General features: G+C 37.4%; 4 protein-coding genes across 7 annotated transcripts in view; 2 read left to right on the forward strand and 2 right to left on the reverse strand.

The window, feature by feature from the left end:
- The first annotated feature begins 235 nt into the window (after positions 1-235).
- EEIG2 (EEIG family member 2) lies at positions 236-27,001 on the forward strand. 2 transcript variants are annotated; one of them, XM_063298359.1, is made up of 11 exons: positions 242-767; positions 12,345-12,465; positions 13,353-13,382; positions 13,633-13,749; positions 14,416-14,462; positions 18,032-18,138; positions 19,171-19,266; positions 22,478-22,664; positions 22,761-22,888; positions 23,503-23,572; positions 24,725-27,001. In XM_063298359.1, exons 1-11 carry the CDS (start codon positions 619-621, stop codon positions 24,765-24,767), a joined length of 1,095 nt encoding a protein of 364 aa, XP_063154429.1. In that variant the 5' UTR covers positions 242-618; the 3' UTR covers positions 24,768-27,001. The 2 variants fall into 2 exon arrangements, with proteins under 2 accessions (XP_063154430.1, XP_063154429.1); XM_063298360.1 differs by lacking the exons at positions 23,503-23,572; positions 24,725-27,001 and having other exon boundaries at positions 236-767; positions 22,741-22,882.
- Positions 27,002-30,101: 3,100 nt separating this feature from the next.
- On the reverse strand, positions 30,102-41,627 carry HENMT1 (HEN methyltransferase 1). The gene is made up of 6 exons (XM_063298358.1): positions 40,832-41,627; positions 39,656-39,768; positions 38,725-38,859; positions 38,061-38,243; positions 36,343-36,517; positions 30,102-30,796 (listed from the first exon to the last, which is right to left on the reverse strand). Exons 1-6 carry the CDS (start codon positions 40,946-40,948, stop codon positions 30,365-30,367), a joined length of 1,155 nt encoding a protein of 384 aa, XP_063154428.1. The 5' UTR covers positions 40,949-41,627; the 3' UTR covers positions 30,102-30,364.
- A 1,433-nt stretch (positions 41,628-43,060) lies between these two features.
- PRPF38B (pre-mRNA processing factor 38B) lies at positions 43,061-57,819 on the forward strand. The gene is made up of 6 exons (XM_063298364.1): positions 43,061-43,512; positions 48,770-48,838; positions 50,545-50,696; positions 50,781-50,841; positions 52,611-52,834; positions 55,782-57,819. Exons 1-6 carry the CDS (start codon positions 43,183-43,185, stop codon positions 56,623-56,625), a joined length of 1,680 nt encoding a protein of 559 aa, XP_063154434.1. The 5' UTR covers positions 43,061-43,182; the 3' UTR covers positions 56,626-57,819.
- Positions 57,820-58,274: 455 nt separating this feature from the next.
- The window catches only part of FNDC7 (fibronectin type III domain containing 7), a 16,855-nt gene continuing 3,040 nt past the window's right edge, over positions 58,275-72,089 (reverse strand). The window contains exons 3-11 of one of the 3 annotated variants that reach the window (XM_063298363.1): positions 68,390-68,650; positions 67,398-67,655; positions 64,715-64,969; positions 63,803-64,060; positions 62,621-62,875; positions 61,874-62,128; positions 59,701-59,964; positions 58,850-58,879; positions 58,275-58,380 (exon numbers count right to left, since the gene is read on the reverse strand). In XM_063298363.1, coding sequence (XP_063154433.1) covers positions 58,325-58,380; positions 58,850-58,879; positions 59,701-59,964; positions 61,874-62,128; positions 62,621-62,875; positions 63,803-64,060; positions 64,715-64,969; positions 67,398-67,655; positions 68,390-68,650 — 1,892 coding nt within the window. In that variant the 3' untranslated portion in view covers positions 58,275-58,324. Of the gene's footprint in view, positions 58,381-58,849; positions 58,880-59,431; positions 59,965-61,873; positions 62,129-62,620; positions 62,876-63,802; positions 64,061-64,714; positions 64,970-67,397; positions 67,656-68,389; positions 68,651-72,089 lie in introns of those variants that run through there. The other 2 variants (XM_063298361.1, XM_063298362.1) reach the window with 2 other exon arrangements.

The raw sequence follows: 72,089 nt of genomic DNA on the forward strand, positions 1-72,089 counted from the left end.
CTGCTCCATTGCTGCGATGGGGCGCTATCGGATTCAGTGCCGGGCGCGCGCCCGACCGACCACGCCACCTTCTCACCCCCGGGAGCCTTCGGTGCCGGCTAGGGCCGGCAGGGGCGCCCACCCCGAGAAGGATAGAGATCTCCCGTCACTCGGCGGGCCCATCGTGACTCAACGGACTGACGCCGGAGGAAGCCAGGAAAGAAACCGTCTGGGGAGGCCTTCCCTCCCCTCTTCAGAGCGAGGAGGGGAGGCGGGCTGGTTTGAACGCGGGCGGTTGTGGCCGCGGTCGCCTTCGCCCGTTGGGGCGGGCGCAGCAAGACGCAAGTCGTAGCAGCGCCCGCGCCGCCTGCCTGGAGTGAAGACAGCGCGCGGGCGGGCGCGTTCTCTTCCCTCTCTCTTCGCCCCCCACCCCACCCCCTGCTGCTTTTTCTCCTGCTCCTCCCCTGCGTTGCCTGGTCACAAGGGCCGAGGAAGCGGCGGCTGTAGTAATGGAGGAAGCGACGGGGGGTTAGTCGGAGACAGAGGACGCCCGCAGGGCGAGAGGTGGTGGGGGGCTCCCCTTCGCCCTTGCGGCCACTGCTGGTTTATTGCGCGCCTCCTTTGCCCGCCCCGCCGCGTATGGCTTTCATGATGATGAAGAAAAAGAAGTTCAAATTCCGCGTGGAGCTGGAACTGGACGAGCTCTCCTCGGTGCCCTTCGTGAACGGGATCCTCTTCTGCAAGGTGCGGCTGCTGGACGGCGGGAGCTTCAGCGGAGAGTCGTCCAGGTACGAACCGCCTCCGCTAGTCTGGCCAGGAGGTGGCTGCCAAGAGTCTGGCGTGGCCCCAGACACCTGTTAGTCTTCAGGAGCCACAAGAAATGCCAATTCGGGGTTGGCTGGGGGAGGAATAGTAATATAGGCGATGGCTATTGCTGCTCTTCCTCGCTCGCTGCTAGGATGCAAAATCGATCCCGACCAGACCTGTAGGCCAGCGAGGGCAGGGGAACAACCCCGGTATCTAAGTCAAACCCTTCAAATCTTCATTCCCCGGACCTGTTTACAGCGCCGGGGCTGAGTTCACGGGAAAGCATCATCTATCAAGCAGTACAGGAGTGGGTGGCTCTGACGCTGCGCAGAGCATCTTTTTCATCTCTGGATAGTCAAATCGTCTCCCTCCAAAGAGTTGAGATTCAGTATTGGGATTCCTAGAGGAGTGGTTATGGTTTCTTGACAAATGAAGCTCTAGTCTTCAGTTTACAGGAGCCATGACTGTACCTGTATTTCTTTAACATAATTGCAAACAGTTCCATACATCTCTCCAAACAACACAGACCTAGAAACATTGCATTATCTCATTAACACTCAGAATAGTCCTCAGGTAGATGTAAGTCTTATGAAATACAGTAGAATTTCTGCTTCTGGAAAGAGCCAAAAAGTGAGGTCCAACCCTCAGAGCTGATCTATTTATCCACCTGTTTCATTATCAAATCAAAATAAGGAAAAATCTGCTTCCTTGTTTTATGCTGTTGGCGGAGAACAGCAGTATACCACACCAATGTGGTATGAACATTGTCCTGTGATCAGCAGGGAGATCATCTTGCCCTGCTATCAGGACTATATTTCTGTTAGGAAGAACCCCACAGAAATAGCTCAGCAGAATAGCTATTAACCTCAGTTGACTTAAGCAATATATCTGTAGAAAGAATCTGTAGAACTCAGATTCTGAAAACTCCCACTGAATTATGAATACAGTATATGTAAGATGCACATTATTAGGTATCTAGGTGTCATGCAAGAAATGCTGTGGAGATTTTGAAACTAATAATAACAGACTTCAGATTTCTAATATTTCTAATTCAATTTCTAATGTTAAAACAAATTTATATGCAAAATATGTGCCTGTAGGTGGTGGTCCATGAAATCACCAGGAAGTGAGCTCGACTTGAGGACCCCTTTACTTTGAATTTGTATGTAATAGTGTTAGGGAACTCATAGCAAGCTCTGTTTAGGAGCTTGACTCCTAATAACTTCAGTAACTCTTCCATCTATTTGTACTGGCAACCGTACAAAAGTGGTTGGACATTGCATTTTTTATGGATGTTTTTTCAGCTTCCCAGTCTAGCATTCTGTTCAGATATCTCCTGGAATCTTCCATCCGATCCTGCTTAGTTTTTTGAGTCCGGCTAAGTGTTGCTAACTGTCTGGGTACTATGTGCCCATTGGTTTATACTTGTGGAACAGAGGGAACTTTTAGAACCAATTTGAGATGTGGCATATGGATTTGTTATTTCAAAATGAAAAGGCAAAACACTGAGGTTCTTCAGTTCCTTAAGTAATCTAAAATAAATGCAATTGTGTAAACATTGAAAATTCATGAAATTGAGTTTCATTTCCTCTGTATGGGTATAATTTTGGTATTGGTTTTCATAACATGTAGCTCATTGATCCTTATCTATTATTATTTGACGGTTCGTCTTCCAACATAATGTACACTTGTTTGCTTTATTTATTTGTCAAATTTGAACATCTGCCCATTTCACAGAAAAGTGACTCTGGGAGGCACACAGCACTTAATTAAAAAACAATAAATATATAAAAACATTCATTATTAAAAACTATAAAAAAACTCAAAAACAGAAGAGGATAATGTTAGCTGCAGTAAGGGAGCCATTGCAAGATCCCATCTGTCCCCTAGGACCCCCAGGCCTGAAGGCAAAGCCAGGTTTTGAGGGACCTGCGGAATGTTAAGAGGGATGGAGCTAACCTCACTTCCCGCGGGGAGAAGATTGTTGTGTTTTACTAACTGCTTTAAACATGAAGATTTTTTCCAATACATTTTTAATATTCATTTGACAAAAATCTGCTTTGTCTCATTACCAGTGGATTTGATCCACTGTTATGTTCAAAGGATGAGAGCAAGAGAGAAAAAGATCTAAAATCTGTGATGAATGTTAGGCTTTCATTAAACATGAAAGATCTTTACATTTTGCCCCTTTGGATTACGTTTTTCACCTGAAAGACTGCAAAGGTAAACTTCAGATAAGATAAAGTACATGTGCTACTTAGAACCAGTAGGTTCACAATGTTAAGTTGTTGACTCTAGCCTAGCAGTTGGCATTGATTTCCTTAAAATTTACAATGCCAAAAATGATGGTACTACATTGTAGGGAAATTATTTGGGAGAGTAGCAAATCAACTTCGATTTTCCCTCTAAAATGTGATACCCAGCCATAAATCAAACCATACATTTTTAAAATGGGCAAAGTGTTATTTTTGTACCCTTGTATAGTGGTATCAATAGTAAATCCAGTTTTCAGTGAATAAGTATATATTGTATTGTAGCTCTAATTATTTTGTGATGGTTGTGATGAAACATTAAAGTTGAACGAGGATGAAAGTTTAAGGTGTTTTCTGCAGTGCTCTTAAGAATGTTCTTATGAAAATCTGAACATTAAAACATCCCATTTTTAGTTGTAGAATTTTAACCAGATAATTTATTCAGCATATGCAGTTTCTTCTTGTATTTGAAATAATCTCGCAACAATAGCACACACTGCTCAGTATTGTGTTGTTAAAAAATGCAGTTTCCTTGCTGGTGAATAGAATGCCACTGAATCTGACATTTATTGCAATGGTATGAACGCTGTCCTGTGATCAGCAGGGAGGTCATCTTGCCCTGCTATCAGGACTATATTTCTGTTAGGAAGAACCCCACAGAAATAGTTGAAAAGGGGAACATATGTCTGTAAAATATAGCATATGTCACATAACAGAATTTTCAGTTTCTGTGTTGTCTTTTAATTTTATTGCTAGGTTAGAAATAAATAACCTGAATTCAACTCCTTAATTGCTTCAGCACCTGAGGAAAAAAAAATATTTATATAGCATTTTGAATACAAAATCAGTTTTTTTATATTGTAATTCTTTAAAAAAGAAGAAGAAGAGGGAGTGGAGATGGCACTGTGGCAAGATCGAAGGCCAGACAACATTTTCTGGCCAGCCAACCCTCTCCGGATAAAGGAGAGATTGTGACATCGTCCACTTGCACTCCAGACAGCTGCTCCTCGTGAGTAAACTGCAGGAACCAATGTTTTCTGCAGTTGACTTGAGTGTTGAACAGCTGGGAGTCAAGGGATTTCCACCAAGCTCACAACCGCAATATAGCCTTATGGCCACAAAGTTCTACTGAACCTCATTTCATAATCGCTTTTGGAAATCGCTTAACTGCTTTTCAGCTATCAAGAACATTTTGATCAACAAGTTTTATAAGATGCACTGGGTGAGTTTCCTTTAATCCTTAACGAAAGAAGTTTTAAAGATAGGTTTCAGGACATTAAAAGCCCTCTTTTTTTTTTTGAATAAACAGCAAAAGAGTGATTAGAATGTTGATTTTGAAAGTTATAAATGGACTAAGGGTCCAGATGGATTTGAAATAAGATTTTGAAATTAATTATAAGAATCCTTCCTGTGGTAAAATGCTATTTTTTTTAATTCTTAAAAGAAAACATGATAGGATGGGAATTTGAATGTTGGACACTAGAGGGAACCAGAAGCAACTAAAGATTACAATTAAAGGAGAACACTTAAATTTGATTTACTAACATAGAATGGAGCAAATATTTTAACATTGGACATATTTGAGGATATTTGTGAGCAATGGATCCAGACGTTAATTTTAAAAGTGTCTGCCATTATAGACAGACTGCTTTTAAAAGATGTTATGGAAGAGGAACAAGTTTTACCGGACAAGAGTGAGACTGATCTGAAAGTAGATTTAAAAATGACAACTTACAAGAATGATATGGAAAAAGATGTTACACTGGACATACAAATTAAACTGGCCAATGTCTTAATAATTAAAAGGGATATACAAATGGCACACCAAAGAGTGACCTGGATAACTTTCTTATATTGGATTTTCAAAAGAGATCTGTTAAAAGTTCTGAAGGATTTTGTGAGAAGGGACAAAGGAAAAATGAAAAGAAAACAAGCTCTTGGACATTATTTGAAGTGATTAAAAATCAAGATTGTTAAAAGTAAAAGTAAGGAATATAAGGGGGGTTTATTTGATCAAGATTAAAATAGATAAGTTGTTATTTCTGGTAACCCTTAACAGACTTCTGCTGACCATGACTGAATGACAAGATTATAAGGATCTGTTTATAGATAAGAGATGAGATATGGGATGAAGAGATTGTTTGTTGTATTGTAAGAGAAGGTGATAAGTTGTTAAAACTGTTTATACTTGTTGTGATGAAGGGGAAAGTCACTTCCTTATATATTTCTTTTCTCTTTTTTTGCTATATTTTTACTTTTTGTCTATTTTTTCTGCACTTTTTATTTTTTCTTTCTATTCTTTTATTTTTTGTAGCTTGTGTTAGTTTTTATCCATTTAACTATAATGTTTAATAAAATTATTTTATAAAATATTATTAAATGTATTATTGGACTGCCTCTGGCCTTAAGGCAATATACCTATTGCTAGAGAGCAATAGTTGTCAGCCCTTCAAGGTAGACCGGACTATAAAACCAATGCCATGTAGGTCAGTACTACTTTTATTGTAAAGCTTTAGTAACAGAATCTTGCAAGTCTGAATGCACTTCCCTCTTCCTTCCCCTTATCTTCATGTGAACTAAGGAGGAGCTTGTCTGAAACATTTACTCATGTTACATTCTTGGGCCTGGCTCAGGCTTCTTTTATCTGACTGTTTCCTTGGTAGTGGATCTTCCTCCCATTCAAGACCATTCCCTCTCCCCTCTGCAATAGTAGAAGAGGAGTGTCACCCACATATCCATGCTTGTAACCTTCCTGAATGCATTTGGTTGGCTACTAGGTGACATACAGTAGGATGATGGGCTGTTGGCCTGATCCAATAAGTCTCTTGCACATTCACATATTCTTATATAATGCATTCCAGTGACTAAAAATAAAATAAAGGTAGTAGAAACAGTATGCCAATCCTGCTCTATGAACTTAACACTAAAAAGGTGACTCATCTAATTACAAGATCTTAATGAGACACCAAACCAAATTGTAGGACAGTGATACAATTTGTAACATTAAATATGAAGCTTCAAGGCATCCTGGCATAAACTTTGAGAAAAACTTAACTAGTGTACTTTCCCTTTTTCATGGCCAAATGCCTACTGAAAGTAAACTAAGTAAACTCTCCTGCCCTGGACTGCAAAACCAAGCACAGCTAATTGCTTAGGAAGTCACAAAAACTACCAGTAGTCCTCGCTTAATGACTGCCCTGTTTAGTGACCATTCAAAGTTACAATGGCCCTGAAAAAAGTAACTTTATGACTGGTCCTCACACTTATGACCGTCACAGCATCCCACAGTCACATGATTACCATTTGCATGCTTCACAGCCAGCTTCCAACAAGCAGAGTCAGTGGAGAAGCCAGCAGTAAAATTGCAAGTCTCAGTCATGTGATGTCTCACTTAACAACTGCATTGCTTAGCAATGGAGTTGCCAATTCCAGTTGTGGTTGTTAAGCAAGGACTACCTGTATATAGCTAATAGGACTGTGCAGCATTTCAGATTCAAAGGCAAAAATGGCATCAGATTGCAGGTACTCATGCATAGCACCTGCCTGCAACTCCTGAAGCCAAATGTATCTTTTTTCTGGATTGTACTGTGGAGGGTAGCTGTGCAGTTCATGTGCACTGAAGTACCTCTTTATCTTCAGATCTGAAGCTCTGCACAACCCTTATGCCTAGTGAGTAGCATTTGCAAGAGTCCACTAATTCATACCTGTAATAAGGAAAGGCACCCTTGGGGTTGAACCGGCCCCTCCACTGAGGTCCTTTGGTTCTGAGGTGATCCACACTTAGAGATGACCAGCGACTGGAAAATTAGGTCCCTTTGCTACCACCACCCGTTCGTTATAACTGGTTTCTCTCTCCCATCCCAGGCCTCTGGGGGAACCAGGGGAGGATTGAAGAGGAAATCCTCACCCCATCCTGGGTCTGCCTAAACTGTGGGAAGAGAAACCAAACAAAACTTTGGGAGCCTGTAACTCAGCCAAGCTCTGGCATGTGCTAGAAGGCCCCTGGTCAGCTCCAGGATTGATTGAATCATTGATTCATTGATTATTATCCCAGCCTTACTATTTTTATAAATAACTCAAGGTGGCAAACATACCTAATACTCCTTCCTCCTCCTATTTTCCCCACAACAACCCTGTGAGGTGAGTTGGGCTGAGAGAGCAGGACTGGCCCAAGGTCACCCAGCTGGCTTTCAAGCCTCAGGTGGGACTAGAACTCTCAGTCTCCTGGTTTCTAGCCCAGCACCTTAATCACTAGACCAAACTGGCTCTCTTATTATTTAAACAAAAATAAATGTTATTAACAGTGCCAAAAGAAGATAAGGTTCTGCATACCTAACACACAGTTTAAAAGAGATAAAATGTAACATATTTCAATTTTAACTACAGCCAAGCAACTCAGTTTCCAACTGTACTTTAGGTCATGCCTCCTCCAGGACTTCAGCCAACTCAGTCACCAAAAGACCCCCATAACTCTTCCTGCCCAAAGACCTAACAGTATCCCTTTCTTTTCCTTTATTGGCTCTCAGGGATCAGGTGACTCCCTCTGGGCACATAAGACTGGCTAGTTCTTTAAAAGGCAAGCTGCTCCCCTCTACACCACCATTAGCAAGTGTACATTCCTTGGAATTGAGCTCTCCATGTAGCATCAGATAGATTCTCTACTTTTGTCTTATGCCTGAAGCTTTCATGGACACTGTTCTTGATATGGTAAAATCCTTGGAGTTGGATGAAAGACACTTCCAAGTGTCTCTGCAGTTCGGCATTACAGAAACCTGATTCTATAGACCTGCTAGGCTCTAATGGTCAGGCTTATTGTGAAGACAGGACTTTGCCTGTTAGATATGACAGTACTACAGTGTGTCCTCATTAATGTTAAAAAGTTACTGCTGGAAATAAGAGGCAAAAATGCATTTCAAGTCTTGGGCATCTTTGGAAGCTCCAATATACTCTGATGAGCTAATGGGAGGAGGAAAAACCCTCAAGATATGAATTTGAAGAATGATCATGAAACTGCAACATCATCATGTAGACCGGAATCTGTTTATCTGATGTGTCCTGATTTAAAGACTGTATTTCTAGTACATAGGAAGTTGACTCAGAATGGAATTTAGCACAGTTGCCACTTACACTGTCATTTGAGTTCATTGCTATGGTAACCGGTCAATATGCGTGTAAAAACAGTTCTAGAGAACAATTTTAGAAAATACTAAATGTAAAACAAGAACTTAAAAGATACTTTTAAACATGAATAAATGTCCGAAGAAGTGCAGTTTGTGTTCAAAATATGCTTTCAATTAGCCTAAGTATGAGAAGGGATTTCGTTTGCAGAATGCAGTGGATATCTTTCAAAGTCTTTTGCAGTCATTGGATCTTGTCTCTAATGTTTTGGCTTTGTACATTTACATTTTAATTGCCGGACCTGTATAGCTCTTCCTTTGGGGGTTGTGAAAAAGATCTTTGATGCCATTACTTCACAATTCTCAACTAATATGCAGTACAGTAAGTGCTTGATTTGGAGCCCCAGCAGGATGCCAGAGAGGTGGCCGGTAAAGGAGCTCCTGCATCCAGGGAGAGAAGCGCCCGAGGACCGTTTGCGGCTTTGTACCTGGACCACAACGCCCATCTCCCGCCCACCGTGGCAGTCTGGAGCGGAGCAGCTTCCATGCTTCCCTCCTCGCCGGAGCTCCCCAAAGGGCCCATTGCCAGCCACTTCACATGTGGGAGAGGGGTCAGTGGGACGCGGTGGCACTGCGGGTTAAACCGCTGAGCTGCTGAGCTTGCCAATCGGAAGGTCGGCAGTTCAAATCTGCGTGACATGGTGAGCTCCCGTTGCTAGTCCCAGCTCCTGCCAACCTAGCAGTTCGAAAATATGCAAATGTGAGTAGATTAATAGGTACCGCTTCAGCGGACAGGTAACGGCGTTCCGTGTAGTCATGCTGGCCACATGACCACAGAAGTGTCTACGGACAAACGCCGGCTCTTCGGCTTTGAAACGGAGATGAGCACCGCCCCCTAGAGTCGGACACAACTGGACTTAATGTCAAGGGAAACCTTTACCTTTACCTCTAAGTGCTTGATTTAACAGACTAATGGGGGAAGTGGTGCCCATTAAATCCAAATGGGATCTTATGCATGCACTTCTTAAATATGCATGCATAGACAGGGAGGATTTTACATAAATGCTGAAGCACATAGTATGGACAGATTTTGTCTGTTACATACAAAGTCTGCTAAAACAAAGTTCATTAAATTAAGGGACAATTGTAGCTATTATGCCAGAGGTTATAGCACCTTTTATCTACAGGGCTGGTATGAAGAACATTGTATAAAGTCACTCAGATCCATTCAGAGTTGGCTCCAACTATACTAGTCCAGTTGAGGTCAGTCAGAAGAGAAAGACTGATCTGAAAGAAGAAGGAAGGAAGTAATGAAAAGGATGTTACATAGAAGCTGGGAAAGGAGATAAACGTGAGAGTCGCTCAGCTATCTTTCCATCTATAGCCCCTTGTGGTCAATAGGTTTATATGATGCAGGAAGCCATGCAGGGAAAGTTGAATTCCAACCAATGTTTCATTACGGCCAGTTGCCTGGAAGTTACAAAATATATGGCTAGTAGAGGCATCCATGATGGGAGGCCAAGGGGTCAGGATGGTGGGCATGGCTATGCAATCAAAGCTCCGCCTCTTGTATGTGCATGCAAATGTCAATGCATGTTCAAACGGACAGGACTTTGCTATCATGACCATGCTTGCCATCTTGATCTCTTGGACCACCGCTACAGATGACCTTGTTTAGTATGGTGTGTAGCACTCCAGATTCAAAGGCAAAAAAATGTTCAGAAAGCAGGAGCTTGCACATAACACCTGCCTGCAACTCCTTAGCCAAATGTATCTTCTCTCTGGATACATTTGGGAAAAGGCACAGCTAACTTTTTCTCAGGGACCTTAGTTGCTGGTTATTTATATATTTATATTCTATTTTCTCTCTAATCAGTTCTCAATTAATTGGTCACACAAGCCCAAATTCAGCTCTTTTTTGGCTTTTGCTGTAGATACTTTATGGGCCTTCAAGTTCTGCTACTTGCTCAGTCTTTCTTTTCTGGGTCATTTTCCCACTCAGTGAAAATATTTTAGTTTTGTAATCTCCTACATGCAAGTGTACAATACACTTAATCCAGTTCATTCTGTGCATAGCCCTACCTCTTCCTCAAATGATTGACACTTGAACTAAAGATAATATTATACTTATCAATTGAAAGTGCTTCTAGCAGAATGTGCAGATAAAAAAATTATTGTAAGCCGCTTAGAGCCATGAGGTGGCATACAATGATTGGCCAACCAGAACTAAAATCTTCACAGTAGCCATTCTGTGTGTGAGAAAGAAATCTATGAAGGCTGTATATAGTTTCACACATGATTTAGAAGTGTATTTTTCTGCCAGACATTGTGGAATAAGAGCATGGTCAAAAACAGAGCTTGTTCCTCAGCTAATGTGTTCTCTCTATGAAAATATACTTTCTCCTCCTCTATAAAAATAAAATAAAAATAAAACTCTTGTGAAATTGTCATTATTTTGTTAAGTGGAATCAAGTCTAGTTTTTCCACTGTACTGTTTCCTGACTTAAGATAGCCAAGTTCATTTTAAAGAGAGCTTGCATCTTCCTGATAACACTTTTAAAAGTGTTTTTAGGAGAAAAAGAATTTACCAAAGCATTATTTGTGCTTGGAAAGCTTTTTCCCTTGACCTCTGTATTGATTTTCTCATTTGTTACTACAGATACTGTGGCTTGCTATAATCTATATTTCAGGAACCATATTACATCAATTTTTTAGTGACTGGCTGCCAAAAGCCAGGTAGTGGAGTGGTATTATTGCCGTTGTTGTTTTTGTTGTTATTATCTAAAAATCTCAGTTGGCTTTTCACAGATGTTATTTTCTTCTCTTTCAGAAAAAGGTTTTGGTATGTGGGTGGATGTATTTTCTACACAAATTAATGCACATGAGTGGTCACCAGAAAATTCAAGATAGAATAAATTATTCAGAGTCTGAGTATTCAGAACCTAATTAACAACTCTCCCCCTCCATTCCAAAAATGGAAAAGGTGCTCTGAATATTTTGTGCTTGTGTACAATTCTGAGCAGCTTCCTAAAATTGTAAAGAATATTTCAGATTCCAAATCCATCAAAATTTAAGCAAACTGGATGGAACAATGTGGTAATATTAGAAAGAATAATACTTCCTACTTTTAGTTATTTGAAATGCAGGTGCTTTTATTCTCCAGTAGAACATTTTCCTACTTTCTTTTTAAAAATATTTACATGTGAACTGAACAGTAGTTATTCATTACAGTGAAATAATGAATGGATAGCATGTTGGGAAAGCCAGTTAGGGGGGTCAGTTTTGATCAGAAAAATGACATGAGGAGAAATTAAGCACCCCACCCCTTCTCTCCAGGCAGATTCATAGCCTACCACGTCAGCATTTAGTAAAAGAATTTTAAAAATATCAGGAGATTGTACACAGGCATGTTTGGTTTAACTTTAATGTATGTGAAGAGCATTTGATAAGGTCAGTTTAATGTATTGGCAACTGTGTTTTGTGCATAAGCAAATGCCAGAGGTATACTATCTCAACTTTCAATATTCTTACTTGTTTTATCTAATTTAAAGCTGTGGAGTTAATGGTCAACAACATGCTATATTAAAATAAGGTAGCATATTGATGAAAGAAGTTATTTGTTCTGGTAATCCTTTCCCCTTATCTAAGCCCTCCATTTTATTGTCTTTACTTTTTAATATCAGGGCGTTTTAGATACCAAATGATGTCTTGCAGTTCTAACAAGTGCATTAGTTCCTGTTTAGATAAAGTCCCAAAATCTTATTTGCTGAAAATCAAGCTCAGAAATTAACAGTGGCCATGTGTGAGGAAAGTAGGAAATGTGAGTCCATGATTAATTTCCTTATAATAATCAAATCATATTTCCATATGAAGGCAGAACCAACCTTACCTATTTACACATATTTTTCCTGTAATATGTATATATGTGTAATATTTTACTGTGTGCATCATCCCAATCTCTGCTTTAAAGAATAAGAATGGTAAAAATATTTAAAAGGCAGTATTGAGTAGATTTTACCAGTAGTAAATAATCCCACAAGGCTATTAACATTGAAATGAAGATACTAATCATTGTTGACCTATGGTGGGTTAAGCTATGTTGGGTTTATTTTATTATATTTTATTACATTTTTCACAACAAATCTGAGTTGTCATTGTTTAATTATCTTGTAATTTCTTCAATTTACAGGGAGGTAGTACAAGCAAACTGTGTTCATTGGAAGAAGAAGTTTTCATTTATATGTAAAATAAGTGCAAGTGCTACTACAGGGATTCTGGATTCCTGCATCTGCAGAGTCTCTGTACGGAAGGTATAAATGGCAGTTATACTTACATCTGCATTGTAGTTTTGATTGTAAAATGTGTCCCTTGAAATTAGAACATGGGAACTGAATTAATTTAAATTTACAATTTAAATTGGTAATTTTAGTACCTGTCTAAATTTAAATGTAAGTTTATATATTTATTTTGCTATTTCAAATTACAGAATGTTCTGTAAATATTCCACTCTAGCTATTGTCTAATCTCTTGCTGACCTATAAAAGGTATTTTTCAAGTAGATAGCTTTGGACAATATTAACAACATGGGATCTTAGCCTGCTGTATCTTGGAGCTTTGAATGGATTGCAGCACATACTAGTGTATAGTAATATACAGCATGCATTCTGGCTCAAAATTCTTGTAGTCCAGTATATCTAGAAGACACTAAATTGAAGAAGGCTGGATTAAGAGAATGTAAGTAGATGTGGGTTTGTAATTATACATACACAAAGACATACACTTATCCTTATTATTTTCTTTTTTAGTCTCAAAAGTGGGAGAGATTCTCAAAGATGTAAATAGTAATTTAAAAACACTGGCAGATTCTATAGGTCCATGAGATCTAGGCTGGAAATAAAAAGGGGAAGGGTAAAGAGCTGAAAGATAGTTCTGCTCTTTCTTTTCCTTTCTTTTATTCTGCCTCATCCAGAACTAGATGAATAATCTTTACCCTTTGATATATGTTATGAATATATCATGATATATGAATAATGTTACCCTTTGATAACATCTGTAACATCCAAATTTTTACAAAATTCAAGAGTATTGCTTATTGTATGATGTTGTTTGCTGTGTCTCCTTATAAAGAATAAATCATGGATCTGTATTAATAACTTCATTTGATTTTTTTTTAACTACAACTATTCGTTTGTTGCAGGAATTAAAAGGAGGGAAGGCTTATGCAAAGGTAAAAGAATAAAATTGTGTAATACAATGCCTCTTTTTGTCTCCTTTTCCATGTCTGTGTGTAGCTTTAGTTTAGAGATATATTGTAATGTATGCTTCTTATTGTTACGAATGATACTGGGCATTATAAAAATTAGTTTTATGTAGCAGAAAGATGATGATCATATACAATAAACAGGCGTGCTATGAAGCCTACATTTGTTTATTTCCTTTTTGTTCTGTGACTACTAACTTCATTCTTTTGTCAATAGTTGGGTTTTGCAGACCTTAACCTGGCAGAGTTTGCTGGATCAGGAAATACTACTCGCCGCTGCTTACTGGAAGGTTATGATACCAAAAACACAAGGCAGGACAATTCAATTCTCAAAGTAATTCTGTGAGGGTTTCTTTCTATTCCACTTTGTTTTTTAGAAGATGCTTTTTGCTAAATGTTGAATAGGAAAACAAAGCATGGTAACCATTTGTTATTTCAAACTTCTCTTCCTCCTCCCCCTCCATTCCCGCTCATGATCGTAAATGAGACCTAAAGGGATTAGGCTGTTTTAATAAGATATCTGCTGAAAAATAGGTAGTGAGTGCTTGTGTACACTAGCAAAACTACATCAGAGGAAAGTTATTAAATTATTAAAGGTATTTTAGGAATATTGTATAAATAGCACCCTGGTTTGCTTGAATATAATTTTTTGTTTTGTCATCAGTTACATCTGGTAATATAATGAACACAGGAGGGAAATCCTTGATAAAGTCAGATTTGTTGTGCACTTATACAATTTGCTTTTTTCATCTGAGAGGGCTTTTATAACACAATCTTTGTTAATGAAGAAGTTGTTTTTGAAACCTGTATTCAATTGCTGTAGGATTTTGTTACTGATTTTCCTAAGTGGTTTTAATCTATATGCTTTAATTATAATTCCATTCATTCTTGTAATAGCCCCATTGGATAGTCCATTTGATAGAATTAATTTTTCCTTTTCATATTTTTGAGAATTGCAGTTTGATTTCATTTTTTTCATTCCATTCTTCCCAATTTATAGATCTTAATCAACATGCAGCTAATGTCTGGAGACCCATGCTTTAAAACGTAAGTGTAAATTTATGTATGTATTCTTCTTAGCATTTGTCCCACTTGGTTGCAGAGTCTGCTTGTTGTGCCCTGCTTTTGCTACAGTTCTTATAACAGGGTTTCTCAACCAGGGTTCCATGGAACCCTAGGGTTCTACAAGAGGTCACTAGGGATTCCTTGGGAGATCACGATTTATTTACAAAATTATTTCAAATTCAGGCAACTTCACATGAAAGAGGTAAGTTTCATTCTTTATTTTCAGTTTAAGAACAATGTTAATGCATATATGCAGGCCTACCCATGAAATGAATAATGTATTTATATATTTTATTTTATTTATTTTGTAACTTTGTATTAACTCTGCCCTTTTGGCCGCCCTGCATACTGCCTCGTGGGGCAGCAAGTAGGCCCAGAACCGCGCAGCTCTGGGGCTGCTTGCCATGCTCTGGGAAGCTGCAGCCACCCCAGCCCAGTCCCAGCTGCAGTCGCCCTCGCCACCCCTGCTGCCCTGCCCTCCGCCACCCCAGCTCACCTGGTCTTCTTGCTCCCTCTTGTGCGAAGCCAGTTCCTACAGAAGCTGCTTGCACCAGCTTCTCCAGGAACCAGCTTTGCACAAAAGGGCAATAACAATATTTTTTTTTTAAATAAATGAATATGTAAAGAATTGTTTCTCTTTTGTTCGGGGGGACGGGGTGGTGACACACCAGCAGTCAAGTTAGAGATTTTCCTAATTTTTGACACACCAAGCGCAAAAGTTTTGCCATCACTTCTCTACACCATATTAATTTTCAATATTTATATAAGTATGTGCATGTACTGTATATGTATCTTGTTGCTTGTCTATAATGTTCAGCAATTATCAATATTAGCTTAGCTGTAGTAACCTAAATCCATATTCTGTCCTACATGAGCAGAGGGCATGCTGTGCAATTGCAGTGAACTTTATTTGCACTGTCTGTTGTCATTCTACTAAAACTGGATTCTGCTTAAAGCCAGATTTCAGTCACCCAAGGCAAAAAGATTATTGCCTTCCTTTTTTTCATATTATTCCTTATCTCTAGGCATTAGGTATACTGCAGGGTAAGTGTATTAACCAAGCATATATGCTAGTGAAATGAAAATGAAATGAAATGAAACCAGATAGATAGATAGATAGATAGATAGATAGATAGATAGATAGATAGATAGATAGATAGATAGATAGATAGTTTCTGCTCTAATACTTTTTGGAGTGCATCAAGTACAGTATACCTCTCAAAAGCAAAGTACAGCCCTTGATCTGGGAAAAATTGTGTGCTTTTGATTTACTATCTGGGTGTCTTTATGTCATAGAACAAAGGTATTTATGTATCACTGGTTTGTTTGATGAATTTATACTCAGTGTATCAGATCTGTGCAAGAGAGTAATTTGGGGCTAGAATTGCAAATGTTTGTCTTAGACTGCATCTGTCCAGTCCAAAGGGACCAAGTCTCTCTATCCCTTCAGTTCCCATCTTCTGCACTGATGGGCACACTAAAATATAGGTCTGTGCTGCTACTCAGAGGACTCCAACCTATGACAATGGGCTCTTGTTAGTCTGCATAAACTGCACATGGGCTTTTATCACATAGGGAGTATCCTTGTCTAAAGATAATGAGCAATGGAACCTGCCACAAAACATTGAAGGGCCCTGTCCTCTTGTTCACAGCCTTGTGTTTATTTTCTAGGGTTCTGTATTTTAACTTTATTAACAACATACTAAATTAGTAATACAGATTTGCATCTGTATTACTAATATATGTATTGCCTTGACCTACCGTACGTTGGGTATTAAAGATGTTGTTTTTCTTCTGTGCTTTGGCCTCTCATCTATAAGAAGCGTAAGACAGTTTTGGGTATGTGCTATTCCAGAAAGCTGTATACATTGTACCAGAAAGACAAAATACGATTTGGATGAATTTCTAGACTAATGAGGTCTTTTGTGATGAGTCATGTAGCTCAGTGGGTGATCTAATTGTAGCAGTGCAGCTGGGGGGGTTTCTTTTCCATCAGCTATGTTGTAATTTACTTGCAGGCAGCGCAAAAAAAATGTACAGTACTGTAAGACAGCATACATTCTTAAGTAATTATTTTTGTGTCATTAACTTGTGAGTTAATTATTTTAAACTGCATTGGTTTAAATAACAGTGTAAGATCCAGATAAGGATGTTATGAGCAATTGAAGCAATTTATACAATTTGTTAGTCTTTAAAATGCCATAATAGTATTTTTTTCCTTCTTGCCCAGAATTTCATGTTTATACAGTTCTGTTTTTGAGTAGATTTATTGGTACATCTGTAAAGGTCATTTATATTGAGTGCCACTTGTATTTCCTTCTGAAAAATTATGTTGGAGCCCTTCTGATCATTTAGAAATAGAATTTATTATTTTGATGTGACATTCAAACATAGTATATTGAACTGAAGAGTTATTTTCTAGCAGGGTAGAACAACTTTGTTTCATCATAATATTTTTTTAAAAACGCTCAAGTTTGCATTAGATAATTTATATACATTTGATTTTGGAATTTCATGTATAACCTTATTAACATAGCTCCATTTTTTTTCACTGGAACTGGATTTGGACCTAGCACACAAGAAGGGTTGGAAAGTAAAAATTTCAGCTTTGCCTAGCAGTTGTATGCCAGGTAGACTTGTTTTTTTCAAGATGACTATGCATCTTTGCTCCAAAATAAAATAAAAAGTCCTTGCCTGTCAAATAATTGTTGAAAATTGAGGCAAGCTTAATCTAGATCAGTGTTTTTCAACCTTGGCAACTTCAAGCTGTGTGGACTTATTTAATAATAGAGGAGCAGTATGGGGCTGGGAGAAGGAGGTGGGATGCTTATTCATGTTAACAGCTAGAGTGGTTTAATGTGTTATGCAGACTCACAATGTTGCAACTGAACTATTATTTAACCAAAGCCACTCTTTTCTAAGGACTACTTGGTGGAGTGCTGTTTTTCCAAAGCACAAATAAAATGGTCATCCTGATCTATATTTTAAAAATGGACCATATTTCTGTGTTTCTGGTATTGGAAAGGTAAAATTGGAATAGACATTTTGAATTTATTGTTTGCAAGACATTATTATTATTATTATTATTATTTCTTTTTCTTTGCATTAGTGATAGAATGCATGCATGTTTCCCCTTGTAATAGCTGAAGGTGGTAAAGCAGCAACCAGAAGCTCTCAGACTACAAAGGATTATTAGATAAACAAATCTCAGATAGTCAAGGCCATCAATCGAATCAACAAGTATCCATTAACTTTAAAGGCAGGAGGAAAAGGCAGTTTAACTCTGCAGCATAGATATATAAAAGCTCTAAATTCTTTGCTCTAGAATGGGCAATCAACTGTTGTGTTAAGTTTTCATTCTTGTTTACAGTATCATCTAGCTGACTTTTCTGCTGAATCACACCAAGTCCTAAGTAAGAGGTTAAATGTCTGGAGAGCTGAAAATTACTGCTGAACCACAGCATAAAGCCTGTTACCCTTAGGCTTGGGGGGTGTATATGCATAAACAAACACACACAACCACCTTCAATCTCAAACTTCTTTGATCATAGACCTCCATCCACAGCAATGTCTGTATCAATTGCTGGAGAATCAGAATCCTTGCATGAAGACAGAAAAGGTGCAGAGAACACTAAAGTGTCACATTTGACTGTAGCAGGTAGGAAACTGTGGAAGGCTATCAGCCATAGGAAAATGAGTAATTATTCAATTACTCATTATTAAGCTTCTTAAGATGATGGATTGTACTTCAACATAGTTCTCTTTTTAATAATTGAGTTTCTCTATGACAAATCAACAAATCAGGTATATCTAAAAAACATGCATGAAGGATATGCCTATTTAAATAAATACTGCATGTAGGTATCTGGAATAAGCAACAATGATGTCATATACATCATGACATCATTGTACAAATCATGCATTTATGATGCCATGGTGTGTGATATAACTTGCCCATCCTTGCCCCCCTACAGACATCGGTGGTATCGCATTGTATATGACAGCAGGAAGGGGAATAGAATTACAGGATTATCTTCTTTTTGAAAAATTATTGTCTAAAGAAAGCTACATTATTTGGAGGGACGCCTTCTCCTTGCATTATCAATTCTTTACTTATAGGTTGTTTTAAATATGGAAAATATTCCAATAGGTAATATCCCACTAAATTTCAAATTTGTTTAAACTTTGAACAATTTTTGTTATGTGCTCTTCTGGAAAATGTACCTCATTTTTTAGTTACCAGCATTGACTCAAGTGTTGGGATGGCTTTTAAAAAAGCAACCCAGAGGTACACAGGTGACCAACATCAACTCTTAGTGGATTACAAGTTACAATTGTCTTAGTCCAGTGTAGTGATAACAGATGTGAGGGATATTTTTCAGTATAAATTTTTAGATTATCAAAGCTAGAATGAAGAGTGAATGAAGAATTTTTAATGCAGGAATCATGACCCATTGTAATAAGACAGGTAATTGTTAGAGAAGTAAATGAGTTAACATAGTTACCTACAAATATTTCCTAATTTTATCTGCATGCTAATTCCTCATATACAATGCCAAGGTATAATGTCATGGATCAATACAGCAAACCACTTAAGGAAGAAAGTATTAATTTTAATTAAGTCTTTATTACTATAGCACAGGAAATAATCCAGCAGCAATGCAGTTTGATCTGACTTTTTTTCCAACAGATTTTACAAACAAGACCATCTCAGCCTCAGATGAATCTGGAGCATGTAGACACTCTAGGACTTCTAGTTATGCAAGCCAGCAGTCAAAAGTGTCAGGTAAGAATATTGTTGTTTGAAATAAATACTTTCAGGGCTTTGGGGGAAAAAATGATGATATAAATTTCCCAATTAAAAAAAAAAAGCTTTTATGGATTCACAAACTATGCTATTCAGAAAAAAACAAAATCTTTTTAAAACTCAAAGATCTTGGCTTATGCAAAGTTCTTAAATTTAAATGGAAAATTCCTTTACTAAGTGAATAGAGAATTCATTTTAAGAAATGTTTATGAAATAATGAAACTTTTAAGGGTTAGCACTTTCTTACTGGCCCAGCTCCAATGCCTTTAACAGCAGTCTAAAAGTGAGCACCAAAGTGCTACTAAAAACTTTATGTCCTGCATTTCAGCATGTTAGGCGGCCGTTCAGCATTTAAAAGAAATTATTATATTGGTTAATGAGGCCAACACTGTTAGGAAGTTTGGAATATGCATCAGGTCATTAACAGTTGAGAATGCTTAGCACGTAGAAGAAATCAGTGAGGAGCTACAGAAATGCAAAGGAGCATTCAAACTAAAGACAGGGTAGTCTCTTCAGGATGAATTAGCTCCAAATGTTAGCCTAAGGGTAACAAGAAGTCCCTTGGTTTTAAAAACTAATTCTAGCTGCCTTAGCCATTGTGAGTATGGCAGAAGATCCTCTCAGCAGTTACCTCCTTCACAGTCCTACTAGCTCTAAGAAATCCCCCCTCCCCATATGTCTGTTGATGGAAGAAAAGGAGAATACTTGTATAGTGGGTCTTTGAATATATGAAGAGAATTTCAGTCTGAGAAATTGACAATGTGCTACTGTGTAACTTGATTGAAAGTTGTTTGGTACTGACAAACTGGTCATTGCAAAAATCTTTTTGAGCTCTATTTAAACATCACTTCTCTTTTCAACACACATTTATGCAGATATATGCATAAATGAATACTTAGAATTTATAACTGATAAAGATACCAATTAATCAACTAGTTATTAAAATTAATGTCTGAAGGCTCAGGAGCAAGCTTGCTTGCTTTCTTCCCAAAATAACAAAGTTGAACCTTTCTTCTAAGAAGTGGCTTTTTGTCAGCTCTACCTAAGATCTCTCATAGCCACTGCCTTATTTTACTGTAACTCTACCTTGATCCTATCTTACCTGAAATTTACCTACCAGGAATATAATCTTTGTAGTAATAACATTTTTTTCAAGACCAACTGAGAAGATGTAATTGATTCAGATTCATATACACATTGCAATAAGGTTATATTGGGTCATGTTGAGATACATACTATACGACAAAGTAGGAGGGGAAGTGTTAGCCCCTGCTTATTAGTTTATTTGTAACATCCTTCTGCTGATTGCTTCATTTGGGCAGCTGTATTTTGATTTCTCGGTGAACACTAGTTTTGGCACCAGAAAAAATTGCTGAGTTCTCATAGGACAGGATTCCATGAAGCTGGTTTGTGTGCTACCATTCAGAGGGTGATATGCAACAAGGAAGTAAAGTGATGGGAAATGTACAGGCTAGCATGAAGAAAAACATGTGAGCCATATGACTGTTGTTTTTTCTGGGACATGGGTGTCAGGTTCCCACTGAGACAAGGTTAAACACAACTAGAAACTACCTTTATTGTCTTACAGGAAACAGTAATCATGCAGCTGACAGTTTCTAGGCAAGCAGGAATTATTGTTCAGCATTTATACCTAGTAATCTTTCAGATTTTTCATGCTCTCTTCCTGCACTGTACAGTTTAAAGAAGAGACTTAAATTTCCTTTTACCTCTAATTCTTACAGTGTCCATTGATGATGGATGCTTGTTTACATTTCCTGAGGCCAAATTAGGTTGGGATTTTCCAGCCACTACTTTAGCCCTGACACTGAAGAACTTGCCAGGTATCCCTTGAACTAAAAGTTGTTGCACATCAGTATCAGTTTGGTTGAAAATAAGAATACACCCATTGAGGAATTACCTTGTATGGGCAAAGTTCTCTGGCATGTACTAGCAAGATATGGTAGGATGAAACATGTAGAAAATCACTCTCAGTTTTGTTGATAGCTTTTTAATTTTAATTTTTTTTTGTGCCTTCAAGTCAAGACTTCTGCTTGATTTAGCAGATCATTTTTAAAGAAGTAAATTATCAGCAGCCCCTGCATATCTGATCTTCCCAGTACCTTCCTTCCCCTCTTCATTACCAATATTTTTTTTTTTGATGCCTTTGAGTCAGTGTTGACTCCTGGCCACTGCCTGGACTAAGTCCCTGCAGTTTTCTTGGCAAGGTTCTTTGGAAGTGGTTTGCCATTGCCGCCTTCTTAGGGCTGAGTGTGTGTGACTGGCCCAAGATCACCCAGCTGGCTTTGTTCCTAAGGCAGGACTAGAACTCATAGTCTCCTTGTTTCTAGGTTGGTGCCTTAAGCATTATATCAAACTGGGTCTCTTTTTAATTCTAGCAACAGCCAAGTCTCTAGAAGAGTCTGACATTTTATCATGAGTTTATCCTCCTATTCAGATGTCCTATTCAGCAGGCACCAGGTTTTTTAATTCTGTGGTAAAAATTGAATGTGTACTATTCATCCTGCTGCCTTCCTTTCTGAGCTGACTAGGGTGATTTCTAATATGGTTTGGTGACCCAATTTTACTTGAGGAGTTTAATATTTACATTGAAGCCTCAGGGCAGGCACAAATCAAGATTTCATGGCCAAAGTGGCAATCATAGACATGTCTCAGATATACTCTGTGAAGCTAGATTCATTTAGACTTTTTATTGCTAGATGAATGGCAAGCTTGTGGTGAAAATCATTCCCTTGTCATGAAAACTCACTGCTTAGTAAGGTTTATGCACTAAACTCTTCAAGGGCAAGAAACTTTTGCAAATGGTCCACCTTTGCATAGATCCAGATGGATTTCTCATGGCTCTAGATTTTTCTGCTTTGCATAGCTGGTAGCCCAGTTGAAGCCTTAATGGATGTTCAGAAGGTTTTCAATTATTATTTTAGAATTTAATAATTAAGAAGATGCAATTTTAATGAAGGCTTTAGCACTGTGTGACTTGATGTTTATTCATTTAAACTTCTATGCTATCTCCATCTTTTCTATGTACAAGTCCTTACTAGGTGCTGATAATCAAATAAATCACAAATGGTTATACTTAACATTAGAAAAATGGCATATTCTAGTTAGAAGAACCTGGAATTTTGACATGGCATCAGACTAGTGGCTCTGAATTAATAATTATATCTTCTAGGATACAGTACTGCTCATTCCAGATCATCCAGTTTCTCTGATCCCTGTCATAAAAGAAATACCTCTGTGGGAAGTACATCAACTGGTATAAGTAGTATTCTAGAGCCATGTGAAGAGACTGAATCCAAAAGCACTGAGGATAATTTGGAAGCAACTATGAAAGATGCAGTCTCAGAAAAATCAAACAGGTAAACTACTATGGAAGGCTTAATAATGTGGTAGTTGATGATGATGATGATGGTTTCTAGAGCATAACTTTTCTAGATATTTCATATTTTTCATAGGCAACCAGTAAAACAGGACTCTGTGGAATCACAGCTAAAGAGGGTTGATGCCACAAGAGTTGATGCAGATGATATTGTTGAAAAAATACTGCAGACTCAAGACTTCAGTTTGGACTCAAGTGCAGAAGGTTTGTAAAGCAGGAATGAATAGAAACTTGATAACAAATTGTTGATGAATAATTCCAGTAGGTTATACAGAAGAAAATCACTAATTTGTGATTTTTTTGTAGTAAAGATACTAAAAATAGCACCTATTGAAGAAACATTAGCAGCAGCTACAGAGAGGGGCAGATTATGAAAGCAACATCACACCAGTGTGACAAAGAAGCTCCACCCCTTTTGTATGTGGTCAAGATGTATGCATGTATACAGGGTCCAACCTTGCAGCACAATGCTGCTTTTGTAATTTCAATGAAAGCACTAGATTCTCTGACACTCCGAAGAAACGTAGTTGTTCAGATTGGAAATGTATTTGTAGAATTAATACACTTGACAACTGTAGTGTATAATTTGGTAACTCCAGAGAATCTAGATATATTAATTTAAAGTAGGGGGACCTGCAGTTTTCAGATTCCCCTTTGTTTTGAACTTCTCCCATCATATCCTACTCTGCTCTCAAAGGTTCCTAGCCATACTTATAGCAGGAAGAAGGGAGCAGGAAACATTCATTGTATCATAGGTCTTCCACAAACAGGCTTGTCAAACATAGTAATACTGCATATTTTTACATGTATTTTTGCAGAGGAAGGATTAAGACTTTTTGTAGGTCCTGGAGGAAGCACTGCTTTTGGAAGTCATCACTTACCTAATAGGTATGTCATTAATGCAATGCATCCTCCTGTTTGTGACATAATAAGCAGTGAAAATCACATCTAAACACTTTAAATCATTATTGTAAAGCATCTAAAATTTGTTTGTATATAGTATGCAAAACAGTGTCTGTGTTACAATCCAGTATTGAAGATACAGAAAAAGGGGAACATGAAACAAACAGGAAAACAAGAAAATTCCTCATAAAAAGGAGGAAGAATAGAATAAGAATGTTCAATGAAAAAAGGCACCATTTGTTCAACTTGCAAGTACATCAAAGGACAGACCTTCTCCATTCTTTGGATGCATTTATTTATTGAAAATGTTTATGTTGCGTTTTAAACATCAGTTAAACTTACTTGTAAATTGGTGGGTGCATAACAGAACCCCCTAATCCTTTAACATTCTGGCTTTTCATGAAAAACAAGTGTTAACATAAAAGCATACTCCCCAAACAATCTTACCTGATTTTTCTCATTGGAGATAAGGTTAAACCTTGAGTCAACTCAACTGGCAACAATACAGAAATAATTTGTATAGTCTTTTTCCACACAATGGCCAACTAATTTAAGTTCCCAGTCTAGCCTACAGCCCTGAGATTTCCTGGCAGTCTCCCATTCAAGCTTTGTTGCTTGCCCCCTTTTCTTGTTTCCAAGTAAGACAATGGACTTCGTGTTATGGTTAAAATAGTTTCAAAGGGCCATTGGAGATTAGATTCTAATTAATAAAGCTTTGATGGAGTTAACTTTTTAAACCATACCTTGTAAGAAAACAGCTGAATGTGTAACTCCAATCTCAACTTCAAAGTGGAGTTATGCCAACTTCCACATGAAGAAGTGAAATTATTAGCCATTATTTGCCGGACAAAAGAGTCCATGACAAGCCCTGACTTCAAATATTCTGCCTTACTGTTGCAACCAAACTGCCCTATCTGTCTCTCTGTATGAAAATCTTCTCTGAAAATGTTTCTATTCTATCACTTGAGCCCAGAGTATGCTAACCTTATGCCCTGGTACTTAGACATATGCTGATGTTTTTTGTTGAAACTGCCAATGTCTTGTAATACTAAATTTCCACCATGTGAGAACATGAAATGCTATACTGTACAAGTTCAAGCTTTCCTTTTGTTTCTAACTTTTCCTCTGATCTTTCAGAGTGGGATCTGGAGCTTATGAACAAGTAGTGATAAAACGCTAGAAGAACTGGACTAAGTTGATGGATCTCCAGAATTTATTTCTCAATATTATCAAAGATGAGATCTTCTGAAAGCTGGCATACACTGGCCTGAATCTATCAATTTAGATTCTTTATATTGAAAATACTCTCTTCTGAAACCACCTGTGATATAAGGGCAATTTTCCATCTTTTAGTATGTTGCTAATTCGTTGACAAATTCGTTGACGGACTTGTTGCATTGTTCCATATGTAAATCAAATTGCTTTTTTGGAAAGAGGAAAAATTCTATATAATTCTATATATACATTCTATATAATTGAACGTATATTGAACTCAGTTGTCAATGAGTGGAAATACCTTCAGTAATATTTTCTATAGGCAAATCAGAATAGGAAATGGGAAGTACTGATTCAAGGAAGTGTTTTAAGAAAGTACTACTTTTATAATACGTGTAGTTTTAAAATGTGATATGCATTTCAGTGATGTATTTGATTGTCACTTGAAAATGAGTGACTAACCCAAACTAAATTTAATAGGATTTATGTGCATATTGTATTACTGTTTGAACTGTACTCAGAGCCAAGTAAGTGCTGTATTCTTAAAACCATCCTTTAAAAGTATAAGGTTGTATTGACTGACGTTTGGTCTGTACCAAAAGCACCATCACAGGAGTGAATGAGAACTTTGAGCTCACCGGATAATTTGCAGAGAAAGCTTGGAGAATAACATTTGAGAGTGCCTTGTTTCTAAGGAAAAGGGAGTTACAAACTATTTTATGAAGCTTTAATAATAAATAGTAAACAGCTATAAAGAGAAGCACTTTATAAAGGTTACTTCAGTCCATGTGAAATCCATTCTTTTAGTTGAATTTCTGACTTGGGCCCAACTTAAATCAGAAAAATGATATAATAGTAATTCCCTTAGTTTTTGTTGCATTATGTTTGCCAGTCATAAAGTATTGTAGCTGTATAGGTCCACGCACGAAGGAAATACTTGTTAGATGCAGCATCACCTTTGTAAAAACTTACATGGATGAGTGCTTTACTCCTAGTGCTGTCCAGGTTTAAGTTGCATTTTTTCCATGTCTTCTTAAATAGGATTGATTTCAATGAGGCTTATGCAGAAGAAATCTCCTGGTAGAACTGTGATGTATAAAACAAAACAATGTAATTTGCCTATGCAACGATTTCAACAAAGCAGCATCTGATAGCAGAAACATCACATTTTATTTTTGCAAACAGCATGAAAACTGCCAATAATTTTGAACTGTATCAATAGTTGTTTAGTAGCTGGTCTCATATCTTTAAAAAATAGAAATTGATATACCTTTAAAAACAACTTTAAATAAGCTAATTATAGATATCTTATTTTTTTTATTTTTACTGTTTTCATGGTATCAGTGTTTCATTTCTCTTTGAAAAAATATAATGAAAGAGTTGTTTTTAGTTAAATGAAGGATTTTTAATGTTTGAAATACTGTTTTTATAAATGTCATAGCTCTTTTTGTTGAAATCACATGTGTGAATTCTTAAAATAATACATTTCTTTATTATGGTACCCAAAAGTATTTTATTATGTTTCAACTTGTTCTAACTTGACTTTAAGTGGAAAAAGCTGCTATTAAAATAATGGAAAGAGAATGCACAAGGTTTATTTTGAAATACATTCTAATTTACTTTGAACTTAAAGTGTGGTTAAGTAAAACATACCTAAAATAGCGCTTGGATTTACTGAGGAATGTTCTTAGTGCTGGAAAATAAATAATTGATCTAGAGAAATAACAAATTGATATGAGAATGCACGGGTTAAAATAAATGACAGGGTTATATACTCATAACGAGAAATTATCACGTTCAGCTAAATGTTCCACAGTGAATATGATTTGTATGGTCAAATGCAATATTAGTCCACACAAAAATACCCAATTTTGCTCCTTCTAGAACTAGTTGGAAGGGAATTTATCTCTTGCACTCAACCTGTTGGTGGTAGCTGTTTTTATTCCATGTGCTAATTCTATGTAATAATTCTGTGTAAAGTTTGAACAAATATCATGCACTTTTATTAATTGTACCATTTTAATGAAGTGATTCCAGTACCATCTGAGACATGGGAAATGACCTTCATATTTATATGGCATTAAATTTGTGTAAACTGTATACTGACATGCTAATGTTTTTATTAAAATCAACATTTTTATCATAAACTACTTATTGTAAAGTGAACTTACAAATTCAATAAAATTTGTCTTCAACTTCTATTTGTTTTTTGTTTTTAAATAATCATCACACAGAAATTTAAATATTCTTCCTGTATTACTTTTATTCTTTTTTCCTAAAATAAAAATTAATTCCAAAGAGAAGTTACCTTTCCGGAAAGAAGCATGCAGAAAGCAAAGGGATTTTTAAATTAATTGGACCCCATTTTCAGTTTTATTTTTTTAAAGGCCACAAGCCCCCCGTCCCCCAAAGAACAGGCTTATTTGGGTCAATTGCTTTCCTTAGAATGCAAAATCCATTCAAGGTGTTCCATTCTCTTTTATTGGAACTTTTAAATCTGTTAAATCCCTAGTGCTAAAGATAATGTTGACCATATATTATTTCACTTCTTTGCTAAATATAGCAAGAATTGGTATAAGATGGACTTTAATGGAACCTATGCTTTTATTTATTATTTTATTTTTTCCTATAAAACAGATAAGCTAAAGATGAGTCGGCTTATCTAGTCACACTGCCTTCTCTTTTGTCATGAATATTAGTCTAATTTACTGGTCTAAATTAAAAACCAGAATTTAAAATTCCTTAAGCAAAAAAGAGCTCATGGATTTCTGCAGGGGCAGGGGGAGGGAGGAAGAATGACAAAGTGTGTATCAAGAAGGCAGCACAACGCAAACGCCACCCCTTTTAGTACATCCATTGCAATGTTCCATGCATATACGTAACTTCTCCCAGCTTCTACCTGTCCAATTCGATCTGGCAGATTGGGCATGCTATGAATCCCATCAGCCAAGAATGTCGGTTGGGGGGACTAGAAGGTGTGCCTTTTCAGCCGTAGCGCCTGCCCTCTGGAACATTCTCCCTTCAGAGATCAGGATGTCCCCAACCCCGTTGGCCTTTCGTAAGGCCGTGAAGCCCTGGTTATGTGCCTAGGCCTGGGGCCCCAAGTGTGGTAATGGTCCCATTTCTTGGCTATATTAACATCTTACATTGCTTACTTGGCAGCCATGTATATTTATTTTGTACTGTAACTGTTTTAATTGTAATTAATTGTTTTATAGCTTTTTAATGTTGTAAGCCGCCCAGAGTCACTTGTTGAGATGGGCAGCTATAGAAATCGAATGAATGAATGCATGTCAGATGTTCTATCTGGCCCACTTTTGTAGACTCCATTTCAGAGTATAAGGTCTGAGGATGTGGATAATTTTGTAGCTATGTATGGCCTCTTGACCTATTCATCATGGCTGATTTCACTGACTCTATTAATCTGGAATGTAATGCTGTAAATGCAGTAAATATTTGCAGCGACAGATGCTGGATACTTTAACTATGGTACCAAGTATACATCTCAAGAAACCCACCCTAAGCCTTTTGATATTTCAAAGGCTCATCCACTTCCTACTATCTCCTTTTAAGGCAAGATTCACCTAAAGGTGGTTAAAATGCTCTTGGAATAAATTAATCTGGATCTGTTCCACTCCAGGAATAGTGGTTTAGGCCTGGTCATTGGAGTGAGGAAGCACTGATTGCGCTGACTGACGTCCTTTGCAAGAAGAGACTGGGAAAGCAACCTTCTTGGTTCTCCTTGATCTCTCTGCAGCTTTTAATTTCCTGACTGCTTCTGGGTACTATGTGGCACAGAATTATGGATTTAATGGTACTGATTCCAGAGGCTTTACGTTCTTATATATGCATTGTATATAGCAGTATTCCTGAACCTTGGCAGGTTTAAGATGTGTGGACTTCAACTCCCAGAATTCCCTAGCCAGCAACGCTGGCTGAAGAATTCTGGGTGTTGAAGACTACACATCTTAAGCCTGCCAAGGTTGAAAAACACCAGTATACAGAGTCTAATATGGAATGGAACTTAATGTTTGCTGAACTTTACCTGGCTTTTTACTGTTTTTGTTTGCCACATTTATGTTACATGCCATCAGAGATTCTTGACACAGCTAATTATGAATCATATACATTTTGTATGCTATTTCAGTGTATTTTGAGCATTTTCATTCTATAACCTTTTAAAATCCTATGTGCTTTACCAATAAAAATATTCATTAAATAAACTGTCGTAGGAAGTTTCCCTTGAAATCATGCTAAAGTATAGACTCTTCACAGGAGTATGGGGGGAGGGAGAATGATTGGACAAATTAGCATTACTGTAATTAACATTACTGTCTAGCAGTATGTAGGAAAGCATGCCAGGGCTATTTGTGGATGAATGTAATAGAACTGTTCACTGCCACATTGGAAGAATAGCATAAGCGTTCATATGCTTCACTGCTGTTGGGAATCATAGCAATATTTTAATTCTGTAGTTACATGAAAATCATACTTGTCAACAGAATGTACAGAGAGCAGGCTTTATACCTCTATGTATGAGGAGATGGGGATGAGGATATTCTCCTGTAATGGGGGGAAAAAACTATTTGATACATAGCAGTTTAATGACACCAAAGTCAGGACTATACCTTACAACTAACAATGTTTTAATATGTCCAACAGAAAAAAGAATTGGGGCTCAGGATCAGAAAACAAAGTCAATTTCTATCATTCCTGCAATGATAGAATTGGAAGGTAGGATTGAAAATACCTTCTATGGCTTTTCCTAGCTGCAAATCAATCACTATGTATTCTTACTTGGAACTTTCAGAAATGCACTTAACTGGCAAGTTATTATTGTGTAGCACAGAAGCATTAAGACATTTGGGGGGAAATGTTAAAAAAGGACAATACATGATTACAGCTTGGTTTAGTTTGTTAAACATACTTACACTTACCATACTTTATCTAGTAGTATACTAATTATTTTGAACTTCTGTACAGCAATCTATACATTTTAGTACGAAACTCCTTAAATTTTCCTTTTTCTAGTACTGAAATTATGAAAACAATGTTTAAACTTTTGTTCCAATAACCATTGTTTTTTGCTTTGTGGTTAGACTAACTTCTTTTCACATGCATTCAAACTGACTCAGAACTACTGTATGTAGTAAAACTCACAGATGGGTAATCTGTACCCTTAGACCCATTGCTGTGCTTCCAATTATTTGTAGCAAATTTGAAAACCTGTATTGCTTACTTGGCTTTGAAATTTGTTATTTTTTGTTTCACTTTTAGGGAGTGCCCCCCCCCGCCGCCGCCACCTTAAGTACTGTCTAGTATAACATTGCCTCACCCACTTTGTGGGCAAAGGCATCATGGGAATAGACTGCTTTCCTCAGCTGAAAAACAAAACCAAGTGCCACCCTTGGACACTAAGAAGTTACTCAACCAACTATAATCCAATTTAATGCAAAAATGTAACATCTGATTATAGTATTAAAGTCAAATTTTTTAAACCAGCAATTACCAGGATTTCAATTACTAGCCTCCTTATTCTGTTAATGACAGGAGCAGTTATTTTTAATTATTATCACTATCCTGCTGTTCATCTTCATATTCTATCTCAATCATCACTGCAGATCCATCATGGCTTAGTGTAACTTTGCCAGTTATGAGATTTTTAAGTGTTTCAAAGGTACCACAAAGTTGATTCACTTTAGAAAAAGAAAAGATTTTTGCAAGAGGCACATAGATAATGTTTCCCCTAACCAGTGGCTGCATATTTTTACTATCAGCTTCAGAGAAAGAAAAATCGTCCAAATGCTTCAGGAAACAAGATTGCTGAGATCGGGATTCTGTTCCAGTAAGATCATCGTGGTGCTTTTTAGATTCAGATTTTCTGTAGTCCAGTTGTCTCCTTGCAATTATTTCTGCTGCTCGAACAACTTCATTGACCACTGCATTCTGCAAATACTTTTCTTCTTTAAGGCTTGGATATACAGCTTTGAAAACCTTTCTCATGAAAAAACAAAATCCAAGACATTTATATAGCACATCAAATGTTTGAAGACTTTACATATTTACCCTCTTGCACTTTAAACTATACTCAACTTTAAACTTTATGGCATGTTTACAGTACATCAGAATCAGATTAAAAACAACTAATTTCTTCATAGTTTGCTGTGGAGACACCCTTTCTACCTTAAATGCACAATGGGTACAGCTTCTTCCTCAGAGTTCTTACGCTTCTTCAACTGGAAAAACATCACAGAGTACACTGATGCTTCTTTTTTTTAGTGCCTACTGTCACATTTCTCCATTCTCCTTGTGCATTTTTCTCTTTTTTTAATTCTTATTTTCCCTTTGGCATTGCTCTGCCTTTGAGAACCGTTCAACTGGCTTGCTCATGGCCCTGAGACTTTCTTTTTGAAAGTATTCAAACTGTGGGACTATTCAATCTTCCCCAACATCTTGCCCTCTGAATGCACTGTGACCACAATTCCCAGCCAGCATAGCCAATGCCACAACAGCTCAGAATTCCAAGAAGGATATGGTCCTAACAATCCTAAAGGTTCTGGAGAAGGAACTAAGCAGTCCACTATGGATATTCTTTACATTGCAGTGTCTTGGGGAAGGTTATTTAGTTCAGCATAATCTCACACTGCCAGAACTTCACTTGGAAAACTCACTGCAGTTATTTCTCTCAACAGAAAGTCTTCTATCTCAATGCCCACTGATGAGCCCAAGCCAACCAGACCTCAATTAAGGAATTGAATATATCAGATCCTATAGTATGTGCAGCTGTGTTGTTTGTCCTTTGGTCCCAATAGCTCTGACATCAAATCTGACATTCTCCATGCTGTTGCCTCTGGCAGTACTGTAACTACCAATACCTGCAACTCTCACCTTTCTTATTTCACCAATCCCAATGCTAGATCAAATGTATTATTATTTATTATTCAAATTTTGTTACTGCCCATCTCCCCCAAAAGAGGGACTCTGGGCGATTTACAATAAAATTCATACCACATGAATGAGCCAGACTTTTCATCTTTCATCTTCTGAAAGTGCATTTCTACCTTAAAAGGGGACATTAAAGATCACCTGGGTAACCTGCCACATTACTGTCCTGGGACCATGCCTTACAACAAATGTTCTCTAGACAAATGATACTCAGGCCATCTGTAACCAGATAGGTATTAATGGCAATTGCCATAAAAGGATTCAGGCATTCAGAATATGAATTCAGGAAGTACAATTAAAAGCCCCCACCACCACCACCATTTATCTTGCTTTATACAGAAGACCTTTGTTTGGGAGTGCTCTCTGACCCTCATTTATCTCTAAAATTTCAGGTTGTAGGAGCAATAAGAAGCATGGTTGCAGAACTGTATCTAACACAATAGCTTATTATGTTTTGCTTATATTAATCTTAGATCACTGCAGTTTTCTCTATGCAGGACTATCACTGGAAAGAGCTTTGGTGGAGCAAAATGCAGCAGCTAGGCTATGAATGATGCCCCAGGGAAAGACCTGCACTGCTTTTTAATTCTTTTCCAAACTTACTTTAAGGTGGAGTACTCTCTAACACTCTCTGAACCTGTTTAGGCTTTGTGGTTAGCAGGAACACCCCCATTAAGGATGCCCTCATTTTCTTGAGTCTGTCAGGCACACTGATCCTGGGTCACTAGCAAACTATTGAATACATTCCCTCAAGAGTATATTCCTCTTACGCACCTTTCCTCTTCAGGTGGGCCTTTTCAATCTAGATTACATTAATAAAGATTTTAGCTAATTTATGGGAATATAAATACATGTGTTTTATTACTGTTAACAATCCTCAGAACCCAAGGGATGAAAATAAATAAATAAATAAACCAACCAACCTTTTCTATTCTATGATCCCTATCCAAGTAAGCTTGCTCCCTATTGATACTGTTTCCTCTCCAGCAAACATCTAATTCCATAAGATCACCTCAGTTTTCCAAATCACACCAAGAATGAATGAATGAATGAATGAATGTACTGTATACATACGTATATTCCCCCCACTTACAGGTTGATTATCATACTTAAGAGCAGTGTTTCTCAACCTTAGCCATGTTAAGATGTGTGGACTTCAACTTCCAGAATACCCCAGCCAGCACTTCCGTTTTGGGAGCTGAAGTCCACACATCTTAACATGGCTAAGGTTGAGAAACACTGCTTAAGAATGAGTTCCCTATCATGGTAGCAATTTGATTGGTCGTAACATCGGCACTAATCTCAGGCACTGAGTATGTTTCCATATCAGTACCACTCCCAGTCCTAGAACTCTCAATACTGCTCACTACTTTTACATACATACATACATACATACATACGGTGCCCCCACCTCCGTATTGTAGAAACATAGGATGCCTTCTTTATCTCCTGTACTGTACTTGCAGTTTTGATTTTAAGAAGGATACCATGGCTGCTCAGTTATCTTTTTTTATTTATTTATTTTCTATCTCGTCTTTATTATTTTTATAAATAACTCAAGGTGGCGAATATACCAAATACTCCTTCCTCCTCCTATTTTCCACACAACAACAACCCTGTGAGGTGATTTGGGCTGAGAGAGAGTGACTGCCCAAGGTCACCTAGCTGGCTTTCATGCCCAAGGCGGGACTAGAACTCACGGTCTCCTGGTTTCTAGCCCAGAACTTTAACCACTAGACCAAACTGGCTCTTGCTGGTATTCCTTTTCCAGTTCCTTCTTCAGTTCAGAGTCAAAAATTTCTATAGTGTCCTTCATGAACCAGCCTATCCCTTGATTCTGAGAGTCAAATCTGTCTCAACTTCCTTGCCCTATCTCCAATAGAAGTATTCCACTACAATCTCTATGGAAAACGGTACACAAAATTCAGGAAGAACATAATTCCTGTTCTAGGCAAAATCAAAGTCAGTACTGCTCTCATTGACAGAGAAGGCTGCAAGCTTAATGCCATCAACCACAACTAATATTTTACTGTGGACCTCTCCCTTTATGAGCAGACACTGATAATTCTTACTGGAGATTGCTACATTTTTAAAAATACTGACCTAAGAATAAAAAGCTCACAAAGATATTTCACAGTGATATATATACTCCTGTCCAACAAATTCCTCTTGACATATGACCAATAATGTTTCCAAGATGATGACTATAATCATTACTCTGTACTGAAATGTACTTTACAGTAGATCTCTTCATAAAGGAGTAGGCACCTACTTCATAAGAGCTATAACTTAGCCCTCCAAATTTCCAGTGATGCAGTGATATTGCTGTATGTATGGTACAAGGCCTAAAAATCTGGTACATTTTATGTTTTCTTGGACACCCTTAATAAGTAGCTAGAAGTGTTTAGCCTCATGGAAGCCTTATGCTCCCATTCTCATCCTTAAAATGCCTAACTCCTCCCTTACAAGTAATTGTGCCACCTAAAATTATTAATTTTGTCACCAAATGGAGTATGGGCGAGACACATGTAGCCTGGGGGTTCCCACTGCTATCAATTAGTATTCATGATGCATTGCTACACCCAACACTGAGTTCCTGCTCTTTTGACTCTTTTTAAGGAAGGCAACTTTTTCCCTATACAAGCAATCAAAATAATTTTCTTCATTTACTCCTATTGTAGGAGAGTATGTATGTGTGTATAAGACCACCCAATTCAAACAGTGTGACTCTGGGTGGCGTACAGCACAAAAAGGAACAATAAACAAAAAGAAAACCAAAGTATATAACATTAAAACATGTATATAAATGTTTATATAAACATTTTAATGTATTATATATTTAAATACAATATATAAATACAAAATACAAAATTTAAAATGTAGCCCCACTAAGCTGGAGGTGGGTAGAATTCTGCTTTCTTACTAAACAACCTTGAGCAAGAGAGCAGCCTTTCCATTCTTCCTGTAATTTCTGGAAGTGATTTCTTCCTTCACTTAAATAGGATGAAAAAACTTCCCATACTGAAGAATTTCCTATTATTATTGGTTGTGCTAGAGATTTGGGTTGTTGTTTCTTGGCTGCCTGTATTTTAACTTTTATGCTGTTTGTTACTGCTTTTATTCTATTTTAATTCTGTTGGCTGCTCGGAGTCACTCGCTGAAATGGGTAGCCATATAAATTGGATAAATAAATAAATAACAATGCTTGATTTCTTAGGAATTAAAAAAAAACACTCCAATTGCCATTTGGTGACTGAACTCATAATGCTATTTTCTAGAAAATGTCAAATATACCAAGGATCCAAAAAGATTGGAATTCCTGACTTAGTGCCAAAGTATTCTTCCGTTGATGAGAAACGGGAAACTACCTGATCTGACAAGAGGTCTTTGCTACTCTTTGAGAGGCCAACAACATGGGGGTCTGTATCAAAACCTCTCAAAATATGGCATTCAGATCAAACTCATCCATGCTAAAGAAATTATTTATTTGAACAGAGACGAGAAACCCAATTCTACTAGGAGGTCAGTAGGATTATGTTGATTCCAGGCAGTTTACTATGTGTGTTCCAGTTCCAAGTATTATTCTTGGTTTTGCTATGGCAGTGCACTTTTCAGTAACTGTAATATTCCCTATGTGACCATCAACAGCTGAGTGCATCTCTACTGCATAGAGTGGTCTCTGAAACTGATAATCAGACACCAGATACAGTCCATTGAACAAAGTGAAATCAGGATAAATAGCCTGATAAAAAGCCAGGAAAAAGTCTCAAAATTTGAACATCAGAAGCTTGAAGAACAGGCATGAAGGCTCAGACAAGGTATGCTCAGAACAAGTAAAAAAAAAAAACTAGTAATACACAAAGCAGTGTGAGTACAGCTTACTTGACATTCTGCACAAATTATAGAAGGCTTATTACAGCCCACTGTTTACATGCTGATAGAAAGTAAATCTCATAAAACATGAGACTTGTTTCTAAGCAAGTGTATATATAGAACTATGAGTGTGCTAGATAGAATTGTTTCACCAACTTGCTCTCTTCTCATAATTTATTTATTTAAGCATTATTTGGATTAAAATAGTTAACTTTAAATAAGGCAGCAGCTGGTTTTCCTACTCTACCTTTTTAATTGTTGTTCCATGAAGCAACCAAGTTCAGAGTGAGCTACTGAACATAAGGCATAGGTTTAAATTCAAACTTAAGCTATTGGGAACCTTAGCACCAGTGCACTGTTTTTTTTTAAATGAAGTATAGGCAGTAATCTCATTCCTTCCAAATGTTTTTAGTTTAAATTATCTAAGAATAACAGTAATTCTTAAACTCCAGTTGACATGTCTGAATGGCTTTCCATATTCTTGCTTCCTCAATCACAAAATACATTTATCTGGAAGACAACCTGAAATCAATAGAACTTCTTTTCCAGTAAATATTTTAACATTTACAGCTACCCTGACCAAAAGTGCATTTGATATTAAAGAGGCAGAAGTCCAATATTTTGACTCCTGCTATAATAACATAATTAAAAGATACACCTTTCCAGAATAGTTCCTTCAAATCAAAATTGCCCCACCTTATAGAAACAAAAGACCTACTTACAGTTTTATAAACACTTCTCTGATTTTTCTCAAATCTCTCAGGCTCAACATTTCTTAGTTTTTTTCTTACAAACACACCAATTTGTGTACAAAATCCAACATCTTTCCCATGAGGTGGCGCTCCTACTCCAGTAAATTCTACTGTATAATCATAATGAACAGCAGCATCAAGAGCCCTAAGTTTATGAGAAAACAAAAATCAAGAAATTTGAAGGGGTTTATTCTAACAAACAAGCATGTCACACATTCCAATTTTCTATGTCTACCGTTATATATTTTAACTGTAACTACAGAGCAAAAACAGAGCCCAATACAACAGATAATTTTGTTTACTTAGAGTGTCACAACAGTACATGGTCATGCTTATAAAAATAGGTCACAAAGGAAAACAGGTCACAAAGGAAAAAAGAGTACGGCATTCTGGTGGGAAAGGCAATCCATCCCTCCTTTTCCATTATCACTGCTGTGAGAATGTACCAGATATAGCAGTGATGGAGATAGCAGTGGCTACTGAAAATAAAGCTACTATTTTACTATGCTTCACACATGTAAAACCAGTAAGCAAAAAGTTGTCTCTTCCGGAGTGTCTCTTTTTGTTTTGTTTAACCACACATCTGGAAGCAAATAGGGGCTTCAGTCAACAACTCTTAATTCTGTAACCTCAAAAAGAGAAGAGCAGCAACTTCCAGAAAAATATGGCTCAGTCTCTTCTTCATACTATTAAACATGCAGCAAACAGCTGAAACCACAACCTCACCAAGATAGTGAACAAGCTTTCATAGATAAAAGAGGATTGTGGTATTGTGAACAAGATGAACCTAGGAGTTATGATGAAGCAAGAGTAATTCAAGAGCTATGAGACAGTATTTCCGAATATTACTAGAAAAACTCTTTTCCAGATAATCCTACTTATTTCTATGAGTAAGGTTAAAATGGTAAATTGTACTTGTGTACATGTCTTTTAAGAATCTGGGTTTCTACAAATAGATGGATGTGATTGACCTATTGTGTATCAATCTCCACTTGCTTTCCATACGTTGGGGTTGATGTTAAATCAACTAGATAGGGTAACCTAAAACACACAACACTGTCTACCCTATGGCTATTTTTTTTACTGTCACCATTTCAAAAATGTTTAGTAAATGAAGTCCTGCTTCACTTCTAGTCCCAATTCAAAGTGCTGGATAAGCTATGTTATCTCGTGGGACTAAATTATTTGAAGAAATGTTTTTTTCCATACATTCCTACTAATGCCATCATCTTTTGAAATCTAGGGCAGCTAGCACTTTCTGACTCTAGAACACCCTCCCAAGTGAAATACTCCTAAATATCTCCTATTTCTTTTTCTAGCACTAGGCAATGACCTTTTAATTCTCCCAGGCCTTTTACTATAATATTTCAACATTTTAAATTTATGCATTGCAAAAAAAAATGTTTATTTGGCTTCTGTAGGGCTTTGATGGCTTGTATTTTTATTAGCATTGTTTTAATGTCCTTTTTTCATATCCGTGATTTTAAAGTGATGTAAGCCTGTAAAAACATGGTTAAGGGTAGCATATACGTTTTTGAAATAAAATAAATTAACAGCAAGGAAGAATTATATACATTCAGAATTATAAGCAACATTTCTTTTTATTGCATTTTAGTTTTATATTAAAGTATCCACCATTGTTCTTTACTCTTTCACAGTAAAACATATAAAAGATTGAATGAACTTACCAGCTCTGAAATTGTGCTCGATTCCATTCAAATTTATGATCTGGATGTCTAAATAATGATACAGTTTGAAGTAAATAATTGAACTCTGAGTTTGGTGTGCTTATTACAATCATGGCTGGAGACATGAAACCAAATACTACTTCTGGAAATTTCTCCAACTCTTTTGCCTCTAGGTGTTCTATTCTGAAAGTACAAAGTTGTAACAAGGATCTTTTTACTTCCCAGATCAAGTGAATATATTTACTTTAATAATGCAACAGGTCTTCACCGCAATTGTTGAAGGCACAGACAGGAAATGAAGCTGATCACCAATATTCAAATTCTGTAGACAGCTGGAAAGTCAAAGGCACAGTAGAGAAACCAGATTCTTTCTGGGAGGATTTAGAGAACGTAGTACGGGTAGGATCACTGTCCTGCTTGCCCTGAATTACAAATTAACTTTAATATACTGCTCTGTGAGTATAAAAATTGGATTGTCAGCTTCTTCAACTTTCCAGACCATGTTTGTGTTGTCTAAGAAATTAGAAAATTACTTATGAGACTTTGCTAAGCACCAGGAAGTAGAAACTTATAAATATATTAAGAAAAACAGTGTGTTTTTAGTAAACAGAGTTTGCTTTATAAACATTCAGCAAGTAATATGAGACCTCAAAGGAATACCCACAATTCAATGCATGTTACCATATCAAAGCCCAACATACAAGGATCTTTGTGAGCAACAGAACCCTGAAGGAGAGTAACTGTCAGCGGTCTTTCACTTGGCAGAAGATAGTCACAAGGAAGGGGAGACAGAGTATGCCTGAAAGCAAACAAATTGTACAGGATGAAAGCATTGTTTTGTCTCTATATTTCCCCTTTTCACTTTGGGTATCCTGTGCATCATGAATGTATAATTCAGCTCAAGTCATTCAACATGAAAGAGGACTGTGCAAGTAAAAGATACTTGAGTTTTAATACTCTCCTCGATCCAGTACACTGTGGGTACAATCTGGATAATGTCTGGCTGGTTTATGAATGGGATATTGATCCTTTGGACACTGACTGATCTCCCTGGTCTACTTCCCATCCTTTTTGTGACGTACAGTATGTTGAATAAAATACTGAATAAAACATTCTTAATTTTGTGGACAGTTAATAGATTTAACATGGAATAATTTTTTGTGACTACTGTCCACTTGATCATTTTCCTGAGAGGAATGTAGAATGATAGCAAGTTTTCCTTATTCATTAAAAACTGCAACATGAGGTAAGGTGCAAAAAATGGTATGTCAAGAAAGCAAAAACATTTATATATTACTTTTTGATTTAACTGTGCTAGAGATCTTAATAGCAATGAAAAGCATACCAGTTTATACATGTCAAAAAGATCAAAAACAAACGACCACATTCTTTGCTCCTCCCCCAACTCCAAAATGCTGTAATCAACTCTCAGTTAAGCACTGACCTATCATATTTTTTTTAAGAAATCTTCAGAATTGAAAAATAAAGCTATGTTTCATTCTGCTCTTCTTAGGCAAGCTATATATATACTGAATTGCTTGGGACACAAAATACTGCTTTCATGAAATAAAAGTAAACTTACACTTTCAACTTACATTTTTTCCTTCATCACCTCTTCATTGATATCTAGCCCAACAAGCACTTCAATACAATTGCAGAATTTCAGCATCCAGAGTAGTCTACAATCAGCACATCCCAAATCTGCCACCTGTTGATTTGAATTTGATACAATTCCTAATAGACTTGTTTGACACTGACATTTTTATGTAATGAAAACAAATGCTGATTTAATGTTAGGCTTGATTAGAATCAGCCATATGGTGACAGAGGACTGTGATCTATGGAAAAAAATTGCTGTAACATTTTGAAGGGGGCAGTATCCTCACTGTTACTTCCATTTATACAGAAATCATATGCAAAAATCACCATGCATATATTAGCAGAAGCCATAAATAAAATATTGTACGCATACATGGATACTGAAAATGAATCTTGCTTATACAAAACCAGATCAAATATCACACATCCCATTAAGCAATTATTGTTTCAACCCCAGTTAACCAAGTAAGCCAAATTATGCCATTAACTGTAATGTGGCTTGTTGGTTTTTAGCTTAGCAAGCTGTGCAAATGCGGCTTCTGTGAATTCTAAAACCATAGTTTATGGCTATATTTGCAGGTTATATGAATGGACTCAACCGTGGCTTTTCAATAACCTATGATCAGGCAACAACAGCTTATTTGTGGTTTCAGGCAATATCATTTAACTACTATCCTTTGTTTTTCTGGTCTGTTGAGAGTTGAGTTTGTTTTATTGAGAATGCTTTTTTGCAGCATCTGCTTGAATAATAACCATAATATTTAAAATGTACACCCCTCAGTGCTGTGGTTCCCAAACTGTGTGCCACAGTACCCTGAGGAACCACAGAGGGATATTTTACTAAACAGAATTGTCCTAACTGTCCTGGGGCACTGCGGTGCACCGTTTGGGAACCACCAGGGGTGCCGTGAACCAAGAAAGTTTGGGAACCTCTGCCTTAGTGTAAAAAATACTAAATACTAAAAAATACTAAAGCTTATACTAGGTGTTATTCATGACAAGTACATAAATCCTCTGCTACATCAGTAGTTTGGAGTCTCCCTCCACCATTACAATTCCTAATTCAATTTTTTTAAACTGTGTTACATCACAGCAAGGTAACACCTTTAAGGATAAGAGTTCTAATGCAGTCAGCCATACTGAAAAAAAACATACTAAGAAACACTACTAACCTTTTTAGGTTTATGCTTATTCACCAACTGCTTAATAAAGTGGTAGCGTTGCTTATACAATGGTGGCGTAAATGTAATCGTCCTCGTAAGGTCATCTTTCTTCATTCTTACATCCATATTCAAATCTAAGAACAAAGAATTACTTGAATGCTATATTCTTAGAAACTCTTTTGTAAATTGGGATCTATTTCATGGCTATATAAATTAAATATGTACACACATATTTATATACAAATATTGGATTCTGCTTTATTTTGATCTGTTGTCCTTGTGGTTATCTATTATTTCTTTCACATTATTTTTTCTGTGGAACTAATCTGCAACTCTTGATATAAATCAGTTTTGAGCTTATGGTGTAACGTATTATTTATGCATGTACTGAAGTAATTCCTTTTATTTTTAATAAATTTTAATATAAGGATGACTGAGACTGTCATTCTCCAAGCTGCACTGTATCTGTTTATGCTATAATCTACAGCTTATTTGCTTTCTTTGCTGATCTTAGAACAGCATTTTATACAATTGATATAGAACTAGTTTGGAGTTATGACAAGATGGGAACACTGATTCTCATCTTCTGTATCTAGTCAGGCCTTTTATTCTAACACAGAATAAAAGTAAGGCTTTCTCTTCATGGTACTCCCTCTAAACCAATTGTCAACCAAAATAAAACACGGCTGTGTTTTTGATCTTTTTTCTTTTTAATTAACCTATTAATGATCTGGTTTATGAACTATGTGAACTGTATTTTTTTCCTCCCTCTATATGAAAAAGGAAGATTTCACTTTGACCCTATGCAGATGAGAGTTTTGTTTACTTAAGGTCAGATGTCCTTAGATTATACATGAGCCAGTTAGAATTTTGACAGTCAGAATAACAACTTGTTAATTAATTATGATAAATCTAAAGTGACTGTGTTTAAAGATAAAATGCCATAATGGCCAAAATGAAACTGAACAAACTTTCTCATATAGTTCTCTTGGAATTTTCAATGGTTTAGGTTGACTGAATTCTAATATAAAAGTGCTAAAACTAAAGGCCCTAAATTCTCCATCACAGTAAGAGACAGAGTGGTGTCCCCTATTCTCAAGGTAGTGAAGATCGAATTACAATCTCATGTATTATTTGGGACTGAAATATTTATTTTATGCTATTATTTATCTATTATTACGGTTTCTGTGTTGCTCCATTAAAAACTGGAAATATAGTACTTAGAAATTCTTGATCAACTAAATAGGGTTTCAAAGTAGAATCATGAGAATGATATTAGGTGTTCCTACATGTACACCACCTATTATTTTGAGAATGGAAACTGGGCTCTTGTTCCTTTTTTACCTGCCAGTGAGTTTTGTGCACCTAACACTTAGGTTAGGGTTATCAATTGATGGTTGACTCTGCAACTTTATGTACCCACACAGTCATCACAAGGATATTACACAAATCAATTATATCCACATCAGACAAAAACTTTCCAACAAGAGATTTTAACACTAGTGGTAGGCCAAAAAGGAACAAGACTCAAAGTAGCTAATGCAAACGTTGAGAGATTTTAGTGCTTCAGAAATGTATTGAGTTGCAAATGACAAGCCATACCTTGGATCTGGTTCCAGATTTCTTTACCATTCTAGTTTTCAATACCTATATATGCCTTTTTAAAAATAGGACCTTTCTAATATCATTAAAAAAAAAGCCTGTCAGTCAAGCGCCGTTAAGGCTTTGCTAAAAAGCTAAAATAAATGCGAGTTTGCACATCATCTAAGCCTGCACTACAGTTTTCTGTCAGTGTGCTGGATTTCCTTAACAGACAGAACCATAAACTAACAGTCCGAGCTGAGTTTACGTAGCGCCCTAGGCTAACATATGGTCAGCCAATTTGCAATACAACGTCTCCTGCAAGCACACCCACTGGGTATACAGCGTGGTTTCCAATTAATCCAATAGCATTCTAGACCTACACTAAATGCCAGGCCTTGCATATGTGGGCGGTTGGGTCCTCCCCACCCCTCCCCAAGCAGCAGCCAAGCGCACTTCGACCTCGCGCGCTCTCCGAGCCCAGCCCAAGAGACTCCGAGCCGAGGCCGCGCGCCCCTTTCTCCTCAGAGAGCTTTCCGAACCGTCCTCGCAGGTGACGCAGAGACTCAGCCCAACCGCCTCCCCTCCCTGCCACCGCTGCGATTGGCCGTCTCAGTCCCGGAAGGAATTTTTTTGGTCATTTCCGCGGGAGCCGCCATCTTGTCGGCGGTTGGCGGAGCTCGACTGCGTTCAACCTGGAAGGCTTCAGCCCGCCTTACTCGAGCGGCCTTGTCGCCCGCTCCCTCGGTGTCAGCGACTTGTTTTTCGCTGGTGCCGCTATGGCCAATAACTGTCCTCTCGTGGGCCCCGGCAACTGCCATCAGCCGCCGCAGCACCAGTCGCCACAGCAGCAGCACCAGGGGGTCCTGCAGCAGCAGCAGAATCCGCAGGCCGGCACCGTTTTGTCGCCTCCGTTACCGCTCCAGAGCGCGGGCCCCAAGCCGGCCGCCTCGGGCAAGCAAGGCAACGCTCTGCCTCTGTGGGGAAACGAAAAGACCATGAACCTAAACCCCATGATCCTCACCAACATCCTCTCGTCCCCTTACTTCAAGGTGCAGCTTTACGAGCTGAAGACCTACCACGAGGTGGTCGACGAGATCTATTTCAAGGTGAGCGGGCGACGGGGAAGGAAATAGGCCACTGGAGAACAGGATGAAACTAACGATCCTCGAAACAACCCTCTCTCCGAGGCCAAACGTTCATCTCCGGCCTTCGAGTTGGGTGGCCTCCCTTCCCACTTCCTCCTGAAAGAAAGAGGCTAGAAAAGGACTGTTCCTCCGCTCCTTCCTGCCTCCCTGTCTCGAAATCAACGGAGGAGGCCTTAAACCGGTGTGTTTGTACAAGAGGGGCAAGCTAAACCTACAAAATGTAGATGTAATTCTCCCAGCCTGATTCCAAACCCCAAATATGTTTATATTAATTGGGAGTGGGTGGCTCAGAACAAATTATCCCTGATTCTGTGTTGAAACCTATATCTACTGAAACGTAATCTTACAGAAAATGCATGGAACGAAAAAAGTGGTAATTAATACCGTTTTCATTCTGTGCTGCTTCCACAAGGTCTAAAACAGTGAGACTACTGAGGAATTTTATGTTTTTCTTCCCAGAAATTCAGGATAGAGCATATTAGAATCTAAATTTACAACAGTCATGAGAAGTAGTTACCCTGAGAAGTGTGACTGAATCAAGCTGCATGATGAGTTTAATGGATGAATGAGTTCCTGGTCTAAAACACTTAAAAGTCTGCAACCTGATGTACTATTATATCACTGTGGTTGACTGGTATTTATTAGTTGATTGTTGTTTCATTTCTGTAGCTGCTTCTCTGGAAAAAGATGCTACTGACCTTTGTGAGACTTGGTTTTATTTACATATGGATAGGATTGCACTAGTAATTCTAGCATTAAGATTAGGTGCTAACATTCTAGGTTTTTCTGATGGGTGTGAAGTTGCTTTAATTCAACTCTGCCATCACTTCTTTCATATTTCCATTAATGCTCTTCTAGCATTCTTTTTTTTTCTTATTTCATATTATGTAATTATAATGGCTAGCTGGATGCAGCATCTGTCTGACTTTAGCTGATCTTGAAAAGCAAAATACAGACCTGATTAAAATTTAGATAAACTATTACTAGGAAATAAAAAAAATAGACTAGAAATTCAAAAAGAAGGAATACCAAACCACTTCTTATCTTTGCCAAGAAAACTGTATAGATGTGTCCATAAAGTCACCAGAATTTGAACTAACCTTATCTTTAACGACTTAGTAGATTTCAGACAACATTTACTCACATTCACATACAATGCTAAATTAAGAAGCTTTAATCCTTGAGGGGGCATTCAAAGATTGAACTAAGTTTTTTTTTTCATAATCTAATCTGAATAACTGTGATTAGCTGCAAAAAGTGTTTAATTGTATGCTGAACTGTGGGTCAGGTGAGCCTTTTAATTTCTATTTTCTGAATGCTTATCCATACCTTCAGAACATGAAGAAGTCAGAACTACTGTATTAGCCTTACACAGGAGGAATTGCATCTTGGCATTTTTCTATCATGAAGTTCAGTTCTTTTAACTGAATGTCCTGAGTATGTGTCAGTACACTGCATATATCTCTTAAGTTGCAGGCAACATATTGGCTTGCAGGATAATCTCTAAATCAGAGATCCTAGCTTCCATAGAATTATGCTAACATATTTGACAAATCTGGGTTTGTGAATGTGCTTATGGCACTATTGGTCAGAATCAGTTAAAACTCATTTGTTCCGTTTTCACCAGGAAATGCCGCATGTGGCACATTTACAGCTAAGGTTGGTGACCTAGATGACACCTTCTCTGTCTTACTGAAAAGCATTGTATGAAAGTCTTGATGGATCAAAGCCATGATGGGTGGCAGAGGCCCGTATCTTGGGCCCATCTGGTGACAACCACATCATGTTGATGATTGCAACTTGGGATGTTAAAGAGTATGAACAATGAAAGAAAAATAGATACAATGTTTGTCCGTGAATCTATGAGAAAAGGGGAAGGTTTAATAAATCAAGGTGGTCTTGGGTGGAGTTGATGAATAAATATATTGATGGAAGTAAAGATGTAGTTTAATTATGAAATGAAAGGATAAGATGTATGTCAAAGGATGAGTTGGTATTCAGATTGTTGTAGATACGTATAAAAGTACACATTTATAGGAAAAAATAATGAATACATGAGAATGAAACAAAGTGAGTACAAAAAACCTGGGCCATTTGAAAGCCCAAGAACGAATGAAAATGGTGATTGGTAAGTATCCATATAGAAAAATGTTTCAGATACATGTCTTAAACCTACGCTTAATTATTTGTTTATGATAAAAAATTGAGGGAATTAGCAAAGGGGACAAGTGTGATGAGAGATTCTGAATGTGGGATAGACCATTTTTTGGGTAGTGTCAGGAATGGGATCTTGGAGGAAAATGGACATGAAAGAAAAGAGAAGTGAAAGCATAACTGGAGGAAGAAAAGGTACAAATTCTATATGACAAACTATTAGAAGAGAGATTAGCCTTCCCACCAGATGAATGGAAAATCAATGTAAGGAAACAGAATGCAGAAGTGATTTTGAACACAAAAAAATTCTGTGGCAGGGTGCCACAGAAGTAAGTAGTTATTTTAATAGGCAATATGAAAAAGAAGGCTTGGTAGAATGATGAAGTGGAAGATGCTGTGGATAAGGAAAAAACACATACAAGAATGCTGCAAAAATGAAGATGAAAGATTCCCTATACAGACAAAAGTTGTTATATTTTTGTCCTCTCTCTCTCTCTCTCTCAATGATTTGGTCAGCAGTGAACATACGCAATACTCCTGCCTCCTGTTTTCCCCACAGCTACAACACTGTGAGGTGGGTTGGGCTGAGAGTGTGTGACTGGTAAAAAGTCACCTAGTCAAGTTTCATGTCTAAGGGAGGCCTAGGACTTGAAGTCTCCTCGTTTAAGTTGCAAATAATGCTCCAAAAGAAGGGACATTTAGATTAAAAGAGGCCGGGAGTCACATTGTTTGAGTTGAGTGACTTTATAAATTCAGTTAATAAAATACAGAACAATTTTTCTGCAGATAAAACATTGGAAGTGGGTAAAGAGGAATAAAGAACTAAACGAACAGAATTAAAAGTAATGAAATGATTTGGGCTGAAGCCAAAGTGATGGAGTGCTGGAAGGAGAGTTTTATAGATTTGTATTGGAATGACAATAGTATATCAAAGAATAGAATTGAAACAAGTACTATAAATGCTAATGTCCTAGATGATGAAAAGGAGAACCTGAAAATGTTGAAAAATGGTAAGGCTATAGACTTAGATGGCATAGCTGGAGAAATGTTAAACTATGGATGTAGTTTGCTGATGGATGGATTGTTTGTATGGTTTGCTTAATGTGTGCATGAAGGCTGCACCTGTGCCTGACAATTGGAAGAATTTCCCATATACAATGGGAAGTGTAGCAAAAATGAATGCAGAAACTACAGGGAGATTTTGTTTGGTAAACATGCCTGGGAAGATGTCTGGCAGAAGTCAAATTGAAAGAATACACAAGGTGACAATCAGCAACATTTCAGCAGGTCATTGAGAAATACATGAACTCAAGTAACGAAGTATATTATACATTTGTTGATTTAGAAAGGCATATAATAAATTGAATAAGCTTGAATTATGGAATGTTGTGGAGAAGTATGGAGTTGAGTGTTGGGTGTTGAATATAATAAGTCTGGTATATGATTGTATATGTGAAAAAAATGGATTAGCAATTGGTTCAACGTTGAGCAGAGGTATGTGATATCCTTTTGGTTTTTAATGTGTTTATAATTAAATCTATGAGAAATTATTGTGATGGCAGAGGTGTATTGGTTGGAGATGTAAATATAAAGGTAGTTTTTGTGCAGCTGATGTGTTGTTGGCTGAAAGTCTGAATGATTTGCAGTGAATGTCATATTGATAATATAATGCAACAAGTAAGTAAATATGGATCTGAAAATTCATACATCAGAGACCAAGCTATTTTGACAAGGGAAATGGAGTGAACAAATAGAATAAGTAGATGAATTTATATACTTTGGTAGAATGTTTGCTAAACATGGGGAAATGGATTGAGAAATTTTAAGATACACTACCTGCTTGTAGAAAATGTTAGATATTATGTGGTCTTTTGTGAAGAATGTATATTTGTCAAAAAAAAAGTGAAAGTGGCGGTATATAAGAGCTTTTTGAGAATTGGAGAATAATTTGGTCATTTTATTTAATGCCAGAGCAAATACAAAGATGAAATCATTAGGAGAGAATCAGCTCCAAATCAATTAAATGTGGATATTTGGATAATATGAGAGGAGAACAAACATCACCATCATCAAACAGTACTACCAATTTATCTTGGTTAATTTTTCTGCAATTAACTACTAAAATTTTATTTCAACAGTGGGCACATATATATGTTTGTTCATAGCCTGAAATTTGAAAGAAAACAATGTTTCCTATTTTTGCAGTTAACAAGTCAATTCTTGATTTAGAACGAATTATTCAAAAGAAATTGTTAAATGTTGTTTACACACTTCAGTGTGCTCCAGATTCAGATATTTAAATGAAACTTATTTTATTGCCTGCTGCCTTCTTCACTCAGTGGAGGAGGAAATTAAGAATAAGTTTCTTAGGACTGCATGAATGTGTTCTGTTTTTTTCCTTTCATTTTCTCTTCCCCATCCCTTAAATTATAGAAATAACTCTTTGTTTGGGTCTGCTCCTGTAAGTCCCATCTTCAGTGAATTTCTTTTTCTTTGCAGTTTTAGAAAGTGTTGTAATGACTTCTGTATGTTATGTGTTCTGTTCATATATACTATCTGCAGAATAGGACTAAATAGGACTTATTTCTCATTTTCATAGACAGCCATTAGCAAGCACATTAACAGAATATTAGCTTAAAGCTGTGACTGCTACTGATACCTTTCATTTGGTGTTTTTTTTTAATCACTTAAAATGCTAAAACCTCTTTATAAGAGTTTAAGAAACTTCCAATCTCTAATCAGTGTTTTGCAATTATATTCACTTTATTTATGAAGATCTGATGTTTGCTGAAACAAAGGACAGTGTAATAATTGATAATCACCATTGCATCATGTGGTAGTGAGTTGCATTAGATAATTTTAGGGTTTTAGTGATGTTCTTTTTTATTGCTTTTTCATAGAATTTATAGTAATTGGGGCATATCCAAATTTCTTACAATTTGGAATATTGAAACAACATGTTTAATCAGAAGATAAAATTCTAACTAAATAGTGTCAGACAGGAGAAAATCAAATGTAAATACAAAGTTGTGGTAGATTTCATTAATTGGTTATTTGTTTACAGGTTACCCATGTTGAACCTTGGGAGAAGGGAAGCAGAAAAACTGCAGGTCAAACAGGGATGTGCGGAGGGGTAAGTAGAAGTACGTGATTTCTACATTTTTGGAAAGGGTTTTTTAAATAGTTGTTAATCTTTTCAAAATGAACATACAAAAACTTTGGTTTGCAAGCTTTCATCAAGTTCATTAGTAGATCAATCCATTAAAAGCTTTGTTGATGACTCGTAGGACATATTTTTATTTCAGAGTGAGATTTTCCTTGAATTATATTTATTGTTGTAATGGAGATTAAAAGTATAAAAGATAATCTTTCCTTCTAATGATAAATGCCGTGCTAATATGCATTTTATGTTTAATCAAATGGTAGTTTTTATTAAATTGTAGGTTCTCAGTTTTGTAAAGAAGGAACACTTAGAATACTACTGCCCAATATAGCAAACACTATGCATACACCAATATTCCTTATTCTAATAGGAACACACGTGCAGGCAAGTTATACGTATATATTGTCAATTCATGCTTTTCAAATATGTGAAGCCAAAAACATTCCAGTGCTGTGTTTCTTAAGAATGTCACCTTGTGGGAACCAGTAAATAGGCCTTTTCTGTTGCAGTGTCTGCCAGATACTTGATTGGCCCTGTTCTTCACAGCCTTTCAAAAAGCCTTAAAGATCTGGATGTCCTCCCAGGCATGGGGGTAGATGGTTACTTAGAGCCATGGGGAGTTCTTAGATTATTAGAACTGTTTTTATCTTGGTGGTTATTAAAGGTAGTCCTCACTTAACTATCACAATTGGGACTGGAATTTAGGTTGCTAAGCAATGTGGTCGTCAAGCAAATCTGGACCTGATTTTATGACCATTTTTGCATAGACATTAAGCAAACAATGTGGTTGTTAAGCGAATCACATGGTTCCCTATTGATTTTGCTTATCAGAAGCTGGCTGGGAAGGCCGAAAATGGCAATCTTGTGACCACGAGACGCTGTAACTGTCATAAATATGCAATGGTTGCTAAGAGCCTGAATCATGATCACATGACCATGGGGACACTACAATGGTCATAAATGCAAGGAACTGTCATAGGTCAGTTTTTTCAGCACCATCATAACTGCGGACATTCACTAAATGAATGACTGTTTAGTGAGGACTGCCTGTATAGATTTTATATGTTGATTGTTTTTGTTTTTTATTTATATGGAGTTTTTAATCTGATGTTAACTGCCCAGAGTCACCATGATAAGATGGGCAGCCATATAATCCTAAATAAAGAAATAAATACCTCTTTTTTCCTTAAACAATGTAAGGCAAGTGCATTTCATTGGATTATTATGCATTAAAATATTTATAAATAGTCCAAAGTATCATTTTCAAATAAAAGTTAAAATGTTAACATAAATTGTGTTATGTTTAACATATAATAGATTTGTTCAATTTTCTCTAATCAATTTGTTTAGTTATTTAGGCTGTTGTAGGAATTTTTGAAATTCCTTTGTCTATTAAAATAGGGATTCAAAAATTAGTCTTTTTTTTTTTTAATCTAGAAAATCTATCAGTAGCACATGCTCATTTAGTCACAGTTGAATGATTGGCAATAATGCTGTTTCATCAACGAAGGTGAGGTTTTTCAGTTTCAGGAAACCATTGCACTACATACAGCTGAATCCGTTGTTCCTTTTTTAAAAATTTTGAACACAGAAAATAATTTATGTACTGAAAAAGCTCACCTATATTGTTTCTATGTTGAATGAATTATATTTTTTTCCTCTTCTCATTTCTAAAGGTGCGAGGAGTTGGAACTGGAGGTATAGTGTCTACAGCCTTTTGCCTCTTGTACAAGTTATTTACCCTGAAGCTTACCCGTAAGCAAGTGATGGGACTAATAACTCATACAGACTCCCCATATATTAGGGCTCTTGGATTCATGTATATTAGGTAAGTAGTGATAGATTTAATTACAAACTAAGTTTTATCCACAGAAGAAATTGTTAAATTTATACAATCTCTTTGTACTTCAAGGTACACACAACCTCCAAAAGATTTATGGGACTGGTTTGAATCCTTTCTCGATGATGAGGAGGTATGTCAACAAGGGTAATAATTTGTTTTCTTTTTTCTTTTCTTTCTGATATTTTAAATGAGATAACTTTATATTTTATGAAATGCAAAAATAATCTTTAACTGCAAATATAAGCAGTAAAAACTTTCTCATCCTTAATGCTGTGCAAACTTGGATTAGCTTTCTAACTTTATTAGAAACTAATCATTTCCCAAAACCCAGTAGAAAGGGTTTGGGGGGGGGAAGCAGTATGTTGTGAAGATTTGAAGAAACGAATGGCCACTTCTTAAGAAGATAATACAATTGGGATAGTAACAATCCACTGATGAGTAGACTGTTCTCTTCTGTTCTACCAGTAGAGAGAGCAAAATGTTTTAACTTGCAGAATTGTCCACTGAACTTCCAGTTCTTTAAAAAAAACAGTTTTCTGTAGTAATTAGGAGCTCCACAGATACTTACTTAAAAGTTAATTTCCTCTAGTGCCCATGTACTAGTTCATCTGAATTCTTTTTTTTTCTCTCCAACAGTGATCTGTTTTCTTTGGCTTTTGTCATGAACATATTTTCAGTTACACTAGCTGTACCAAAAACAATCTTTTATGAGATCAGGCTATGCAGTTTCTTAAAGTGAGATTTAGATGGATTTTGCATACCTATAGTTTTTGCTTTATTCATACACTTGTGCACACACACCACTGGCTGGCTTGCTTATTTATTTATTATCACATTCTTGGTTCCTATCCATAACTAGTTCATGACAATTCCTTGCTCTCCGTTTTTCACACAACTAACTAAAACTTCAGGGATACAGAGGAATCACTTTCATGTGTTAACATCTTTTCCAGTTTGCCAGTGTTGAAGATATGAAAGCATTTATATGTATCTGCCTAAATATAAATGTTTTTATGAATTCATTGATGCTCTATACTTTTCAGGAACTACACTTAAGCTAATTTGTTGTTTTCTTCTTTAGATCTCTTTGCAACGATTTTGTTTGGAAAAACTGTATTTCTGAACACTTAAGTGTGTGTGAGTGCAAGCAGTTTTACATACAGATTTTCTGTTCCTGTTTTAGATAACAAATCTCACTTTCCTTGTGTGCTTGCACTGTAGGTTTGGGCCTGACAATAGCTGACTAACATGTCCTGAGCTGTGAGAGGGCATAGCAAGAAGGCCTTCATGCGGTAATGACCCTTTTCCAAGACAATGGTCATCATGGATTATGCGTTTCCAATTATTTGTTACTTTATTTATCTGTTGCATAACTCTAAATTAGAAAACTCACTGCTTCATGGCAGTTGGTTTGCTATTGCTTCCTATTTAGGTAGAGTCCATTTTGTACTACAGCCTTTTCTGATCATTTTAGATAGGAATGGTCATCCTAAATATGGATAAATTGTAGTTTTGATTTGTGGCGACAGTCCTCAAAAGATCAGATGATTTAGAACAAATTACTTTTCCTTTATGGAATAACAGTATGTGATAATAGAATACAACTCAAATATTCTAATATTTCAACCTGATTTACTAAGAAATGGATCATTTACTGCCTGGCTGCAGGAATAGTCTATACCTGCATGCATAGGTATTAAATCAAACTTCCAGCCAGTAATAGCAAAATGCAAAGGTACAAGAGATGAAGTTCAGATACAGCTTAATTATCAGCAAAAACAGCTAAGCCATCATATTTCAAATATGGCGATCAGTATAAGTAGCATTTGTTTCTAGATAAATTTTAGATGGTTTCTCACAATCAGAATGTGTGTTCTGTTTTGTGTTTGCTTTTTGAAGGACCTTGATGTGAAAGCAGGTGGTGGCTGCATGATGACCATTGGAGAAATGCTGCGCTCTTTTCTTACTAAGCTTGAATGGTTTTCTACGTTATTTCCGAGGATTCCTGTACCGGTGCAAAAGAACATTGATCAACAAATTAAAGCCAGACCTAGAAAAATCAAGAAAGATGGCAAAGAGGGAGTAGAAGAAGTAGACAGGCATGCAGAGCGTAGACGTTCAAGGTTATACTTTAACTTTACAAATAATTATTTAATCATTCTCTTTCAGTAGTTTGGCATAATCAACGCATTAACTTTTTGCTATTGTGTTCAAGACAAATAATATTAATATATTGTTTTGAAATACCAAATTACTTCAGATTATTTCAGTTACTCAACTATTCTGCAAGATTGGTATTTATTCCCATATGGTAGATTAGTTGTAATAAGTGAACCTAGCTATTACATGTTCATGCTTGAAGTGAAATTTAATCTGAAAACCTGCCAGTATACAGGTAGTCCTCACTTAACGACCATTCGTTCAGCAACTGTTCAAAGTTAGGATGGTGCTGAATGAATGGTAGTTAACAGCCAGTCCTCAAAGTTATGGCCGTTGCAGCACCCTGTGGTCCCGTGATCAAAATTTGGGCACTTGGCAGCCCAGCTGCATTTACAACCACAGCATGCACTTCACCTCCCCCCATCTACTTCCTCTCATCTCTGCTCTTTTGACTGCCCTGCACTCTACCGCCACTGCTACCCCTACCACTCCCAGCTGACCGTCACCATCTTCTTCCTCCTGCTGCTGACAAGGCACACCCAGCCAAGGCAGCTGCTGGCCCTTCCATATATCTATTAGTTTAGATTAAATTGCTTGCATTCACTAGTGTCCTGTCCCAGACCAAGCACACACAAGTACATGAAGCGGTAGTTGCAAACTTACGAGATTAAGCAAGTAGCAAGCAGCAGAGTGAAAGGTATATGCCAGCGCATACATGCACAAAAGAGAAATCAAGTCCCCACAAGTCCAGCAAACTTGCCTAAGAGATAATCCAAAAATCCAAGGAAGCAGGCACAAGAGTAGTCAGGCAAAATCCAGGGTCCAAAACATCATAGCAAGGTTGTCAGCCAGTCCAGGTTCAGAGTCACGGTCACCCGGGTTTGAGCCTAAAGGCACAGTCTGGGTTTGCAAACAGTTGTCACCAACAGAGAGGCTTGAGCTCATAGCTCTTCTTAAATAAGAGCAGTCCTAGTGTGGTTCATTTAGGAGGCCAGGCTCCCTCCTTGTGAGTAACCTCACAGAGCACCTTTGTTCTGCTCTACACTCTGCACAGCGAGCCCTCGCGCTGGGGTGGGTGGCAACTCAGCCTCTTCATCGTCAGAGACTGGCAGCAGCTGTGCAGACAGCCCTGCCTCCTCTGCCTGCAGCTGCTCAGGTGGCAGTTCTGCCAGCAACTCAGTTGCATGTTGTCAGTCTCTCCCTCTGAATCTGAAGCTGGCTGCACATTATCAGTCTCTGCTTCTAAATCGGAGCCCATCATGACAACTAGTAGCTTGGTGCCCTTTGCACAGTCTGATGAGATGATAATATCCTGCAAGGTTACTTAGGATTTGTGTGACCATGTGGACAAGATAATCTGGACAAGGTCCTCTGCAGCAGGAATGCCATCATTTGTGGGAGGCACTCCTGCCTTTCCTGGCTTACTTGACCTGCCATGACTTGGGGCTAGATCAGGGAGATAGTGCCTGCTGCCTTGAAGGAGGTGGTAATATGCTAAGAACTGGCCTTCCTAAGATCTAGCAATATTGGACAACTTCCTGATCTCCAATCTTCTTGTTTGGGGAAAGTTTTGGAGAAACGGGTTGAAACTCAGTTACAGAATATCTGAGAAGAAATAGTTCATCTAGACCTTGCCGATCTGGACAAACACTATACTTGTTTTTATTGTAAACTATTATAATGGGACTTGGATGGGGAATTGCAGCCCTTTTGATCTTATTAAACCTCTCATTAGAAATGCAGAGAACATTTTGCCCAGTGTCTAGACGTTACCAGGGACTGGATGGGTCAAAACAGACTCAAGTTGAATCTGCAACCATTTGTTTGGAAAGATTCTTAGATGCTCTGACTTGGACTTTGAATGGGGTTGCACTGATGAAGGAGCATGTCTGTGAACTGTGGATTCTCTTGGCCTGTGGCCTGCTAGAGGAACACGTAGTGCCTTCTTTGAGCTGGATGGTCTGGCTATAATTAGTCATGTCCTCATCACCTCATATTGGACTACTGCAACATGCTCTACTTCAAGCTGTTGACTATTCAAAAATTTCAACTGACCCTGAATGTGACAGCCCATATGCTGACAGGTGAAATCCAATTCTCCTTTGATCACCCGAGTGGTCACCTGTAGATTTCCAGGTCCAGTTCAAAGTACTGGTTGTTACTTACAAACCTTTCAATAGCTTGGATCCTGACTGTCTTTGGGATCATGTAATTCAGATAGAATCTGTTCATCCCACATGTTCAAGTCATGAAGCCATGTGGTAAATTCCCACTACTCAAGAAGCTAAGGGACCAGGAAAATTGCCTTCTGTGTGGCTGCCCAGTCTTATGGCTTGTGCACTCCAGTATAAACCCCTCTTGAGTTAACACTGATGAAGGAAGTGAAAACAACCCCTTTTCATCTAGTTTTTTTCTATTATAATGTATATGTTAGCTGAGCCATTACAGCTCAGTTTATTTATTGGCCTTTATTTCCTTAATAACAGTTTTCTGATTTTATGGTTCTTTTATTTATGTAAGGTGCCCAGAGTCTTCTGATTGGGATGGCGTATAAAGTCTGTAAATTAAATAAATAACCACCCAGACTCATTGTGAGTTGGGTGATACACAAATAATAATAATAATATCCTAAATATACACTTTTGCTTTATTGCATCATATGAAAGATCCATGTAATGCATTATTTTTCACAAGCATCCTAACCCGAAGGTGATCAAAGGACTACACTCTGCCTCTGTGCATTTTCTTATATATTGCATCAGCTATAATAAAATTAATAATGCAGAAACCTGATCCTTAAATGATTCTGTAAAATTGACAATTAACACAACAGATGAAAAAGATTTAAATGTTCTTTAGTTTTGTGGTGAAAAACCTCTATTTCTGAAGCATTTTGTCATTTTACTATAGATCTCCAAGAAGGTCCTTGAGTCCCAGGAGGTCACCTAGAAGATCAAGAAGCAGAAGTCATCATCGGGAAGGACGTGGTTCATCCAGTTTTGATAGAGAATTGGAAAGGGAAAGGGAGCGACAAAGATTAGAGCGTGAAGCTAAGGAGAGAGAGAGGGAGAGGCGACGGTCTCGAAGTTCTGATCGAGCACTGGAACGTAGGCGAAGCCGGGAAAGGCACAGAAGCCGAAGCCGTGATCGAAAAGGAGACCGGAGGGAGAGGGAGAAAGAAAATGAAAGAAATAAAAGAAAGGAGCGTGACCACGACAAAGAAAGAGGTGTTGAAAGAGAACGAGATCGCTCTAGGGAGAGAGATCATTCTAGAGAAAAATCAAAAGACAGAAAAAGTAAAAGTGAAGTAGATGAAAAGAGGCACAAAGATGAAAAGGATGAAAGGAAGCATAAAGATGAAAAAAGAGATGCCAAAAAAGAGAGGAGGCATAGCAGGAGTCGAAGTAGGGATCGGAAGCATAGGAGTAGAAGTATAAGTAGGAATGCTAGCAAGCATAGTAGAAGCAGGAGTAAAGACAAGTCAAGTAAACACAAAAGTGGAAGCAAAGAGAAATCAAATAAGCAGAGCAGAAGCAGAAGCAGAGGAAGAACTGATAGCAGTGAAAAGTCTCGAAAACGAGACCTGAGTCCTAGTAAAGAAAGATCACGAAAACGTAGTAAAAGCAAAGAACGTTCCCACAAACATGACCACAGTGATAAGGACCACTCAGATAAACATGATCATCAGAGGAGCCAAAGTACAGAACAAGAGAATCAAGAAAAACAATCTAAAAACAAAGACGAGACTGTATAAATATTCTGAAGTGGATCACATTGAATCCTATAAATGTTTTGAAATCTTGCTTATTTTTTCTTAAAATTGAGATTGTGCAGTAGTTGATGAGCACTCTTCTTCAACCTCCCTCTAGGCTGCAGATTGTCATTTCCTATTTTGAGTAGGGAAGTGCCTTTGTAATCCCATTAAAAGCGTTGACTATTCCAGCCCATTTGTTTAGTTAATTTCATGATGCAAATCTGTTTGTGCATTTTTTTTAAAAATGTTCAACTGTTTCTGAAATGTACAATCTGTACATATGTCCTGAAACTGTTCTAATTCCTTTGGCATGGTTGCCATGTTGGTTAAATTTGTATACGGCAATAAAACTGCCACTAATTCTACTTTGTTTTATAGATGTGGAATTATGGTTTCTATCTTTGCATTAGCATGGCTGTGCTTTGCATAATAGTATGGCAGAAGCTTTTAAGGATGGGTCTTGAACATGTATTATATCTAAAATATTTATGTGCATTCAACATCCATGAAGGTCGCAGTTCTAGAACTGTTGTCTTGGGAACGCATTTAAAACACATTTTAATTGTGAAACTCAAGAATGTGTTATAATTAGATTAGACTATTCAAAGGAGGTAGCAATTTAAGGCAGGGATATAGATTTGGCTGAGATTTATGTAGTAGTCAATGCTACCTCACAGGGACATTTAAGATTGATATACCTATGTACCATATCTACATATACTTTCTGGCTAGTGTTTATTGTTCATGTAAAGATTCTTTCAATACAAATTATCTTAAGTTTTTCATTTGTCATGTTATGCCCTTGCCCTGTTATTCATGAAACAACTTTAGGCTAACAAAGGTGAAAGAGACTGTATTGGGGGAGGCAGGATGGCAATAAGGTCAAATAGACTTAAGTTTCAGACTGTCAGATCATTTTTTTTATAAATGAGACATTTAAAATAAAACATCTTCATAGTGTTCCTTTCTTAATGCATAATGTTTTTTTAAATCAAAGATTTGTGATCACTGCTTGAGCTGAAGAATTTTTCTCTAACAACGGGAGCAAAATTTTAAAACATTTTATTACCTGTGAGATAATGTCAAAATGCCGAACTGAAAGATAAATCATATCACAAAAGTTCGTATCTGTTTGGTAGATTTGTTCTAGTGGCCTGTATAAGAAATATCTGGAATAAAGACTGGATTAATTTATTTGTGGTTATCACCAGTTCATTGGGAGAAAAAAGTCAGCCTGGGCTTATGCATAAACAATAGAAATTGCAGTTCATTCAGTAAAGAGTAGACACCTAGTATATGAACAGAACTACTAAACAAGCCAATTTGCTCAGTGGTTTTATAACAGACTGAAAAACTGTTTTTACCACTTTGGTACATTTACCAAAAGTGTTTATTAGGTTATTGATATTAGCAACTTGTATGTCATCCTCGAAGAAATACAGGAAAAAACACATTTTATAGTTAAAATCCTCCATAACGGTTCACACTGGGGAGGAGATATAAAAATGCAGTAATGATTATATGGTGGAATTTCATAAGGATTCTAGTAGCATCTTTTCTGACCAACATACGCTATACAGGTACACATTTGTTGGAACAAGTGGCCAAAAAAAGTGCAATGGCAAGGTAGATATGAAATGGAAAGGCACAAGAGCATTACATTCCAGTACAAACGTAATTTAAATATTCTTACGGAGTTTCAGTTTTTTTCATGTAGAACCTGAGGTTGATCTGCATTTCTTCCTCTGTAAATCACTGAAAATTGTATTTAAAAAATAGATTTAAATCCAGTAACTAAGGTGCTGAATTTTTATACTCTGCCTCAATTTGATCCTTTATGAATAAAGTATCCAGTGCTTTACTTTGTAAAAGAAGTGCTAAGACTTCAGTTGCTTTCTGGTTTTTCCCTGTCCAAGATACGTAGGCTTTCTTCTAACATTCATTTAGTTCATTTCCTTCAGCTATCTCTCAGCAGTTTCAAGTATTAAAATTAAGATTTTGGTAACTTAAAGTTTGTACTATATATCAAATTTCATGTAGAACTGTACATAAGATGATAGACATTCTTGACCATGTATTTCTGTGTAGGAAATTTCAATGATAAAACAGTGAAATTAGACCTGATAGGATGAGTTTCTGCTATACATATCTAAACATCCTGTAAGGTAAAGTTTAAGTACGCTGAATCTGACTTAACCAAAATGGGTATTAACTATTCACTTACCCATTCCTACTGAGTTTCCAGAACATGTCACTAAAAGATAAAAACATGCAAAGGTAAATAGTTAACTGAGAGCAAACACTGGCTTCTCAAAAATGTTACATGGACTTGCTTATTTAAAAAAATATTTCAAGCTGCTGGATGAGTTTTATATAATGAAATCAACTTTTAACTTTATAAACTTGTAAATACATTAGTATTTGAAAATAATCTGGGGTAATGCTGGGTAAGAGCCAGTTTCTTGTAGCGATTAAGGCATCAGGCTAGAAACCACAAGATGGTGAGTTCTAGTCCTGCCTTAGGCACAAAGCCAGCTGGGTGACCTTGGGCCAGTCACTCTCTGCCCTGGGAAGCAGGCAAGGTCAAACCGCTTCCAAAAATCCTTGCCAAGAAAACTGCAGGGACTTGTCCAGGTGGTCACCAGGAGTCAAAAACTGACTCAGCACACAAACACAACTGCTGGATAAATGAATAGAACTGTAAAACGCAGTTTCTAAATAAACACCAGTAGTTTTTCCAAAATTCTCACAAACATAATGTCACAAGCTTTCATGGACTAGAATAGATTGAGATGCAATCGTCTCTAGAATGAAAATGATGCATCACAAAATAATTACCTATACACCATGTGGAGAGTTACCATGCTGTTAACAGCCATTGCAGATAATGTGCTGACAATCTGGCAATGGTCGTATTGTATGTGCCAGTCACCATGTAGATGTTTCTTTTAGTCATTTATTGAAAGGTCTTCATGATCAGCCTAAACCTCATTAATATAAATGTGTGCATTTCTATTTCTCTGTATATGCAGTCCCACATCTTTTTTACTATTACAATCCCTTTTAGGTTTTTACCTGAATACGTTTTCTTAGGACAAAATGCAAGCTTTGATCTATTATGGTCAATTAGAGGTGACACTGCCACCATATAGACATCCCCACAGGGTATCTCAGTGATATCACAGTATTTCCGGGCTCCAGTGGATATACAGGTGAAATTTCTTTTTGAGCCATACAAATCTGTGCTGTAATTTATTGACTCTTTAGAACTGCGCCAGTATACTCGTATGCTGTTGTTGCCCAGTCTGTATAGTTTAGCCCCAGAAGGACAGCAAGCACCTATGAGAGAAAATAAAATAAATTGCAGCTTTCAGAAAGTTTTCTTTTGTGATGGACCAAGCAACAGATTCTTCAGCCAAATAAGTGACATACAGGATCCACTGAATACCTACATTTCTCATCAGTTATTGGCATTTAAAAGCATTCTATACAGATAACAGAGAAAACTGAAATGGTGTTCTCCGACTGCTCTCACTTCAGCAAAAAGAACAAGATAGGGTGCACATTTGCTGTTCAGTCATTAAGTCGTATCCAACTCTTTGTGACCCCATGGACCATAGCACGCCAGGCCTTCCTGTCCTCCACTGTCTCCCGGAGTTTACTCAAATTTATGTTCATTGCATCGGTGATGCTGTCTAACCATCTCATCCTCTGCCGTCCCCTTCCCCTTTTGCCTTCAGTCTTTCCCAGCATCAGGGTCTGTTCCAGTGAGTCCTCTCTTCGCATTAGGTGGCCAAAGTATTTGAGCTTCAGCTTCAGTATCGGCCCTTCCAATGAACAGATGCACATACAAGCTATAATGTGGTTTGTTTGGTTTTGAGATTTTGGTGTTTGTTTTGTGAACCCTGTCAATTATGGTATATTCATTAAATAATGGCTTACCTACTGTATCTTTGGTCAAAACTGAAAAATTAATGTGCTGATTCAGATGCATTACATAATATGCAAAGCCAATGAAGTGTGGGAATGGAAGTGCATAGCCATTTGGCCTATACTTCAAATATGGGCATTTAATTTTAAAAAATATCAAATCATGTCTTAGTTGCCATATTTTATTTTGTTTTTATTGCTAGAGCTTCAAAAACCAGAAGTCCAGATCACCTTCAGTCTCTTAGATAGCAACATTATATATTGGGATTAATTAGCTTTATGGCCATTAAACCATTATAAACAAGTATTAGAAGTGGTGGCCACATGCAACCAGTATGCAGCCCACACACACCTTATTTGCAAGCTCTAGAGTGGGTAAGGCCAACATTTTCAGAGCAGCTTAAAGGACTATTCTTCCCCTTAATCCTGCCTGTCTCCCAAAAAACAAGCTTGAAAATGTTTGCTCCATGATAGTAGTAACAACACTCTTTGATCAAACCTTTTGCAGCCTCTAGAGAGCCAGTCTGGAATAGTGGTTAAGACACCAGGCTAGAAACAGGGAAACCGTGAGTTCTAGTCTCACTTCAGGTGCAAAGCCAGCTGGGTGACCTTGGGCCAGTCACTATCTCTCACACATTAGGAAGAAGGCAGTGGCGAACCACTATCTTGCCAAGAGAACTGCAGGGACTCAAAGGCACACATACACACAAAAAGGTAGGGCAACAAGCTGAAAAAAGTTACCATTCCTCATTATCAGGCATCAATATCAATAGGCTGGTTCTCAAATAAGTGTAAATATCAGCTTCCCTTGCTAACATAGGAACTTTTTCAAAAATCTTGCAGACATAAAAAATTGAATTAGTTATCTATGATGTGCACCTTCATGAAGGGCATATGGGTAAAGAGTGCCACCAATGAAAGGAAGCTCATGGAGACTTTCTTGCTCTTACTGAATTCTTGGGCCTCACTAAAAGTTACGAAAGACTTTGGATGGGACATAAGGGATTACTTTGGGAAAGGAATCTGCTGCCTCTGTTCAGTTTGGATAATCTTCTTTGCAGCAACTCACACACAAAATAGGACTAGCCTTGATTTCAGCCTGGACTGGCACTGGAGATCATTTCTGGAGCATCAGTGATTCTCTAGAAAGACAGGAGCAGAAAGGAAGGGAATCCAGAAAGGCCCTTTCTGTAAGTTCCTTTTCACTAACAATTCTCAGAATTCAAGCCCATGAATATAAATTACTAACTTCATGCAAGAATTGTTTTATATTCTCACATTTCTACAGTAGTTTTAAGCAGTGATTTCATGCACTTACTAGAAGAAAATCCTTTGTATATGCAGTCAGAGACCAAGCCTGTTTCACTAACTGCTTTGACAGTCACAGTATAGTTAGTTCCACAAGTAATGCATCCCAAGAGACAAGAGGTTTGGAGCGTGTGACACCTGGCTTGTCTTTTATCTGATTCCAAAATGGTTACGTATGTCTTTGCACCAGTCCCAGAAGACCAACTGACGTTTGTTACAGATTGTGTCACTTGAGTTACTGAAAGATCAGCCGGGCAACAAGGATCTTGAAAAAAAAGAAAAGATTTAGCATTTGATACTAGCTTTCTTTTAAATACTGCATAGAGGGCCATATTCTTAAGGGGTGACTAAGGTATTTTAGCATCTTTGGTGACAGATGCTATTTATACAGATAAATTAACTGTCACTAACATGGATAATAGGTCAATTACATCTCATGTAACATACATCTTCTCATAAATATTTCAATACTGCTTGAAAAAATGGCACTGTTGCTGGGGGCTTTACTTTAGGACTCGGATTATACACCTGTTTTAGGTGGGGCCACATTCTCTCTTTAAGAGCAGGCGTGAGGTCTGGTGGTCCTCCTAGAAGCAGTGTAGTGCTGGACAACTGCATAACATCTATGGCATGGAGGTCCTTTATAATTTTGGCTAATAAACCAGCTGTGGTGCTATTTAAAGTAAGGGGGAACCGACATTTGTAATATATGCATACACTGGTGACTTCAGTTGCATTATTGCAATACATTCCTTACCTGTCTCTAATGGGACACTGAAACTAGGCAAGCTGTGTCCTGCTTCTGTACTTGCTACAGCATTGATAAACAACAGTGACCCACATGGAAGGTTATGGATAGAGCATGAATTTCCAGAACTTGTGCAATGCCACTTTCCTGCTTCTCCTTTCACAGTGACAATATACATTGCTCCATCACTGCTGGCACGCCAGTGCACACTAATTATAGAAAGAGTGTCCTTTGAGATGTTCAATATTTCTGGACTACATGGAGCTGAAAGATCATAGAAAGAGCAAAGATAAACTATATTCTTATTTATGACACATACTGCATTAAAATAGCTACACTTCATAACATCTGCAATTTTATGGAAAACCCAGTAATACAACAGCTGAAATATGCATGTTGCAATATGTCCTCTCTCTGCAACCATGTTCTTCCATATTTTTAATTTGAAATTTCAAAATAGTAATTTCCAATATTTTTTGAGATATTTACATTGTCTGTGGCACAATCTTCTCTAAAATTTATTTATTGTATTTATCTGCCCCTGGAGTCAACAAAAATGACTTTCAATAGTTTACAGCAAATTCCAAATGATCATTAGTGTCATGCCATCCATTGGGTCATTAGTGGGCAGTAATTAGTCAAAAGCTAAGCAAGGTCATATTTGGTCATACTTGGATAGGAGATCAGGGCTGTAGGCTAGACTGGCAAGTTAAAAAAAGGGGGGTAATGCAAAAACCACTTCTGTAGTGCCATCAAGAAAATTGCATGGAGATGTCTATGGAGACACTAGGAGTCCAGCTTGACTTGAAGAAAATTTTACTTAATGAAAATAGTGTAATCAAGTGCTTAACTATCTTGATATTATATTATTGGAGCAAAAAACCCCAAACAAATAAAAACCAGCCAACATTCCTTTGCTGTGAGTGTATTTAAGAGACAACAAGAAACAGTTTCCATGGGAAAAACAGTACCCAAATTTTCAAAAGAAATGCAAAGCAGTTTTATTTTAGTTGTTCTCTTGGATGTTCATCCCAATCAAAAGTAATATGAGGTGTGATAAATGTATGTAGTTTTCTTCTGCTGCTTCCAGTATAGACAATATAAGGTAGCAGTTATCAATTGTTCAAGTTTCACTGCATCTTATTATAATTACATCTTGCTTTTTAAAAAAAGGCAAAAGTAGAGTCATACCTGTTGTCACTTGTTTAGGTTCACATGACATATTGCTGCCTCTAATTTCACTGAATGAATAGACTGTGATATTGTATTGGGTGTTGCACTGGAGGGCAGAGAAGGTACATGTTGTGGCAGTATCATTGCACAGTAACTCACTGGTCTGGGCGACTGCTTTGGTTTCATACATTTCAGCACCACGGACAGGAGACCAGATAATCTGAACAGTGTCACTAGATACAAACACTAGGCTAAAATTGCTAGGGCAGCAAGGTGCTAAAAGGAAAACAAAAGAGAAGACAGGGTTGGGATTAAGAAGATATTAGAAAATAATAAAGCAAATTATTGTAGCAGAGGTGTCCAGATAAGGACTTAGTCATGGGTTCTTATGTTGTAATATTATGAGAGAAGAAATAACTGCTGGCCAGCTCTTCTGTACTTCAGAACCAAAATTCCAGGTGGCAGTGTTATTACTGTTGGTTCAGCAAGGATCTTCTAATATAAAAAGCCATCAGATCATAACTGAAAGCAGGCTTGTGCAGCCAATTTTCAGGGGTCCTTTAGACTGATTTCAGAAGACACTTCAGGACCTGCCCACTTCTTGCTATAACCCTGCCCACCCATGCAATAAGATAAGTAATCAAGGGGTGATTCCTGTAAAAATAAAAACCTCAACAAGAGGGAAAGAATGGTTGCTCATCCTTGACTTAAAACTAGATTGATACTAGCCTGGTTCTTTCATCTAAGCAATTCATTCCCCAGTCACAGATGGAATTGTTTCTGTACTGCTTAACATCATTATGGATGAAAGCTTGTCACCAGCCATAACACTTATATAATTATTGCCCTTACCATTTATTAAAACAATTGCTACTTTTGTGCAAAGTCCATCCAGATTTTTCAAATATACAGAAATAAATTGGTCCTTACCTGTAGTATAGTTAAATATGTCACCTAAAGGGCTTTGCCCTGCCTTGTTATAGGCAAAGACACTAATGAAATAGGTGAAGCCACAGTCTGATTGGAAAAGGCACTTGGTACATGATGTGTTGCAGTGCACCTCCAAGCCATCATCACTTTTCACAAAAGCCACATAATAATCACTCAGGTCAACATCTGACCATGACACAGCCAAATCTCCTGCTTCCTTCTCTTCAATGGTTATACTTTCTGGAGCACAAGGGACTGCAAAGTCAAGGTTTTAACAAAACTCACTTTAAACTTTCTCATACAAAATAAAACTCAGGACAATAATATCTGCAACAATTTTTAAAACTTCCAAGCAATGTGGTATTTGAGGAATGCTCATCTGTTGCATGTGATGTGATATGATTTTGTAGAACATCTGCTTTTATCAGTCCACCTGTGCTAAAGGTGTCAACAACTGTTGTAGCCCAGTCTAAAGCCAAAGAGGATGACTGCAGAATCAGTCCATGCTGTATAACTTACACAGAAAATGTCAGAAGCAGTGGATGTCTTTAAGGAGAATAATTCCTGTTATTTCTAGGAGCAGTAACATCTCCACTTACAAGCACATGGACAAGCACCAATCAGATCCACAAGTACATGTTATCGGTGTGTCTTTATACTATCAAGTAATCTTTGTTTTAAAATAATTTCATTAAACAGATGTCTGTACTGCACTCTACTGTAGGTATAGGAGGAAATTATTCTTGCATATGATCTAAAGAGAGCCAGTTTGGTGTGGTTAAAGGCACCAGGCTTGAAACCAGGAGACCATGAATTCTAGTCCCGCCTTAGGCATGAAGCCTGCTGGGTGACTTTAGACCAGTCACTCTCTCTCAGTGCTAGGAAGAAAGCAATGGCAAACCACTACTGAAAATGCTGCCAAGTCTTATCCAGGCAGTTTTCAGTAGTCAAGACTGACTCAAACATACACACTTGCACAAAGATCTAAACGTCTAGCTGAAATAAACTGGAGCAGAGGCAGGTTGTAAAACCGGCCTTGCAATCTTACAAGGAAGCCAATTTAAAATTCTGGATAGTTCTGTTCCATATAAGCATGACGTAATAAATTTGCATTTAAAGTCTGTATTCCAGAGCTTGATGATGAATGTATAGAATGCTCAGGGAGGGGTATCTAATCTTTCTGGGCCTTTGGGCATATTTGAAATTTGTACTCTCCCACAAAATAGCTGTCATGGAGGGCATGGTCCATTTCCAAAATGGCAGCCACATTGAATATGGCCATTTACCAGGTGGCAAACTGATTAAGATATTCACTGTTATATCCTCTATCCTATTCCAGAATGGTCCCTTTTATCTCTACTCAACTGTCTTCATTCAGCAAGATGACAGCATACTTCCTAAAAAAAAACACTGGTTACAGTTACCTGCCATTTTTATTTTCTAAAAATGTCTATGGAGCATCCGAGGGCCCAAAACATTCTTGTATGACAAGATGATGCAAAACACTAGCATGTGACAGAAAATCAGTTTTGAAAAGAATCTTTTTTTTAAATATAATGTTTCTTCATTATTTTCTATATTTCCTGTATATATTTGTCTATCATAATGGCACTTAATATCTGCTTTTCAGCGCCAGTAAATAACTAACTTTTACTCTTGTTGTAATGGTATGTGGGAATGACCTTGAGGGATGAGGGGAGGAGATGCTGCCTAGGGAACAATCAGATAAAAAGGGGCGGAGCTGCAGCTGCATAACCGGCAAAGAAAGAAACTTAGGAAGGATCCGCCCTAATGTATCAGGCTGTTAAAAGTGACAGTGGGAGATCTGTATTTCCATACTTGCAAGATTCTGTTAATGTAGCCTTACAATAAACTAAAATTAGTTCATCTGGTCATGTTTCCTGTCTGGTTTACCTGGGAGGGCTGACACTTGCATTTGGGACTTAATATCCGTAGACTGAGTTGCCTTACTCATTATGATCTCTTTTCTAAAAAAATGCGGGGGTTGGGGGTGTATTGATTGGCTTCTCCCTGGACAGTGGGCAGACTATGCATATTTTAAATACAATAATAATATAAAGTTGTATTAAAAATTGGAACCAATCAAGACACCTAGCATTATTAAAATAGCAGTAATAACTGCTATTTTCCACCAATGGACTTTAGTTACCAGAGGATGTTCCAAAAAACACTTCTATAGGCTATCACTAGATGGGCAAGGTAGTACAGGAAAAGATAATCCTCTTGGTCAGAGTAGGAAACCTGACGTCCTCCAGATATTGTCGGACTGCAGCTCCTGAGATTCCCATCAACATGGACAAATGGGAAGAGATGCTGAATGTTCAGCACAGCAACGTTTGGAGGCACACAGGCTTTCCACCTTTGCAGATATTAAGCTGAACAAGCAAATAAACAAATTTATGCAATGTGTTAAAAGGTGTCCAAAAAAACCAGCTCTTGTTCCTTTGTACTTGGTAATTTTTAAACTGTAGTTGGGGTTACCATGTTGTGCAACTGTGCCTTTTTCTACAACCCATAAATAAAAAAAATATATGGCTCAGCATGATGTGTCAACCCACCCTGTGATGCCTTTTCTCTAACAGCTGGCTCATGAAAATAGTCGTGTCTTTCTGTCTCACATTTCTCTGTGCAATATAATGTGGGATTGCGGGTGTTCACATACCGGTTTTGAAAATCACAGCCTCCGTGGGTGTGCTAGATCCAGCTTCGTTGCTTGCTACAACAGCCAGGGAATACTCAGTCCCACACTCTAATGATGAGATAGTGCAGGAAGTGGAAGTCGAGCTACAGTTCCATTTGGAAGTGTTGCTATAGACTGCAATGCTGTAACTGGAAGCTCCTTCTGTTGGCAAACAAGAAACGATTGCTCCCAAAGGTCCACTGTCAAAAACCACTTGAACATCTCCTGGTGCACGTGGCCCTGGAATATATTTTTAAAAACATTCCACAGTCATTTGAGAAAAAACAAAGCCAAAAAGTACTTTTAATCAAAACTCTATAACCTGGTTCATCCATCATGCTAAAGTTAAGGTGTAGTTTGTTCTGTTCTGGTTTATTGTTTAGTTTAGAGCAATTGTCAAATCTTGGTTTACTGTATGAAACCATCCAAATGTGGCTTACTCAACAAAGTTAAGCAAATTCTGGGTTGGTTTGTTTGATTTATATTACCGCCCCTCTCCCCCAATGGGGGACTCTGGGCGGTTTACTATTTTAAAAAAATCGTATTTTGGATTCATATTTTGTGTGGAATATGAATCCAGCCTATATGAGTACTTACATTTCTAGCAGAGGTGCCTGCAACAGAGGAGCCAAGGTGGCCAAGATGGTAGCCCCAACTGTATGACTGAAGCCCTGACCTTTGGCCCTCCCATTGTAGATGCCCCTGATGTTTGGTAATAATTTTGCTTACTATGCCTAATCTGAAGATCAGTTTTAAGAACTGATTATATTTTCACTCCTTGTTCATCCTCTTCAACAGCCAGTGCCATTGACATTTCAAAGAAAATAATGATATTGAAAACACAATAGTTATTCAAGCTGCCAAATCCATGGACAGTAAACAAGAACCTTTTTCTTTCATCATTATTACATGTATTGAAATTTAACTGTTCCTTGCAAAAAGATGCTGGCTATGTATTTCAGTATGCCTCTTACTTGTTCTTTGATTGTAGGTAAAATCATCTCCAGGTATCCCGTTAATATCCCATGCATATACCTTGAGGGTATAGAGGGTTCCTGGATCTAAACTGGAAAATGTCAGGGAGTTGCTGGTGGTATTTTCTTTTAACATACTACCCAAACCATCTGATCTCATGATAGACACAGAGAATCCAACAGCCATATATACAGCATTCCAGCTCACCACAATGTTGTTACAACTTGGGGAATTTGCTATCAGCTTTGGGGCAGCAAGCACTGTGAATGAGGAAATACAGATTAGATTTAGTGAGATGTTGTACATGTGCACATGGAGGCAAGATATCAGTCTAAGTTAGTAATGGTAGTGCTGTTTCTTAGACAATGCTCATAACGAAGTAATGTATGGCTCTCTGCTATAAAGAGTACATACATTATAAATATCTATAAGGGTTCAATATTTTATGGATCCTAATTCCTTAACAGACAATAATAGGGGATGGGAAAGTGTAGAACTTGAAAAGATATACTGTAAAGTGTGTAAGTCAACACTGAACACAGATGAACTGACAGCCAATACAGCTGCCCCAAGCTGGTTTGTATTATTGTTTAACAACACCTATACAATAGTGAAAGTTGCACCAAATGAAGTTTCTAAATCTTTTCAAGAGAAGGCCCAGGTAGAGTGCATTACCATATTCCATCACTGAAGGTATGTGGCCAAGATGTTAGGCAGAATAAGTTTTCCAGTAAGAGACGAACACATCAGATACAAAATATTCCTAGCCAGCTGAAGTCTTAGACCCAATGAACTTCTTAAATTAGCCTCTTAACCATAAAACTGCATTCATATTTTTATTGTGATGAAAACATCTTAGTCTTTCATTAAGTTATCATTTTCAATTTCCTCTGCCTCACCCATTCATTTTCACCATAATGACAGCTTGTTCAGAAATCATACTGCTGCCACTAGATAATTAAGCAAAAATATATAATTGACACTCCATACCAACCTTTTAGTTGTGTCCAACTTTTGGGGGGGCCAAGGATCATTCTTGATCTTTTAATGGTGTGTCATGCAATCACACTCCAAGTAGTGAAGGAGGCCAGGACAAAGACAAAACTAATGAAGTAAATTGCATTGCAATTTAAACTGAATTAAAATTAAATACAGTTAACATGACTACGGTCTAGTCATGTATTTAACAATGTCCTTCATATTCAAAATTACCACTTGGAAGTCTCTGTGAACCATGCTCAAGCTTCTGAGGTGTGCATATAATGCTGGGCACTTAGGCTGTATCTCTAGTTTGGATTATCTCTTCCAGCAACTTTGGGCAAATTAATTAAATCTCCACCTCCAGAAAAGGAAGGCTTTTGAAATATTCAAGAGGGAAAAACATGCCTAAGATATTTAACCAACTTTCATTTACCAGAAAAGCCTAAAACATTGTTCTCTTTCATACTTATTTGGTTTCCATTGCATCCAGTGCCACTATCTTCTGATAAACTCCCCCTTCCAAGCAAAGGACTCAAGAATGGAGAAGGGTGGATCATAGCCATTTTCATTCTGCACTTACTCTTGAAGAATGGAGTCCATTTATCTTTTCACTGCCTTCCATGACCATGTTCTTTTTCTTCCCTAAATTCCCTTCTCTTATTCCTGCAGGCAGCAAAAACCCTGTAACAGCTCACCCCAGAAGGGAATGAGAGGAGGCTTGGAAACATAAAACTTAATTGGGAGCTAACATATTTATGTATGTACTGTATGTATGTATGTATGTATGTATATATTATTTCAATTTCTATATGCATATTTGACAGATTCTTCCTACTAGATCCCAACAATCATGCATTACACATGCATTTTTTCTTCCACTCATCCTACAAGGAGATGATCTAAATTTACTCCATACTCTCCCATTTTAATCCTCACAATTTCTGATGGGATAACCTAGAAAGACAAGATGCTTGCTTGTCTTCACCCATAGAGGCTAGGATGGCTAGGATTTTTACATTCAGACAAATGTATTTTACTTTTAATGTTTTAATTGACTTGGCTTCATATTCTCCTTTGTGAATGTTAATTTGAATTATAAACCATCTTGAGTGTTAGTTTCAAACCGAATTAACTTTAACTTAAAAGTTAAATAAATGAATAAATACAACTTTTCTAGATAAGCAAGCCTATCTGATCTAGCATCCACAGATGTTTATGGGAAGCTGGAGAGCAGTTAGAATTCTGGAGCATATTACTTCTGGTTCTAGAGTAATATACAGCTATTAAGTCTAGTGATGATGTGCCACAGACCTTCTCTAGGATGGCCTTTCAGATCTTCCAATGGTGCGTCCATAGCCACTGTATTTGAGTCCATCCACCTTGCTGCTAGTCATCCTCTTTTTCTCTTGCCACCTTTCCCAGTATAATAGACTTCTCAAGAGAGCAGAGTCTTCCCATGATGTGTCCAAAGTATGATAATCTGAGTCTGGTCATTTGTGTCTCAAGTGAGAACTCTGGGTTGATTTGTTCCATGAGTAGGTCTAGTAGTCATAAATAACTAACTTCACTGACATTAGTAAATGAAGGGACTCCGTGCTTCCCAGATGTTGCTGAACTGCAATTCTCAGCATCCCTCACCAATGGCCACTGTAGCTGAAACTACTGAGAGTTGTTTTTTATCTGAAAGGCCTCGAGTTCCCTATCCCTATGATCTCTGTATTTGCTTAAACTCTTTTTAAAGCAATTGAATTTGTCATCACTGCAGCTTGTGGTGATCAATTCTATCACCAGTTTGTTTATTTATAAAATGTACTGATCACCTCAGTCCGAGGAACTCTAGATGGTGAACAGTTCTAAACTATAATTCCAAAATTAATACATAATGCAAAGCAGTAATAACCATTCTGGTGCTACATATAGCAGTGTACTGCAAGGACACAGAGCACACATACTGCCCTTGTTGGGGGGGGGGGTCTTTTCTTTTATTATCTTTTTTGTTCTGCTGCCAGCACAAACCCCTTTGAGGTCTCAGAAATTGTTTAAGTCTGTAAGTAACATAACTGGGTGGAACTGCAAATATATAGGATAACATAGATACTTGGTGAGCAAAGTGACTTTTATTAAATACAGATAGTCCTCACTTAACCACATTAATTGGGAATGGAATTTCCTTTTGCTAAACAATGAGGTCATAAAGCACATCATGTGACCGCACTGCTTAGTGATGGAAATTCCAGCACTTTTGGTTGCCGTCGTTAAGCGAATCACTGTGGGTCGTTAAGCGAGGACATCACATGGTCACCATTTGTGACCTCCTGCTGGCTTCCCCATTGTCTTTTCTTGTAGGAAGGTGGCAAAGAAGGTTGCAAATGGTGATTACGTGACTGCGGGATGCTGGCATGTCACAATTGCGAGCCAGGCACCAAGTGCCTGGATCTCAATCATGTGACTGTGGGGATGCTGTGATGGCTAGAACTTTGAGGGCCAGTTGTAAGTACCACTTGTTCATGCTGTCATTAAGTTCAAATGGTTGCTGAACGAGTGGTCGTTAAGCGAGGACCATCTGTAACTAAAAGTGTTTTAAAACAGGTTAACTGAGTTTTAGAAATTAATTATATCCCATGCTGAATATATATTAAGGGAGGATGGATTGAAAGGAAATGAGCGTGGTTTTAAAATTGGAGAAAGAAAAATCAGTAATATGCGCTATGCTGATGA

This window comes from Candoia aspera, chromosome 3 (assembly GCF_035149785.1).
Source record: "Candoia aspera isolate rCanAsp1 chromosome 3, rCanAsp1.hap2, whole genome shotgun sequence".
NCBI lineage: Eukaryota > Metazoa > Chordata > Lepidosauria > Squamata > Boidae > Candoia > Candoia aspera.

Coding starts and splice junctions, on each gene's coding strand:
- EEIG2 (XM_063298359.1), top strand. CDS start 619: ATGGCTTTCATGATGATGAAGAAAAAGAAGTTCAAATTCCGCGTGGAG. Junction 22,889..23,502: donor TTTGGACTCAAGTGCAGAAG/GTTTGTAAAGCA, acceptor GTATTTTTGCAG/AGGAAGGATTAAGACTTTTT. Junction 23,573..24,724: donor AGTCATCACTTACCTAATAG/GTATGTCATTAA, acceptor CTGATCTTTCAG/AGTGGGATCTGGAGCTTATG.
- HENMT1 (XM_063298358.1), bottom strand. CDS start 40,948: ATGGATGTAAGAATGAAGAAAGATGACCTTACGAGGACGATTACATTT. Junction 38,860..39,655: donor GAGGTGATGAAGGAAAAAAT/GTAAGTTGAAAG, acceptor GTTTGCTTTCAG/GCATACTCTGTCTCCCCTTC. Junction 30,797..36,342: donor AGAGAAGTGTTTATAAAACT/GTAAGTAGGTCT, acceptor TTCATGAGAAAG/GTTTTCAAAGCTGTATATCC.
- PRPF38B (XM_063298364.1), top strand. CDS start 43,183: ATGGCCAATAACTGTCCTCTCGTGGGCCCCGGCAACTGCCATCAGCCG. Junction 48,839..50,544: donor AAACAGGGATGTGCGGAGGG/GTAAGTAGAAGT, acceptor TCATTTCTAAAG/GTGCGAGGAGTTGGAACTGG. Junction 50,842..52,610: donor CCTTTCTCGATGATGAGGAG/GTATGTCAACAA, acceptor TGCTTTTTGAAG/GACCTTGATGTGAAAGCAGG.